Here is a 72,089-nt window from a genome sequence, read left to right as displayed (position 1 = left end):
GGGACATATGTTTATGTATAACTGATTCACTTTGTTATAAAAGCAGAAACTAACACACCATTGTAAAGCAATTATACTCCAATAAAGATGTTAAAAAAAAATAAGGGCTCTCAGTTTTTTTGTGTATAAAATTTCCCTGGGTATATGATAAAATACGGTCCACTCACAGAAAGTCTGGTCCAGTAGTTTTGGAATGGAACTCAGAAATATACATTTTAAAAATATTCCTTATAATTCTGAGGTAGTTGTTTCATTTTAACAATTCTGAGGTGGTTGCTGCATTGTTTTCAGCTTGAAGAAAACAGGAGGCTAAAAAAAAAAAAGGATCCTGCACAGTTCTATGTGGAATTTCTTATTTTCAAAATATGAAACACTAAAAGTCAATATGCCTGAAGCATGGAGAAAAGTGACAAAAAAATAAGGTTGGAGAAACATGCAAGGACCAAATTGTGTTGGGTCTTGTAGGCTATAAAAAGAATTTGGGACTTTATCTTTAGGATCAGGGGTAGGCATAAAAGGCTTCAAACAGAATTGATATGAGCAGATATATGTTTTAGAAAAAAATAACTGGTTGTAGAGATTGGTTTTCATGAAGAAGACTGAATGGAGGGTCCAGCTAATAGTTGCAATTGTCTTGGTAATTAGAACTAGGATAGTGATGGAGTAAATGGAAAGAATATAGGTTTGAGGAAAATGTGGAAAGAAAAATGGGCAGCATTTACTGATGTGTATGATATGAAAAGGGGTAAGAGTGAGGGAAATGTCAGGGAAATGTGAGGGTCAGCTCAACAAACCCAGTTTTGGCTTATCTACGTGTTTGGAAGATGGAGCCCCTCATGGTCACAGGAAATGCTGGAGGAGAAACTGGCTTTGGGGATGTCAGGTGGAGGAGGGAGGACCATGTGTGTTGTTTCTCATATGATGAGCTTGAATGAGACACCAAAAGAAGGACGTTAAATGGGCCCTACAGTAGAGATGCATAAATACGTGAATGTGCAGAGAGTAACTGAAGCTGTGGGTGTGTTTATGACCATCTGTGAAGAAGAAATGGCAAAATAGGAACCACTCTCTGAAAAAGAAAGGGATTCCTATGGTGTCACCATCAAGAAGAGCATTGCTTCCCTGATAAATACCTATTATAATAGACTTATTTGTTTCAGAAACAGGAAAGCATTAAAAGGACAGCCATAGAAATCCTCAATTATAACTAATGTATGACAGTGATGTGAATTAATACTAGGAATTTTATCAGAATCATTCAAATCCAGCTACCTTTTTCTCAAGTAACATTAATTGACAAGGGAAAAGTTACAGTTTAAAAACTTTATTATTTTTCATCTATTTTAATGTCTATTTATCTGAAGTGCAAAACTTTATAAATCAGGTTTATATTGACCTCCCCCCAAATTACCATAAAACATTCTAAGTATATATTACATTTTATTACAGTTTGTCAACCCCTTAATTGTGGCTTGTGTGTCAGTTTATCTCCACAACTTGAATATAAATCTATTGTACCAAGAGCTAGATTATTTGGTTCTTTGAATCTTTTTAAACACTTGTCTCAATGCCAATTATATAATTAATATTCAGTCATTTTTATTAGTTTCTAAATAAAAACTATTAGAATTTTTAGTGCACTAAATGGAAAATGATGTGAGCTTCTCTTTTGACTTAATTTTATAAATTTAAGGAACCGACAGCCAAATTATCCCCTACTGTTAAAGAGACATATCTCTACTGAAAAAGGGAGCAACATTTTATTGATATAAATACATTTAATTTTTATTAAATTTAATACATGACAGGCACCATGAATAATTACTAAGGACTTATACTCTTTAAGAAAAATGGAAAAGCCTTTCTTTACCTCTAGTTAGGAAAAAAAGAAAGTTAATCTCTCACAGCACACACACAAACACAACCATACACACTATTTTAGGTTATGTGTTTCCTATTTGGGGTTTAAAACTATTGAGCAAATCACTGTCTCTCTCAAGACACCAAGACAATAACCAAATTATGGTGTTCTTCAAGATCCTAGAACAGCTCACTCTTAATTCAATTTATTATTTGGAGCCTGTGAAGAATAAGGTAAAAATGCACAAATCAGAAATACAGAGTTTTCGACCTCATAGGAATTCCAAGAACAAATGGCCGTGGAAGAAAGGAAATAATATTTTTTTAAGAAAGAAAGTTGGAATAAAAAAGGGAAGGTAGATAGGAAAGAAGGATGGAATGAAGGAAGAACTGGAAGAGAAAGGGAAGGAGGGAGGGAAGGAAGAGAGGAGAAAGAGAAGAAGGAAAGAAGGAAGGAAGCTGGACCCCTGGACCCCTCCCTTAGTTCTCACCCTTCACATAGAAGCTCACATCTACCACTGGTGCTGGCGCTTTGTCAACTCCAGCTGAAGAACGCAGTTCACATGTTTCTTTTGGATCACTCCTTCCAGATAATTTACTATCCCTACTCCCTCAACCATCTCTCCCATTTCAATGCTGGGTATTCAGAAGAGACAAGGAAAACAGAACTTCCAGGAAGCTATGGCTATGTCCGAGTCCCTTACTGCCGATGAAAGGGACAGAACATAGTAACCAGGGGAGAGCTAACCTTTGTAAAGAAAACATGATAGAAAAATCCAGCCCCACGGTGTACATGAAATGGTCCTTTTTATGTTTCCTCCACATTAGTTCTCTCCTAGAGCTGTAAAGTACTATCTGGTGGCTCAGACTAGTTGAGAATTTCTATGCACACCAGCTGCTCCTTAAATTCTTCTAAGAAACCCCTGGGATAACATTAAGTTTAAAGCTCACAATTCCCTTGTGCGCAAGAGCCAACAGTGCAGGGTTTCATCGTCAGAGCCTGTCTGAATCTGTGGGAAAATCCATTAACATGTGGAAAGAGCAATATATATTGACTACAAATGGACAGCGCAGCGACCACACTTACAGCTTATAGAGATCAAGGGGGAAAAATCAGGGTTTTTTTCAGAAGGCTGGTGCCAGAAAAAAAAAAAACACTAAAGAACATGTGTCTCCACATTCTCTTTTTAAAGATAAGGAAAAGTATCAGGGAGATTAAGTGCCCGAGCTGAGTTGACAAATTGAGACCACAACAGTGAAGAGCCTCCTGTGATTCTCATATGCTTTCCACTGTATCACACTTCTCCAAACCTGATAATTTTTTACACATTATCATTGAGGAACTGCAGAAAAGACTATTGTCCTCTATCATCATCATCATTACTGTGTTAAATACGGGTTGAGAAAAATTATTACAGAAAATATTTGTTAATTGCCTACTAGTTACTAGATGGCTGGGTTAGGCTTTTAGAGGTGGGATGGGTAGGAAGAGCATTAAAATCATCAGATAACAGCTTATTTGGGAGATGAGAAACTGATAGCTAGAGGATAAATAATAATTCCAGAAGGTAAAGGGAAATCCCTAAGTGACCATTGTCTGTAGTTCCCTCAACTAAAGTCCAGAGAGGGCAGAAATCACTGCGGTTGGAATTGTCTTGAAGGACTTCATGGGCAAGCTGAGATCTCTGTACTCTGGAAGGCTGGGGAAGATGTGGATAAGCAGTGGTATTTACATAAACATGGCTTAATGAGTAAGGATGATACATGCAGAGACTTCTTCATTAAGCCTTCTAAAACCCTGACACTTGTGGATTTGGCCACGTGTGTCAAATGACAATGTAGAAGTGAAACTTTTTAAATGTTATAGTTCTTATCTATATAAAAAAATAAAAAACAACAAAAGAGAGCAGAGGACATTTTTAGACTGGATAATGTAAGAACTTGGTAGAATATTGCCTCAGAGAAAGAGAGAACCTTTTATGCAAAAGGCATTGAAAAGCTTCAACACAGTGTCGCTGGGTATTCATATCAACTTGAGAAAGGATGTGTAGAGAAGAGGCCCTTCTATTCCCTCGATCTGTTTAAGCAAACGACAGAGGAATTCTTTTGTACACTAGGAGAAAGGGCATTCTGGTGGCTTCAGAAATATGTGGGAAATAAGGTTTTTTTTCTCAAAATGACTGAAAACATTGCCTAAAGCAAAATAAAAATAAAAGTCAACTGGCTGCCCTGGTTTTACCTTTTGAAAGCAAATGAGCTCACAGTCTCTCTCTTGATCTCACTCCCTAGCTTCTCCTTTGTTCCTTCGCATTTCCCTTTCATTCTTTCTTCTTTTCTCATAAATTTATGTATCATGTAATAATGGAAATTACATATTTAGAATAGTGCTATCATCAAGATAAATGCATCCAAATGCCAAAAAGAAAAAGAAACAAGAGAGAAGGAGAGAATATAACACAATACACAGCAACAGCAGAGGCAGATAAGTTTTTATATGCATATTTATATGCAGATAAATCTAAATGCATATTCCCATTCACCTACATTCGATTTGTGTGACTTGAGGATAGTTAATTAATCTCGTTGAGTTTTCTACTCAACCCAGGATGGTTACAAGAGGCCTCATGCAGTTCTGGGCTAGTACAGTAACAAAAATTTTAATTCTTGCCTCCTCACTAGAAATCAATAAATATTTCACATTTTTTCCTTTATGATAAAAAAGTAGATCCTTGTGAAATTTTGCTACATATTAGGTGCCAGTGAAAAGTTGTATTTTTAAACTAATCCACTGACATCAAAAGAAGACATTTTCCCAGTGGATGAAACACGGTGAATTCTTTTCAATGTGTATAAGTTAGTTTTGAATCAATGACACTATTTTCTGGGATCCTTTTTTATTTTTATTTTTAGAGAAGAATGAAAACATGCAGCTATTTTAACATATGCACACAGGCACTTGAACTAAACTCACACAACTCATTGAATGTTAATGTGAATATAAATGTGAATATTACAGAAAGCCAAGTTTAATTTTCCAAACATGCTTTGCCCAAGATACTCCTAAATTCAAAACAATGTCTATAGGGCTTCCCTGGTGGCCCAGTGGTTGAGAGTCCGCCTGCCGATGCAGGGGACATGGGTTCGTGCCCCGGTCCGGGAGGATCCCGCATGCCACGGAGCAGCTGGTCCCGTGAGCCATGGCCGCTGAGCCTGCGCGTCCGGAGCCTGTGCTCGGCAACGGGAGAGGCCACAACAGTGAGAGGCCCGCATACCGCAAAAAAAAAAAAAAAAAAAAAACAATGTCTATGTCATATAACTTCACTCTGAGTAAAAATAAAACCCAGAGTAATAGTGTCAATATCACACAAAAATTTTTGAATAGTCTTGTGAACAATTTCAGCTTTGGAAGAGTAAGTCCTCAGTATTATCTTTCATATGACAAACGTTCCATTTTTGTGAGCTTTTAGAAAGTTTAGGTATCATGGAATTTCATCACCAATAAGGAATATAAAGTGTCAATATCTCAGAGCTTTGTAGCCACTGGTATATAATATACTTTATATTCAGGATGATGGTCAAACCAGAAAGACCTGGGAAAAATTAAGTAGAAAGGAAAATCTGAAAAAGAAATGAGTCAAATATCTATATCTATATATCTATATATATCTACATATATAGATATATCTCCATTTACTTTATCCAGGCAACCAAAAATAAATTAAAAGGTAATAGCTTCTAATTGAACTATATTTTAGAGGAACAAAGAAATTAACATTAAAATGGGAAACAACGATGCTGTAGATTTGCTATTCTTTATCTGGATTCTGAGCTCCGTGAATTGGACAAATGAAATTTTCTGATGAAACAAAATCAACCACATTTCTTGTTCGTCCTTAAACAAATTCTGCCACAAAATTTAAAAATCTCATTATGCTAATCCAAATCATACTTTGCTTTAAGCTCTAAGGTATTACATATCTTTCTAAAGTATTAACAACTGAATCTACAACTACATGAGAATAAAAACCAAATGACTCAATAAAATACAATATGTCAGAATAATACTGTTTTTACAAAGTCCTTATTTCATTGTACTTGTATACGCCCCAGCGGTAACATGCACAGAAGTGGCCTGTAATGTAAAAAGCAATGTAATGATATTAACCATCATTTAGCTTATGTGTTCTTTCTTTTTTGTACTCCTTATTTTTCTTCTTCTATTTCTTTTTTTCTCTCTCTCCCTTTTCTTATTCATTTGGCACATATTGAATACCTACCTCCAGGCAGAGAACAGGTGAGAAAGCTGTGTGTTTTAACTTTAGAGATTTATTTCATCACTGTACATATTTTCTACTACTGCAAGGCCTCTTTTGGACTTGTTTTCAAAGGTAGTTTATGAGCCTTACAAGGAAATGACACTGATAACTTGAGTTTGATCAAAATCTTATCCTCTAACATGATTCTATGTGTTTTTTGGATATTTCAAAAATTAAGATGCATCATTAAAGATCAGGCATTTTCCAACTTAGAAAATATGAAAGGTAATGTACAACAGATTCTGAATACAGTTCTATGTGAGTGATTCATGAAAACATAAGTATAAATGTGTTATTCAAATGACTGATGTTCTGCACTGAATAATTATACCTCAATGAATTATATCTTATGCCTTTGAGGATCTATGCCTTTCTCAAAATGGAAGAAAATATTAGCAGTAATTATGTTGGGATTTATTACCATGTTTCTTTTTTAATTAAGTATCTTCAAATTCACCCAAACTCTGCTCATTCAAGCCGGTGGCCACAGAAACTCACCATTTTTCTTTGCTCTTCTTGACCTCATCATCCTTCTTTTTACATATAGTGTTCCTTGTTCCTAGACTGTATCTTTCCTGCCTTTCACTCAGAAGCAGTCCAGACTACATGGGCCAGGGCAGGGGGAAGAGAAAAAGAGTAAAGCTTCAGAGCTGCTGCTTTTCTACTTTCTCACACCTGGTTCATTTCTCCAGGTATCTCAACATATCCATCGCATAGACCTTTTCTTGTTATTCCACTCAGAATCCTCACCTCAGCCTTACAAACCACAACCTAGGCTGTGAAGACTCTTTTGAGTTGTGGTCCCCTCACTATGCTACAACTTTGCTATCTGCCTCATTCCCCCTCCTCCTAAAGCATTTATTGCTCTACTTGCCAACACCTTAAACCACGGACTTGAAGGGTTTTGGGACTACATTTTTGTTGTTATTTATCATTGTTGTTATTTTATCTTTAAAAAAATTATTATTTTTCAGTTTTAACCTACAAACTGCTTTTAACAGTCACTCCTTCAAAAATGTCATTGAAATGACAAGGGTTTTTATAAAAATAAAATTAAGTCCAAACCAACATTGGAAGACCTGGAAAGCTGCAGTGCAGTTACAATACCACAAGGTTAGAAGCAGAGCTGAGAAAGAAGTGGGTCAAGGGGAGTCAAGTGGGCAAATAGACAGACTGTCATCAGCTACACTCCACATGCCCAAAGCCACACCCCCAGGGGATGACTGGCTCTGTCTTTCAGTTAGAATCGGGAGAAAAACTCTCTTGAGTGGGGTTTCTGCTGTAGAAGACTAGTAAGTTGGGCTTTGTGGAAAGATGGCCAAGTGACCAGAAAACCTATGATGACAATAAGAAATGGAAGATCCCTGCATGCCCTAAAGAAAGCCTTACCTCTTCTGCAACACCTCAGATCAGTAAGAAGATTTATGCTGTATAAAAGCAAAGAGGTAAAGGATATGAAAAAAGAACTCTACCAAAAAGTTGCCAATAAAAATAAGAGGGATACTTCAACAAGTAAACAAGAACATAATACTGCTATTACTATGACTACTCTTTAGTTTAAATTTACATATAGAATTTATTAGTGCCAGACATGGTACTAAGCATATTATAAGCATGAATTCATGTAATTATCACAACAATCATAGGTATTGTCCCCATTTTATAGATAAGGAAAATGAGTTCTAGAAAATTCTAATACCTTCACCAATGTCTTATAACAAATACATGAAAGAGCCACAGTTTGAGCCACAGTTTAGCTGGCCTCTAGCATATTTGTTTTTCATGAATAAGTCATTTCTACATTAATATCTGCAACTCAGCAGTTTCTAGACTCTAGAAGCTTATATAAGCAAACAACTCCCTTGCTAGATCTCGTTTTAAAAAAACATTTCTGGCACTCTCCACTGAGCCGAAGGGCCGGGAACAGCCACCTAGCACGGGGAACTCTGGTCTGAAGAGTGCAAGGTGCAAGGCCTCTGAACTCGGCACCCTATGAGTAAGTGAAACTACACTAAGCACAAAGGAAGAAAAAAAGTCTGAGCCGGGTGGAAAAAAGGCTCTTCGTGCTGCAGCCAGGAGCCAGTGCTGTGCCTCTGAAGTGGGAGAGCCAACTTCAGGACACGGGTCCACAAGAGACCTCCCAGCTCCACATAATATCAAGCAGCGAAAATCTCCCAGAGATCTCCATCCCAACACCAGCACCCAGCTTCAGTCAACGACCAGCAAGCTACAGTGCGGGTCACCCTATGCCAAGCAACTAGCAAGGCAGGAACACAACCCCACCCATTAGCAGAGAGGCTACCTAAAAACATAATAAGGCCATAGGCACCCCAAAACACACCACCAGACGTGGACCTGTCCACCAGAAAGACAAGATCGAGCCTCAACCACCAGAGCACAGGAATTAGTCCCCCCCACCAGGAAGCCTACACAACCTACTGAAACAACCTTAGCCACTGGGGTCAGACACCAAAAACAACGGGAACTACGAACCTGCAGCCGGCAAAAAGGAGACCCCAAACACAGTAACATAAGCAAAATGAGAAGACAGAAAAACACACAGCAGGTGAAGGAGCAAGATAAACACATACCAGACCTAACAAATGAAGAGGTAATAGGCAGTCTACCTGAAAAAGAATTCAGAATAATGATAGTAAAGCTGATCCAAGATTCTATTTCCAAGATCCATAATCTTGGAAATAGAATAGACAAAATGCAAGAAACAGTTAACAAGGACCTAGAAGACCTAAAGATGAATCAAGCATCGATTAAAAACACAATAAATGAAATGAAAAATACTCTAGATGGGATCAATAGCAGAATAACTGAGGCAGAAGAACAGATAAGTGAGGTGGAAGATAAAATAGTGGAAATAACTGATGCAGAGCAAAATAAAGAAAAAAGAATGAAAAGAACAGAGGACAGTCTCAGAGACCTCTGGGACAACATTAAACGCACCAACATTCGAATTATAGGGGTTCCAGAAGAAGAAGAGAAAAAGAAAGGGACTGAGAAAATATTTGAAGAGATTATAGTTGAAAACTTCCCCAATATGGGAAAGGAAATAGTTAATCAAGTCCAGGAGGCACAGAGAGTCCCATACAGAATAAATCCAAGGAGAAATACGCCAAGACACATATTAATCAAACTGTCAAAAATTAAACACAAAGAAATCATATTAAAAGCAGCAAGGGAAAAACAACAAATAACACACAAGGGAATCCCCATCAGGTTAACAGCTGATCTCTCAGCAGAAACTCTACAAGCCAGAAGGGAGTGGCAGGACATAATTAAAGTGATGAAGGAGAGAAACCTGCAACCAAGATTACTCTACCCAGCAAGGATCTCATTCAGATTTGATGGAGAAATTAAAACCTTTACAGACAAGCAAAAGCTGAGAGAGTTCAGCACCACCAAACCAGCTTTACAACAAATGCTAAAGGAACTTCTCTAGGCAAGAAACACAACAGAAGGAATATACCTACAATAACGAACCCAAAGCAATTAAGGAAATGGGAATAAGAACATACATATCAATAATTACCTTAAATGTAAATGGACTAAATGCTCCCACCAAAAGACACAGAGTGGCTGAATGGATACAAAAACAAGACCCATATATATGCTGTCTACAAGAGACCCACTTCAGACCTAGAGACACATACAGATTGAAAGTAAAGGGATGGAAAAAGATATTCCATGCAAATGGAAATCAAAAGAAAGCTGGAGTAGCAATTCTTATATCAGACAAAATAGACTTTAAAATAAAGACTATTAGAAGAGACAAAGAAGGACACTACATAACGATAAAGGGATCAATCCAAGAAGAAGATATAACAATTGTAAATATTTATGCACCCAACATAGGAGCACCTCAATACATAAGGCAAATACTAACAGCCATAAAAGGGGAAATCGACAGTAACACAATCATAGTAGGGGACTTTAACACCCCACTTTCACCAATGGACAAATCATCCAAAATGAAAATAAATAAGGAAACACAAGCTTTAAATGATACATTAAACGAGATGGACTTAGTTGATATTTATAGGGCATTCCATCCAAAAACAACAGAATACACATTTTTCTCAAGTGCTCATGGAACATTCTCCAGGATAGATCATATCTTGGGTCACAAATCAAGCCTTGGTAAATTTAAGAAAATTGAAATTGTATCAAGTATCTTCTCCGACCACAATGCTATGAGACTAGACATCAATTACAGGAAAAGATCTGTAAAAAATACAAACACATGGAGGCTAAACAATACACTACTCAATAACGAAGTGATCACTGAAGAAATCAAAGAGGAAATTTAAAAATACCTAGAAACAAATGACAATGGAGACACGACGGCCCAAAACCTATGGGACGCAGCAAAAGCAGTTCTAAGGGGGAAGTTTATAGCAATACAATCCCACCTTAAGAAACAGGAAGCATTTCGAGTAAACAACCTGACCCTGCACCTAAAGCAATTAGAGAAAGAAGAACAAAAAAACCCCAAAGCTAGCAGAAGGAAAGAAATCATAAAGATCAGATCAGAAATAAATGGAAAAGAAACGAAGGAAACGATAGCAAAGATCAACCAAACTAAAAGCTGGTTCTTTGAGAAGATAAACAAAATTGACAAACCATTAGCCAGACTCATCAAGAAAAAAAGGGAGAAGACTCAAATCAATAGAATTAGAAATGAAAAAGGAGAAGTAACAACTGACACTGCAGAAATACAAAAGATCATGAGAGATTACTATAAGCAACTCTATGCCAATAAAATGGACAACCTGGAAGAAATGGACAAATTCTTAGAAATGCACAACCTGCCAAGACTGACTCAGGAAGAAATAGAAAATATGAATAGACCAATCACAAGCACTGAAATTGAAACTGTGATTAAAAATCTTCCATCAAACAAAAGCCCAGGACCAGATGGCTTCACAGGTGAATTCTATCAAACATTTAGAGAAGAGCTAACACCTATCCTTCTCAAACTCTTCCAAAATATAGCAGAGGGAGGAACACTCCCAAACTCATTATACGAGGCCGACATCACCTTGATACCAAAACCAGGCAACGATGTCACAAAGAAAGAAAACTAGAGGCCAATATCACTGATGAACATAGATGCAAAAATCCTCAACAAAATACTAGCAAACAGAATCCAACAGCACATTAAAAGGATCATACACCATGATCAAGTGGGGTTTATCCCAGGAATGCAAGGATTCTTCAATATACGCAAATCAATCAATGTAATACACCATATTAACAAGTTGAAGGAGAAAAACCATATGATCATCTCAATAGATGCAGAGAAAGCTTTCGACAAAATTCAACACCCATTTATGATAAAAACCCTGCAGAAAGTAGGCATAGAGGGATCTTTCCTCAACATAATAAAGGCCATATATGACAAACCCACAGCCAACATTGTCCTCAATGGTGAAAAACTGAAACCATTTCCACTAAGATCAGGAACAAGACAAGGCTGCCCACTCTCACCACTCTTATTCAACATAGTTTTGGAAGTTTTAGCCACAGCAATCAGAGAAGAAAAGGAAATAAAAGGAATCCAAATTGGAAAAGAAGAAGTAAAGCTGTCACTGTATGCAGATGACATGATACTATACATAGAGAATCCTAACGATGCTACCGAAAAACTACTAGAGCTAATCAATGAATTTGGTAAAGTAGCAGGATACAAAATTAATGTACAGAAATCTCTGGCATTCCTGTACACTAATGATGAAAAATCTGAAAATGAAATCAAGAAAACACTCCCATTTACCATCGCAACAAAAAGAATAAAATATCTAGGAATAAACCTACCTAAGGAGACAAAAGACCTGTATGCAGAAAATTATAAGACACTGATGAAAGAAATTAAAGATGATACAAATAGATGGAGAGATATACCATGCTCCTGGATTGGAAGAATCAATATTGTGAAAATGACTCTACTACCCAAAGCAATCTACAGATTCAATGCAATCCCTATCAAACTACCAATGGCATTTTTCACAGAACTAGAACAAAAAATTTCAAAATTTGTTTGGAAAAACAAAAGGCCCCGAATAGCCAAAGCAATCTTGAGAACGAAAAACGGAGCTGGAGGAATCAGGCTCCCTGACTTCAGACTATACTACAAAGCTACAGTAATTAAGACAGTGTGGTACTGGCATAAAAACAGAAAGATAGATCAGTGGATCAGGATAGAAAGCCCAGAGATAAACCCACGCACATATGGCCAACTTATCTTTGATAAAGGAGGCAGGAATGTACAGTACAGAAAGGACAGCCTCTTCAATAAGTGGTGCTGGGAAAACTGGACAGGGACATGTAAAAGTTTGAGATTAGATCATTCCCTAGCACCATACACAAAAATAAGCTCAAAATGGATTAAAGACTTAAATGTAAGGCCAGAAACTATCAAACTCTTAGAGGAAAACATAGGTAGAACACTCTATGACATAAATCACAGCAAGATCCTTTTGGACCCACCTCCTAGAGAAATGGAAATAAAAACAAAGATAAACAAATGGGACCTAATGAAACTTCAAAGCTTTTGCACAGCAAAGGAAACCATAAAGAAGACCAAAAGACAACCCTCAGAATGGGAGAAAATATTTGCAAATGAAGCAACTGACAAAGGATTAATCTCCAAAATTTATAAACAGCTCATGCAGCTCAATAGCAAAAAAACAGACAACCCAATCCAAAAATGGGCAGAAGACTTAAATAGGCATTTCTCCAAAGAAGATATACAGACTGCCAACAAACACATGAAAGAATGCTCAACATCATTAATCATTAGAGAAATGCAAATCAAAACTACAATGAGATATCATCTCACACCAGTCAGAATGGCCATCATCAAGGAATCTAGAAACAATAAATGCTGGAGAGGGTGTGGAGAAAAGGGAACACTCTTGCACTGCTGGTGGGAATGTGAGTTGGTACAGCCACTATGGAGAACGGTATGGAGGTTCCTTAAAAAACTACAAATAGAACTACCATATGACCCAGCAATCCCACTACTGGGCATATACCCTGAGAAAACCATAATTCCAAAAGAGACATGTACCAAAATGTTCATTGCAGCTCTATTCACAATAGCCCGGAGCTGGAAACAACCTAAGTGTCCATCATCGGATGAATGGATAAAGAAGATGTGGCACATATATACAATGGAATATTACTCAGCCATAAAAAGAAACGAAACTGAGCTATTTGTAATGAGGTGGATAGACCTAGAGTCTGTCATACAGAGTGAAGTTAGTCAGAAAGAGAAAGACAAATACCGTATGCTAACACATATATACGGAATTTAAAAAAAAATGTCATGAAGAACCTAGGGGCAAAACGAGAATAAAGACACAGACCTACTTGAGAATGGACTTGAGGATATGGGGAGGGGGAAGGGTAAGCTGTGACAAAGCGAAAGAGAGGCATGGACATATATACACTACCAAACGTAAGGTAGATAGATAGTGGGAAGCAGCCGCAGAGCACAGGGAGATCAGCTCGGTGCTTTGTGACCGCCTGGAGGGGTGGGATGGGGAGGGTGGGAGGGAGGGAGATGCATGAGGGAAGGGATGTGGGAACAGATGTATATGTATGACTGATTCACTTTGTTATAAAGCAGAAACTAATTAAAAAAAAAAAAAGAGAAATCTAGAAACAATAAATGCTGGAGAGGGTGTGGAGAAAAGGGAACACTCTTGCACTGCTGGTGGGAATGTGAATTGGTACAGCCACTATGGAGAACGGTATGGAGGTTCCTTAAAAAACTACAAATAGAACTACCATATGACCCAGCAATCCCACTACTGGGCATATACCCTGAGAAAACCATAATTCAAAAAGAGACATGTACCAAAATGTTCATTGCAGCTCTATTCACAATAGCCCGGAGCTGGAAACAACCTAAGTGTCCATCATCGGATGAATGGATAAAGAAGATGTGGCACATATATACAATGGAATATTACTCAGCCATAAAAAGAAACGAAACTGAGCTATTTGTAATGAGGTGGATAGACCTAGAGTCTGTCATACAGAGTGAAGTTAGTCAGAAAGAGAAAGACAAATACCGTATGCTAACACATATATACGGATTTTAAAAAAAAAATGTCATGAAGAACCTAGGGGCAAAACGGGAATGAAGACGCAGACCTACTTGAGAATGGACTTGAGGATATGGGGAGGGGGAAGGGTGGGCTGTGACAAGGCGAAAGAGAGGCATGGACGTGTATACACTACCAAACGTCAGGTAGATAGATAGTGGGAAGCAGCCGCAGAGCACAGGGAGATCAGCTCGGTGCTTTGTGACCGCCTGGAGGGGTGGGATGGGGAGGGTGGGAGGGAGGGAGATGCATGAGGGAAGGGATGTGGGAACAGATGTATATGTATGACTGATTCACTTTGTTATAAAGCAGAAACTAATTAAAAAAATGAATAAATAAACTTAAAAAAAAATGGATAACCAGTGGACCTACTGTATAGCACAGGGGACTCTGCTCAATGTTATGTGGCAGCCTGGATGGGAGGGGAGTTTGGGGGAGAATGGGTACATGCATATGTATAGCCGAGTCCCTTTGCTGTGCATCTGAAACTATCACAACATTGTTAATCGGCTATACTCCAATATAAAATAAAAAGTAAAAAAAAAAAAAAAAAAAAAAAAAAAGAGACATGTACCAAAATGTTCATTGCAGCTCTATTCACAATAGCCCGGAGCTGGAAACAACCTAAGTGTCCATCATCGGATGAATGGATAAAGAAGATGTGGCACATATATACAATGGAATATTACTCAGCCATAAAAAGAAACGAAACTGAGCTATTTGTAATGAGGTGGATAGACCTAGAGTCTGTCATACAGAGTGAAGTTAGTCAGAAAGAGAAAGACAAATACCGTATGCTAACACATATATACGGAATTAAAAAAAAAAATGTCATGAAGAACCTAGGGGCAAAACGGGAATGAAGACGCAGACCTACTTGAGAATGGACTTGAGGATATGGGGAGGGGGAAGGGTGGGCTGTGACAAGGCGAAAGAGAGGCATGGACGTGTATACACTACCAAACGTAAGGTAGATAGATAGTGGGAAGCAGCCGCAGAGCACAGGGAGATCAGCTCGGTGCTTTGTGACCGCCTGGAGGGGTGGGATGGGGAGGGTGGGAGGGAGGGAGATGCATGAGGGAAGGGATGTGGGAACAGATGTATATGTATGACTGATTCACTTTGTTATAAAGCAGAAACTAATTAAAAAAATAAATAAATAAACTTAAAAAAAAAAAAAAAAAAAAAAGAGAGACATGTACCAAAATGTTCATTGCAGCTCTATTCACAATAGCCCGGAGCTGGAAACAACCTAAGTGTCCTTCATCGGATGAATGGATAAAGAAGATGTGGCACATATATACAATGGAATACTACTCAGCCATAAAAAGAAACGAAACTGAGCTATTTGTAATGAGGTGGATAGATCTAGAGTCTGTCATACAGAGTGAAGTTAGTCAGAAAGAGAAAGACAAATACCGTATGCTAACACATATATACGGAATTAAAAAAAAAAAAATGTCATGAAGAACCTAGCGGCAAAATGGGAATAAAGACACAGACCTACTTGAGAATGGACTTGAGGATATGGGGAGGGGGAAGGGTAAGCTGTGACAAAGCGAAAGAGAGGCATGGACATATATACACTACCAAACGTAAGGTAGATAGATAGTGGGAAGCAGCCACATAGCACAGGGAGATCAGCTCGGTGCTTTGTGACCACCTGGAGGGGTGGGATGGGGAGGGTGGGAGGGAGGGAGATGCATGAGGGAAGGGATGTGGGAACAGATGTATATGTATGACTGATTCACTTTGTTATAAAGCAGAAACTAATTAAAAAAATAAATAAATTTAAAAAAAAAACAAAAAAACATTTCTGCTAGCTATCCAGAATTCTCATATGTGATCTAAGTCAGTGCCTGAGCCTGAACTTTATAAACTTCCTCCAGTGACTCTCCTAATGGGGGCCCTGAAACCCAGCCTCAGAGATTGAACTCTCCCATCCTAAGGCAACCTACCATACTTGACAATATATGTGTATGCAACTTGATTTTTGAATAGAGTTTGATATTTTAATTTCCAGGCTGCCTTTGTCTGCTCAGGCTGTCATAACAAAATACCATAGACTGGGTAGCTTAAACAACAGAAATTTATTTTCTCGAAGTTCTGGAAGCTGGTAGGTTCAAGATCAACATGTTGACCAATGCAGTTCCTGGTGAGAGCTCCTTTGCTACCTTGAGGACAGCCATCTATCTCCCTAGTGTGCCCTCATATGGCAGTGGATTAGAGCACACCCTATGACCTCATTTAAATGTATCACCTCCTCACAAGCCCTATCTCCAAACACAGTCACATCGGGCTTTAGAGCTTCAACATATGAATTTGGGGGGAACACATTCTGTCTATAACACAGACCCTATACAAATTAGAACAGGCGAACAGAAATTCTCAAGAATAGCTATTAGTGTCAGCTCTAGCCTTGGTGACACTCCTGACTTTGGAGAAACACAACTGTAGGTTCAGTATCATGGCCGTGACTGTGCTGCAGATTTGCCCCTGCTTCCCTGTCTCCCAATTCAAAATGGGAGGAAAGATCAAAACTATTTCAAGATAGAGTATACTCAAAATGTTCTTTTTTTTGAGATTCAGTGGAGTTCCTTGATTTTCTTTTTTTTTACTTTCCCAAATAAACATAAATCCTTGGATCACAGGAAATCATTGTTTTTAGATATTTCTTAGAACTTTCTGACATTTTTCTTGCTCAATTAGTGATCCAATATGCATAATTATTTTTATACAAAAATGACGATAACTTGCCCAAAAGTTTGAATTTAAGCAGTCGATACATAATTTTTTATCCATTTGTTAACCTGTTTACAAAATAATGTGCTGTTTTGCTAAATTCAACTAGTTTTGTTTTATTTTTTAATTTGCTTGCTTGTTTAACCACTGTGTGTGTGCAGACATAAAGACAGAAAAATCAAAAAGGGTAGAATAAAATCCATTTTAAATGTCCTAGAATTTTTCCAGAGCCTCTAAAGGATTTGAGTATAAGAGAGAAAAATTGTATTTGTATTGCTTGGAAGTAGCTGCAATGGCAAATTTAAACAAAATAAGCCATTCTCTGTCTCTTCTCATTATGTGAAAGCGAAAGGAGTTGGGGGGAAAAAAAGATGTATCTCATGGAGAAGAGTCTTCTCTTTTCTCCTCATTATTTTAACAAGAATATCATTTTCTCATGGTGACTGTGAGAGCATGACCATGTGTTACCTACCACTTCTCATTATATATATATATATTTTTTTAATTTTATTTTTGGTCACGTTGGGTCTTCGTTGCTGCGTGTGGGCTTTCTCTAGTTGCGGTGAGAGGGGGCTTAGTTGCTCTGTGGCATGTGGGATTTTCCTGGACCAGGGCTTGAACCCATGGTTCAAAAAAATACTATACAATGAAGCAGTATTTTATTTTTACATAAAGCATTTTTTCTTGCTCTCTACCTGCTCTTTTGCCAAAAAACATTTTCCCTCACTGAAAACTCACTTACAGTATAGTGTTCATCCAGGAAAACAGCCTCAGCTATTCTTAGACTTTATGACTGTGAATTCTATTTCACGAGGTTTTTTTTTTTTTTTTTGGCTGGGTTGTGTCTTCGTTGCTATGCACGGGCTTTGCTCTAAGTTGCGGTGAGCAGGGGCTACTCTTTGTTGCGGTGCTCGGGCTTCTCATTATGGTGGCTTCTCTTGTGGAGCACTGGCTCTAGGCACGTGGGCTTCAGTAGTTGTGACGCACAGGCTCAGTAGTTGTGGTTTGCAGGCTCAGTAGTTGTGGCGCACAGGCTTAGTTGCTCCACGGCATGTGGGATCTTCCCAGACCAGGGCTCGAACCCGTGTCCCCTGCACTGGCAGGCGGATTCCTAACCACTGTGCCACCAGGGAAGCCCTCACCAGGTTTGTTTTAATCTATTCAGACAATATACATATTATTGTATAGGAATGGCAGGGAGGCCACCCAGAATAAAAACCATGTCACGTGGAAGCTTCAGCTTCCTCTTTAAACAACAAGCCATTTCACTGCCTTGGCTCTGGACTCATTGGTTTGTGGTCTGTATTCATGTTTGGTTTATTGCTTTGTTTCCCAGTTCATTCACTGCCCAGTCACTTGTTCTGTGCCTCAAAGTCTCAGTCCATTTATATGAGTGAATTGAAGGCCCACAAATCTCCTGTCCATTCCTTCTTGTGTATTTCCCATTTCAGTTATTCCATGTGTCAGCTCTGATTGGTTCTTTTTAATAGTTACTCTTTGCTGATGTTCTCACTGTGTTCCTCCATTGTTCTCCCAAGTTCAGTGAGCATCTTCATGACCATTGCTTTTAACTCTTTATCAGATAATTACTTATCTCCATTTTCTTAAGGTTTTTCCCTGGGGTTTCATTGTTCTTTCTTTGGCACAGATTCCTTTGTCTTCTCATTTTCTTTGACTTTCTGTGTCTGCTTCTATGAATTAGGCAATACAGCTGCCTCTCCCAGTCTTGAAGGCATGGCCTTGTGCAGGTGCACCCATATGTAGACTGCATATGCCCAGTGGTTTGGGCAACAGGGCTGGAGCTGGAGCCTGACATGGGCCAGGACTTTTCCTGGGGCCCGCCAGGGGCCGCCACCTTGGCAGAAGGGCTGGAGCTAGAGCCAGCTGTGGGCCAGGGGGCATGCTAGGGTGGTCCTGGCAGGCTGGTTAGAATGCCAGGTTCTTTTCCATCTGCTGCCTCTGAGCTGGGACTCAGAGCAAGTGAGTTTGTGCATGAGCCCATACAAGAAAAGTCTCAATTTCCTATAGCTCTCTGGCTCTCTCCCTAAGCCCCACTTGTTTTCAAGGCTCATTTCAAGGCTCATAATCCGCTGCTCCTGAGGCTGCTGGGAGAGATTTCCCTTTCTCTTCTTTGTTTGCACAGCTCCTGGGGTTTAGCTTTGGATTTGGCCCTGTCTCTGCTTGTAGTTCACCTGAGGGCATCTGTTCCCCGCCCAGACAGGACGTGGTTAAAGTAGCAGCTGATTCGGGGCTCCGGCTCACTCAGGCCAGGGGGAGGGAGGGGTATGGTAGTTATAATTGGAATGTGGGGAGAGCCTGCGGTGGCAGAGGCTGGCATGAAGTTGCACCAGCCTGAGGTGCGCCATGTGTGCGCCATGTGTTCTCCCGGGGAAGCTGTCCCTGGATCACAGGGCTCTGGCAGTGGCGGGCTGCACAGTCTCCCGGGAGCGGAGGTGTGGATGATGACCTGTGCTTGCACACAGGTTTCTTGGTGGCGGCAGCAGCAGCCTTAGCGTCTTATGCCCGTCTCTGGGGTCCGTGCTGTTAGCCGCGGCTGGCGCCCGTCTCTGGAGCTCGTTTAGGCGGTGCTCTGAATCCCCTCTCCTCGCTCACCCTGAAACAATGGTCTCTTGCCTCTTTGGCAGGTCCAGACTTTTCCCGGACTCCCTCCCGGCCAGCCTTGGCGCACTAACCCCTTCAGGCTGTGTTCACGCCGCCAACCCCAGTCCTCTCCCTAGGATCTGACTTCACCAGCTCTCGAGCTGGTGAGTGCCGGTCGGCACCGATCCTCTGTGCGGGAATCTCTCCGCTTTGCCCTCTGCTCCCCTGTGGCTGCGCTGTCCTCCGCGGCCCCGAAGCTTCCCCCCTCCGGCCACCCGCCGTCTCCGCCCGCGAAGGGGCTCCTAGTGTGTGGAAACTTTTCCTCCTTCACGGCTCCCTCCCACTGGTGCAGGTCCCGTCCCTATCCTTTTGTCTCTGTTTATTCTTTTTTCTTTTCCCTATCCAGGTACGTGGGGAGTTTCTTGCCCTTTGGGAGGTCTGAGGTCTTCTGCCAGCGTTCAGTAGGTGTTCTGTAGGAGTTGCTCCACGTGTAGCTGTATTTCAGATGTATTTGTGGGGAGGAAGGTGATCTCCACATCTTACTCTTCCGCCATCTTGAAGGCCTCCCTTATGGGAATATTCTTGATTTATTATTCTTACATCTTCTTTTACTCCTAGAAATACAAGTATCACAGTGAAATTTTTTGCTGACAGCTAAAATTCTTGCTTAGTATTCTATTTCCTGTAAAAAGGGATTAGATTATATAAATGTGACATGTGTCAAAAGGTAATTTCAAACATTAGAAGTATCATCTTAACTGGAGGCTACCACCTACCTGAGTTTAAAGAATAAAGTTTTTAATCATTTAATAATAATAAACATGTTTTCAATTTCAGTCATTTTAAATTTTGTATCAAAAGCCATCTTTTCAGTGTTTGATATAAGATACAAATGTGTGAATGCTGTTTTTCAGCATGTTACCAGACGCCAAGTCACATTTTGTCCTTTCTGGGTCTGGATGTTCATAGCACATAGTTTTTGTCAGAATTAGAACTCCAAGTCTGTGTCCCACATAGTACCAAACCTGCAGAACAAACCATTCCAGCACATGATATGCACTGATGACCTATCCCTGACAGCAATGATTTTGACACAGCAGAAATGAAGACAGCTAGGGCTGTATGCCCTTTAAAAGCAGTCAAAATTGTTCAACATCAAGAGAAAAAAAAAAAAAAAAAACCAGAAACTGTCACAATGCAAATGTTTATTTCAACTTAAACAGTCTACTGTAACCAAATACACAAATAACTGACTTCGTTGTGTGTCTACAGAAAGGTAGGCAGTCTTTAGAAAACACAAAGAATTGATAGTGTTAACTTACTGTAGAAAATCAGAATTGATGAGATAAAGGAAAATAAATAAATAATGTTAAACCAGTTTCCTTACCAACTAGCCAACTGACATTAAAAAGAAAAGGATTTTTTTTTTGTCTGCTCTGAACTATATTCTGCTCCATAAGTTACTTTTATAGACTCCACACAGAGTAGTATCTGATTTAGGGTTTTTTCATTACCTCAATGTCCAAAAGTCATGGGATTTTATCAGCATGTAAAAATCATTTAAATACAAATGTCTCTGCATCCATTATTTAGAGTAAGTCTATAAGAAACATAAACAAAACCAGAGAATTTCACTGGATGTTCAACATTATACTGAAATACATGATTTATCTTTGAATTCTTTATTGTGTGGAATTGCATTAATATAAGAAAAGTCATGGAGAGAATGTCTGGAATTGTATTTGTATGAGAAAGGTGGTGGGCAGATAATTTTGCAATACTGACAAAAATAAAATATCTTAGCGACAAAGCAGCGAGCCAGAATCTGTTTGGAAGTGCAGAGCGAGAAGTTTCTCCATGCTACATGGAGACTAACAGTGGACATCCAGAAGGACATTCAACCCCCAAAGCAACAGACAATGATACACATCTGTAGAAAATATGTCACAGAAAATAAAATAAAATCCAGGGATGCAATCAGATGCAGAGCATGTGGATACAGAATAATGTAAAGAGAAGGACTAAAAGATTGGTGGGTTTTGATGCTGGATGAAACATGGAATTCAGAGGAACATCATTTGTATTTTGATTTGCTGTCAATGTTTCTTTGCTGTATGGCTTTTTTATTAGCATCCTTAACTTTAGGAATACAACTACCAACATGATTTCATTTTAAGAGCCATATTATATTAAAGTATCAATTAATAGCTTATATAAGAAAATTACTTTTTGTTCAACTACATGATTTGTAATTTAATTTTATTATATATGTAATCTAACACACAATGAAGGTTAAAAGTGAATTGCCAAACCACACTTTTGATCGAAACCTACAATCATCTGGGGCCCTTGTTAAAAATAAAGGTTTCTGGGGCTTCCCTGGTGGCGCAGTGGTTGAGAGTCCGCCTGCCGATGTAGGGGACACGGGTTCGTGCCCCGGTCCGGGAAGATCCCACGTGCCACGGAGCGGCTGGGCCGTGAGCCATGGCCGCTGGGCCTGCACGTCCAGAGCCTGTGCTCCGCAACGGGAGAGGCCACAACAGTGAGAGGCCCGCGTATTGGAAAAAAAAAAAAAAAAAGGTTTCTAGGGCCTCTAAAGGTCTGATCAAGTAAGTTCCTTGGAAACCACTGACATCAACTGTTTGTAAGCCCTCTAGCATCATTCTGTGTAGAATATACCACTGCACTTACTGTCAGTGTGCATACATAATTTCAAGTTACATTTTTCATTTGTTACTTGGTGTAGCCCGTTGTATATCTGTATACAGTGCTTGACTTTTTTTTTTTTTAATCTTGGGAGACGAAAAAGGAAATATAGGACCTCTCTGGCAGTCCAGTGGTTAAGACTCTGTGCTTCCAGTGCTGGGGGCACGGGTTTGATCCCTGGTTGGGGAGCTAAGATCCCAAAAGCTGCGTGGAGTGGCCAAAAATAAATAAACAAAAAAAAATTTTTAAGCCAAAGAAACAATAAAGCAACATTATAAAAAAAAAAAAGAAAGAAGAAAAAGAAACTGTAATGGTGGCTTTCTGTGAGGCAAAATCAACTACGAGTGGATGAAGCTGACTGTTAAGGCCGGTGTAGTCTGCCAGGTGTAATCTTTGACTCAGGTAAAAAATTTCTGATTTCAGGATACAAAAATAATAGGGACTGGTTCACACTGAATTACTGGATAAATGTTTAAAATTTTGCCTTGATCCTAGGGATATGGAATTGATGGTCACACCTATACTCTATTTGTTTCAGGATTCCATCACTGTGGAAATGTCATGTTGGCCTCCTTAACATTCGTTTTGAAGATTAGATACATTCTAACTTAAAAAATTATCTATGCCGATTTTTGAAAACACCTGTGTTTTCAAACACTAAGCTCTATACAATTATTCCATACTATACAAAGTACTACCATGCTCCAAGAGCTCTAGCATAATGACATCACCATATATTGGGGATTATTATTTAAAACAGCCTTTGAAACCCTGTAAGATTACTGTCCCAACGGTTTTAGGAAACGCTTTTACACAATTACTTCTTTAGGTTGAATGGCAAGAGAAATTCCTGCAGAATCATACTTCATATTTCATCTTGTGAAATTGCTTGCATTTATTTTCTTATACTGTGATTTGTTTACTAGCCATAATTCCTTAGTCTCATCATTGCTAGTCACCTTAGAGCCAAACTTGTACCCCTCTCATAGTAAGTACAGAGGTTATAACGGTGGGGGGGCGGGGGGGCCTCATTCTTAAATACTCTGTTGTACTCACCCTTATTCTACTGTCTCCTTTTGTCTCACCTCAAATAATGAATTGAGGCATTAATTGGTAACACTAGTTATAGTAATACAGAGTAATAAACATGCTGCAAAATCTCACCAATCTTATGCTGACATGAACAGTCTAGGAAAGGTGTTTCTGGCAGTTTGAGTCTACCTCCACGTGGTCATTCCATAAGCCGGCTGACAGAGACTTTGCCGTCTTCAGCACGTGGCTTCCAATGTAACAGAGGTCATCTTTATCCCACTAAATAGAAGGAACAAAGAACATGGAGGAATATACACAGAAGCTTCTTATGGGCCAGCCCTGGAAGGGATACCCATCACTTCTGTTCTCATTCCCCGTCTGGAACTCAGTGGCATGGCCTTGCCGCCCTGCATGGAAGGGGTGGGATTATAGTCTAATTATGAGCCCCAAGCAAAATTCAATGGCAATTTTTTTAACAGCTAGCAAGGAGACATATACTGTCAAGTCCCAAACCCTTACTGGACAGGCAGAGAAGATTAAATAGAAGTACCCATATGGAAGAATAGTTTTAAAATATTTACGATGCAAGCATAATGTGTTAGGTAAAAATGTGAGTTAAATACTGTAGGATATAAAAGTAGTTAAAATTTCAACATTCCTAAATTTCAAACTTTTGTTACATTTGCAGAAAATTAAACATTTAAGAAAACGAGTAACAAGTGTTGTTTATATTAAGTAAATGGAAACTTTGTTTTTTATTTAGATTAAGCAAACTCGGGAAGAGAAAACATAACTAAAACTGAATTTAAGTTATTGTATAGTGCTTATATTTGTAGAACATTTTTTTTTTCAGATTTAAGGTTGATTTTGTTGATTCGTGTATACAGAAAATTTTACAAGAGATGAGCATATTTTGTTAGCAAAGCCATCTTGTTACACTGAATTATATAACATTTTAAAGAACAAGTCAAATGAAGAACAAAATCTTTTTTACATAGTATCAACAGGGAGATAGATATATTTTACATACCTGTATTATAATATATTTTATATACCTATACTATATGAGTTACTTAGAACAGTCAAAATCATAAAGACAGCAAGTGTAATGGTGATTGCCGGGACTGGAGGTGGAGGAGAACAAGGAGTTATTCTTTAATAGGTATAGAGTTTCACCTCCATTTCAAATCTACATGATGAAAAGAGTTATGGAGATGTCTTCACAACAATGTGAATGTACTTAATACCACTGAACTGTATACTTTTAAAAAATGGTTAAGATGGTTAAATTTTATGTTATGTGTATTTTAACCCAATTTAAAAAATTTTTAAAAAGAAAAGCACACAAAGGATATCCGAAAGGATAGCACACAAAGAAGAAAGAAATGATTAATTTGGCAATTAAAATAAGGGCAAAACTCCTAAATAAACATTAGCAAAGTGAGCCATCAACTCTCTGTATTGAAAGCCTAGTGTGCTGTAACCAAGAGTTTGTCCTAGATACACAAGACCGCAGTTTATTAAGACAACTATTAAAAAATGAATATCAACAGATTAAAGGAGAGAAATCTCTGATCATCTCAATATACACTGAAATAGCAATTGATAGAACTCAGCATACGTCCCTTTAACAAAATCCTTAATCAGATAGAGATAGAAGGAAACGTCTTTAAGTTGCTGAAAGCATATCTGACATAAGCTCACGGGGGTGGCAACCTTGTACTTCCTGGCATTATCACTGTCAACACATGTCTCACCTCCAGACCCGTCTAGTGCTTGGGCTCAATCCCTGTGAGCTACCCTTAATCCTCACCGTTGGTTGAGCTTAGCCACTGGGATCTGTTTCTTAAAAAGAGGAAGCATTGGTTGATGTTTCAATTATGTAGTTCCTAGAATTAAACACAAAGCCACGTTCAATCTCTGATGGGAATCATATAATTTCAAGGTCACTGCTTTGTCTGCTTGTGACATTCCTTAGGCATTTATTACAACTAATTTTGAACTATCTAATTGGGAAAACTCTGTGCCTTAATTTTACCCTTCCCTTCGTCTAATAACTCTTTATCTGCCGATTCCTTTGTTTAGAAGAGCATATGCATTTTTCTCTTCAGTGTACACTTCTACTCCCACACATTTGAAAATGCAAAATTCATGGACGGGGGTGTGCTGAGAAAATAGACCACGAGGTACACCACCACCTTCTGTAAAAGCAAAGAGAGGCTTCCAGCAGCTAGCTGGTGAGTTGTAAAAACCAGGGAAGACATAAAAACTTGAGAATTCTGCCAAAAGAGAAAAGCAAGAAGAGCAGGGGGGAAATGTGCCGATACAAAGACAAAGAAAAGCTCAGTTAATAACAACACAAACAGAACACCCCATCTGAAGGTAACTGGCAAAGACTTGAGGAGGTGTTTGCAGCTTCATGGCTGTGGGGAGGAAGGAGGGAGGGAAGGAAGCCTAAAAGAGTTTCAAAGGGCATTAAAGGGACACAGTCCCTCCTGGCTGCTTCAGGATTTGAGCAGGAAGTCTGCTGCACGCAAGCCTCTGGGAGTTCCCCACCCAAGGGTCTCCCCACCAGGCTCGTGGGCATCCCAACACCCTGAGCGCTAAACCCACACCTCCCCCCACTCTGCAGCCAGACCCTTGAACTTGCTCCCGAGTGCTGCAGGGAGAGCAGGTCCAGTGACTACACTGCGCGCAGAAATGCAGAGCAGCACAAACTGGAGCTTTAGCGCCACCTCCTGGAAAACAGAAACAAGTTTCCAGCAGCCAGCCTGGGGAGTTGTTAGAAAAGAGAAAACATACAGGCTTTAGAATTCGGCCACAAGAGGGAGCAATAAGCGTGAACAGGTTGGCCCATAAAAATCCTAGAGAAGCCCAGACGCAGCTGTACCAATGAGCAGTTCCCAACTCAAGACAAGCAGTGAATTTTTAAAGTCATCAAGGAAATACGCCATCACCAAAAAAGAAAATAGTAATTCTCCAACAACCTAGGTCAAATCCATGAAATGTGATCTAGATGATAAAAAAAATCAAAATCGCTGTTTTGAGAAAACACTAACACAAAAAGACATCTGCACCCCCATGTTCACAGTTTAACCAAGCAGGACGCTATGGGGTCTTCCTAGGACAGACTCTCCTATGTCCTATACCCGCCTTGTCTTTAGAACAGCTTTAGTCTCCCAGGCCTCCCCTGTGTCACAAAAGGCTGGCTCAAGAGTTAATGATTGAGAGAATGTGAACATGTAGTAAAAAAGACGGCAGTTGGGCCAGGAGAACTGGTAACAATTTAAATGATAGATCAGCCATACAGCAGTCACAGAATATTTAGTTCCTCCCTGAAGGACAAAGATAACAGTATCTAACACATATTCCTGAGTTGTTTTGCAGATACTAAAACCTCCACCAGATGGAAGACGCCATGTTGCTGCATAATGACCATGAGCATGTAGCCACCAGACCAACTTACCAAGAATACTTTAACTGGCAAAGTCATGCTTCAGTCGTGAAGGAGAAATAAAGACTTAACAGAGAGACAAAAGCTAAGGGAGTTGATCACCACTAGCACTGCCTTGCAAGAAATGGTAAAATGAGCTCCTCAAGCTGAAGTGAAAAGATGCTAATTAGTAACATGAAAACATACGAAAGTATACAACACAGGGCAAGCAACAGATCAACAGAAGTGCTGCTCATGGGTGAGGGACATCAAGAATGAAGAAAGACAATGAACATCAACCATGGCCTCAAGACCAACTGCAAGTAGCAAGGCCTGTAACTTTCCTAACCCTAGTGTTTCAATATTTTTGAGTTATAACTAGTCACAATCTTAAAAAATCAGGAACAAGACAAAATAGGTTTAACATGGGGCAAGAGAGAATCTGAGTGGTGCAAGGGGTGGACATTAGCACACACTGTTGCTGTCCTGTTCTTATCCCTTGGCTTTCTTCTCTACACAGAGGAGGGTGCTTACTGTGACTACCCAGAGCCTTTTTCCTTAGGGCTTTTGGAGAACCACAGCATACCAGAAGCAGTTAGTTTCCTTGGAAGCAGTTAATTAATGATGTATAAGGAGTTGTGTAGATAAATACCCCTGCTTCCTCTTCCTTCACTGGCACAACTCTGTAGGATCATCTACACTTCATTCCAGAGTTCACCATGGGAATGGTACACAGTAGCCCAAAATGGTAACTGTCTTCAAAGTCATCCTTTTTCAGTTTCTTCTCTTCCTTGTCTCATTTCCCCACTCTTCTACGGGTGTTTATTGGGATCACCTTCCTAAAAAACTACTGGCATTAAAATCCTTGTCTCAGAGCTTGCATCTAAGAAAAAAACTAAGACTACCATTAACCATGTTTATCCTTAATTTGTGAAAACTCTATTTTATTGTTATCACACAAGGTATCTTTTCTTAAGTAATCATGTGTGTGTGTGAAGTGTGCCCCATTACTACAAATATATTCTATGGAGGCAAGAATTCTTTTATTGGAAAAAAATTTTTTTATTGAACTATAGTTGATGTACAATATCATAAGTTACAGGTATAATACACCATTTATAGTTACCATAAAATATTGGCTATATTCCCCATGTTGAACAATATACCGTTGTAGCTTATTTTATACATAATAGGTTGTACCTCTTAATCACCTACCCCTATATTGCCCCTGCCCCCTTCCCCCTCCCAACTGGTAGCCACTAGTTTGTCCTCTACATCAGTGAGTTTGCTTTTTTATTATATTCATTAGTTTATTTTTTTTTATTCCACACGTGATATATCTGTTCTTCTCTGACTTATTTCACTTAGTGTAATACCCTTCAAGTCCATCCATGTTGCTGCAAATGGCAAAATTTATTTCTTTTTATGGCTGGATAATGTTCCATTGTATGCATGTACACCCATCTTCTTTATCCATTCATCTGTTGATGGACACTTAGGTTGTTTCCATACCTTGGCAATTGTAAATCATGCTACTATGAACACTGGGGTACGTGTATCTTTTCTAATTAGTGTTTTTCTGTTTGTCTGATATATACCCAGAAGTGGAATTGCTGGGTCATATGGTAGTTCTATTTTTAATTATTTGAGGAAACTCCATATTGTTTTCCACAGTGGCTGCGCCAATTCCCACCAACCGTGCACGAAGTTTCCCTTTTCTCCACATCCTCTGAAGGCAAGAATTTTCTCTGCCTTGCTCACTACCGTATTCCCAGGACTTATGACATGCCTGGCACATATTAAGTGCTCAAAACATGGAATAACTTAGTGTATTAAATAAATTGATTTTCTAATGTTGGCTCATCCTTTCCTTCCCAGATGAATACTACTTGGTCATGATGTGTTATTCTTTTACTTCGAGATTAAATTCAATTTGATAATAGTTTCTGTAGCATTTGTATCTATGTTCATAGGTTAGATTGGCTATTTTTATCTTTTGCTGTCTGTGGTAAGTAGCTTCTAAAATAATCCTCGGGCTTCCCTGGTGGTGCAGTGGTTGAGAGTCCGCCTGCCGATGCAGGGGACACGGGTTCGTGCCCCGGTCCGGGAAGATCCCACATGCCGCGGAGCGGCTGGGCCCGTGAGCCATGGCCGCTGAGCCTGCGCGTCCGGAGCCTGTGCTCCACAACGGGAGAGGCCACAGCAGTGAGAGGCCCGCGTACCGCAAAAAAAAAAAAAAAAAAAAGATAATCCTCAACTATTCCCGCCCCTAGGTGCACACCAATGTGCAAACCTGTCCCCCTGAGTGAGGCCTGGACTTACCAACTTAGATATGATGAATAGAGTATATGATGTGAGACGGGATGCCATTTTCAAAGTTAGATTATTACAAGGCTGACTTTCATTTTGGGTTTGCTCTCTCAGTCCTTCTCAGCTCACTTGCTCCTGGGCCAGCCAGCTGCCATGCCACGAGTTCTGTGGGGAGGCCCATGTGGTAAGGGACAGGTCTGCCAACAACCACGTGAGTGAATTTAGAAAGAGCCTTCCCCCAGCCTTCAAAGGAGCATGCAACCCCAATGACAGCTTTGTCTGCAACCTTAGGGAAGACCTTGAGCCAACAGCACCCAGCTAAGCCACACCCAGATTCCTGGCCCACAGAAACCGTGAGGTAGTAAATGTTTGTTGTTTTCAGCCACTACATCTTGGGGTGTTTAGTCATGCAATGATATACAACTAATATGTTGCCTTGTGACATACCTATGTTGTGGCTCTTCTGTTTCATGAAATGTGTTGTGCTTCCCTGGTGGCGCAGTGGTTGAGAATCTGCCTGCCAATGCAGGGGACACGGGTTCGAGCCCTGGTCCGGGAAGATCCCACATGCCGCGGAGCAACTGAGCCCGTGCGCCACAACTACTGAGCCTGTGCTATAGAGCTCACGAGCCACAACTACTGAATCCGCATGCCACAACTACTGAAACCCACGTGCCTAGAGCCCATGCTCCACAACAAGAGAAGCCACCGCAATAAGTCTGGGCACCGCAAGGAAGAGTAGCCCTCGCTCGCCGCAACTAGAGAAAGCCCGTGTGTAGCAACAAAGACCCAACACAGTGAAAAATAAATACATAAATAAATAAATTTATTTTAAAAAAGTGTGTTGAGTAGCCGTCCAGCTTATTCTCTCATCTGAATTATTATCACAAAATAGAAATGATCTGTTCCTTAAAGGTTGTGCATAAGATCTTGCTCGTTCTAGCACCCTTTGAAGATGAAAGGACAGAAGTTCAACTACTTGCAATTCTACTTTATTGGCCAACTTTATTGACATGCAATTCCCAAAAGTGTCCACTTCATTCAGATACTTGGTATACGGAGTTCATAGTATTCTATAATATTTCAACTCTTCTCTGTCTGTTATTTTGATGGAAAAGAAATAAACCAAAAGAGCAATGACCTTTTAAGTGGTAGAATAATGCATTATATTTATTATCATCTTAGTAATTTTATGGGTTTTCCAATTTTAAAATTAAAATGTATTATTTAGGAATGAGAATTCAAAAATAAAATACACATATAGTATATAGGTATCTATGTACATATTTTTGTGTGTATGTATTATATCTATATGTTTTTATACAGAGGGAAAGTTATTGGCGATTTAACAAAAGTACACTCAGTAGAAAGATGAAAGATGTCAGAAACCTGTAGGGTTAGGAAGTGAACGGAGAGACTTCCCTGGTGATCTAGTGGGTAAGACTCCACACTCCCACTGCAGGGGGCCCGGGTTCAGTCCCTCATTGGGGAACTGCATGCCACAACTAAGAGTCCACGTGCCGCAACTAAGACCCGGCGCGGCCAAAATAAATAAATAAATAAATATGGGGGGCGGGTATAGGAGTGAATGGTGAATGGAAAGAACTGGAAACAGAGAAGATACTACTGTTCTCCTGAGACAAGAGGGGGAAACTTAGGGTCTTATGTAAAAAGTAAACTAAAGAGAGGAATGTTATTTTATCTTCTGCTTTCAAAGCACAGGAACTTGAGAATGTTTACAGACTGAAGTAAGGAAACAATAAATTTAGAAAGATTGCAGCAATGAGAAGAAAAAGAAACAATTGATGCTGCAATGACTCCAAAGCTTTCAATACTACTGAGTACAGGGAAGGAAGGTAAACAATGAACACTCGATTATAAATTATCTGAGTTATCTATTGACTTTCTGGAGAGCTAAGTTCAATAGTAAAACCCAATAATTCCTAAGTCGAATTTATTATCTCATGGAAAATTAACTCCTTTCTCCTTCTGTTGTAACAATTTGTACTTTGATAGCTTGATAGCTATCTGATTTTCTCCTCTGTGTTCTTTTAAGGAAAAGCCTTTGTCAAAGTGCTTTATCTTTCTCTACTGAGGCCCTGAGCAATCTGGTGATAAGCTACCTTTCAACGCTCACCTGGTGCCCACCAACCCACCCCAAGTGCAATGAACCTTCCTCTGACCTTTCCTTTGATGTCCCTGACTACCAGCCCATGAGTCACCCAGTGTTCTTGGGCTCCCTGGGCAGCCTTCCAAGCCCATCTCCTGGCTCCAGATCTGCCTGGACGAGAAACAATTTTACAGAAAATGTCAAAGCATCGATGAAAATTCAGCCCTTACTGTTCCATAAGGGACCTCAACGATGTGTGCTCATAAATGTGATTCCTTTGCAACGTAACCTAGGCTTCCAAAGCTTTTCACGATCAGAGGTGCGAAAGATCCCCAGCCAGTCAGATTTAAGTAAACGGAGTAGTCATAGGGAACCAGCACATTCCCCAATGACCCGAAGACCCCTCTGTGAGTTTTTAGGGTACTGGGAGAGGCTTGTTCCCAGATGCCACTGCCCCAGAAACCGCAGAGGAGAACAAAACCTGATCCCAGGCTTAGGGAAAGTCATCCCCAGAGCTTTCACCCCCTCACTGGCCCTCCTTAGGCTAAGGCGGTGAAGTTTGCCTCTTCCAGGACCTCAATCCCCCATCCCTCCACCGACCCTCCATCCCTGATTTAGCTCAAGATGTCATTTGCAAAGCCTCAATAGCTGGGGAGGACCTGCTCAAATAATGTCACATTCCATTAGGAGTGGAAGGGGTACCCAGAGGAAGCCATGGCAGAAAGGAGCTTCCTTCTTGGTACTGACAAAAGTTACTCAACCCAGAGTAAGAGCGTCTAAGAAATTATGAAGACCAAACAAGATCATGAATGTGAATGCGCTTTGCAGTCTCTAAACTTGGCATTCTTAGTCATGTCTTTTTTATTAAAACAAGCAAAAACTATTCACTGAGCAAGAAATCAACAAGTGCATATAAATATATTAACACAGCGCAAGAGGAATGTGTAAGTCATCACCAAATGAAGCAAAGTGTTTTAGACTCAGAAGTTACTCGGTAAGTATTTGTTGAATTTAATTACATGGGTATCTTCCTGAATTGCTTTGATCCTGGTTTGGAAAGTGAGACCTATTTCTTTACAAACAGGATAGGGGAGCAGCTCTTGGGGTGGTGAGTAGGAGTCCAGAAGAGCTGACTGTTTTCAGTGAGTCTGACTGAAAAATACTTAATGAATCTTAGGTCAAATGTGACACTAGTCAAAAGAAGGAAATCTTCTCTGAATTCTAGGATAGCTTCAAGGCTCAAAGACTTCTGAAATACAGAAAATGCTACTTTTACCAAAGAAGTCACCATGCTTATAGCAAAACCAGGGGCTATATGCACACCAGCCAAAAAGTGCTTGCTTCATGCTGTAGGGACCCACTGTGCTTATTGAAATGGACATTCCAAGCTCCATTTCACACATCCTGCATCATGTTGCAGCAATGAAAATTTGGGAATTGACTGTTCCACCACCCAGTATTGTGACTTGATTAGTCTGTTCATTCCTCTTGCCTGCATCTGGCTCGGATGTATACTGATTTAAACCATTTTCAACCCAGAAAATGTACAGAGAATTTTGCCAATGGAGCCAGCTCATGTCTTCTCTAATCATTCCCTCCACTTGTATTATATACTAGAGTTCATCCCCACTCTTTAGGGACTTCACTTCTGAAATTAAACATTCTTTCCTGAATCATGAATCCCCACCCCTACATGGGTCATTAATTTTAGGCAGAAATATGCTGTGATGGTTTTTACCAAAAACGCAGTCCTTGTCAACCACTGCCTCACCTACGGCGCTACACAAGAAACCCTTAGTTTTCCTTATTTTTCTTTATTCAGTACCTCCACTTTTCTCTCCTGCATTCTTTTTGGTCATTTTTTCTGGGAAGGTTCTCTATCATTGTTGTTTTATTATGAAACACTTCAGATATTAACATATACAAACAAGTAATATAATGCTTTTTCTTTTCAAAGCCAGAAGCTTCTTTTTTCCTGAAGGATGTCCTTGAGGATACTCTAATTGCAGAATGAAGTGCAATACTAATGAATATGCAGTTAGATACTGTGCTCGCTGGAGCATCTGCTGCAGAGGGAAGAAAAATGTGTTTAAGGAAAAAAAGAAGTGGTGAAAAGTCTAACTCCATCTTCTTCAGGCTCCCGGAAAGGAAACTTAAAATGTTTAAAACTCCCTTGTCTACATAAGAACTAATATGATGGCTAAAGGAAACTCATGATAATTATATGTGTAGGTGGTCAGGTTAAAGTACATATTTTATAGAAGCTTACACTCTGTTTTCATGTGTCTACTTTTACATTAATTTCCCCAACTTATATCCCCACATTGTTATTTCATCTGTAGTACTATATCCCAGCCCCACCATTTACTAACTGTTCGCCCTTGGGCAAGTTCTTTAGTCTCTCTCTACCCTCAAGTTTCTTTAGCTATATAATGGGACGCCCATGTACCTGCATCATGGTGGGTGTTGTGAGGATGGTATGAGTTTGTCATATGTAAAGCTCTTAAGCAGCACCTGACCCCAACGTGAGCTCTAAACATATGTACCAGAGAATGTGATCTTCTCTATAGCTTTTGTGAATGTACTGAATCATTCTTTGCAGTCTCAGGATAAAATGGATATTTGTTAAAATGTCATGTGGTTTTGAAACTAAGGTACACTTTCTGTTTATGAGAGGTATAATCTTATATAAAAACAGTGTATTTATGCAACATTATCATATTCCAGTCATCTAGGACTGGAACACTGATGTGAGGACTAAGAAGAAGAAGAGACTCAGGATGGATTTCAGAAGGAGGACTGACAGAAGGTAGTGGCCCTATGATACAGTGAGAAAAAGGAATGAAAGACGATACTGGTGTTTCAAAGCTGGAAAACAGATGGTTAGCAATGCGGGTCACTAAAATAGGCCAAGAAGAGAAAGCAGGTTGGGAGTTCAGGGAGTCGGCCAAGAAATGTTTGGTGTAAAGGAGTCTGAGTCATGGACAGGATATGATTATTAGTCCACTAGGCACATCTGCAGAAGTGTAACTTTATTTTTTATAAATGAACTTAATTCCTATTGCAAACCTCATTCTACCTGGTCACAGAAATGTAAACTCAGTCGATTCAGAGTTGCTTCTTTCTTCTCCAAGTTACTTGCAAGTTTCAGAGGAGTTAGGAGTGGTGAGGCAGCTGGGAGAGCCCTGATTATGTTGACATTACTAGGACATTCTCTTTCTTACTTTGTCTCTAGTCACTAGTCAAGGTACAGCTTCTGAGTTTCCTCTTATTCTTTTTTTTTGGGGGGGGGATGCGCAGGCTCAGCAGCCATGGCCCACAGGCCCAGCCGCTCCGCGGCATGTGGGATCTTCCCGGACCAGGGCATGAACCCGTGTCCCCTGCATCAACAGGCGGACGCTCACCACACAGGGAAGCCCTCCTCTTATTGTTAATAAAATTCTTAAAACTCTTTGGGGGAGGCTTGTTCTTTAGTGTATGGGATAATTCTGCTACTCATTTATCATTCCAGGTTGCCAGAAAGTCAGGTGGGAATACCTATGTCTTCCCTACTTCCATGCTGTTCTCAGCCGTACAGGGATCCTACTACTGCTCCCCTCCCACCCCGGGGCAACCTGTGCAAGGGAAGCGGACAGAACAGATTCTCCCCCACTATCTTAGAAGGAAACAGCCCTGCCAAAACCTTGATCTCAGATCTCCAGCCTCCAGGACTCTGAGACAATACACTTCTCTTGTTTAAGCCATCCTGTTTGTGATACTTTACTACGGCAACTTTAAGAAACTAATACACCATGCTTCTCGAAATTAAGAAATATATACCTAAATAATTCTTCAGTCAAAGAAGAAAAACTTGAAAACTGGACACATTTTGCATTGACTAAAAAACAAAAATATTGCATTTCAAAAACTGTGGGGTACAGCTAACATACTATTTAAATAACAATTATAGCCTTAAATTAGAAGCCTGAAATCAGAAAATAGGTTTGCTCCCTTCACCTCTCAATAGAAATCTGAAAGAAATGATGAAAAACATATTAATAAAATGGAAATTAAAAAATTTTAGATTAAAATGACAAATCTATAGAAAAAACTTAACCAAACTAGCACAAGAGAAAACAGAAAAACTAAATAGCCCTAAAACTCTTTTTAAAATTGAATCCTTTAATTAAAAACATTCCCACAAGGAAATTCCAAGCCGAGATTAACTTCTAGGTGAGATATATATAGAAAAATACTAATTGTATACATTTCTGCAAGATATAGAGAAAAGAGGGAAAATGTACCTCTTGTTCCTAAAGCTAGAATAAACTTGAGGCCAAGCCTGAAGGACACTATGAGAAAGGAAATTCCAGGCCATTACGCTCATAAATACACAAGCACAAATTTCAAACAAAACAGCAAATTAATCCAGTAATACATTAAAGTATCCAGATGGACTTATTCCAGGATTATAAGATTCGGTTTTTGGTGACCAAAAAGGTAACGTGGAGGACCCAGCCTCTGTCCCCCAACAATGATGAATAATTAGATAGCTATCCAGGAACAAAAACAGCTCTGGGAGAGTACTGGAGTCCGTGTAAGAAATCTTAGCAACACGGTGAAACAAAAAAACCTGAGAATAACCACACAAGAAAAGATATGTTGAAGCTTATCCCCAATGTGATAGTACCTGGAGGTGAGGGCTTGGGCAAGTGATTAGGACATGAAGGTGTGGCTTTAATGAACGGGATTAGTATCTTTACAAAAGAGACCCCAGAGCGCTCCCTTATCCCCCTCCGCCACGTGAGGACACAAGGGAGAAGCTGTAAATGAACCAGGGAGCAGGCTCCCACCAGACACTGAATCTGCTCATCCCTTGATCCTGGACTTCCCAGTCATCAGGACAGTAAGAGATAAATAATGTCTTGTTTATAAGCCGCCCGTCCTATGGTATTTTTGTTATAGCAGCCCGAACAGAATAAAGCAGAAATTGGCACCGAGAAGTCAGAGTGCTGCTCTAACAAACCCTTAAGAATGTAGAAGCAGCACTGAATTTAAGTAATGGATAGAGGGTGGAGGAGCTTTGTAGTACATGCGAGAAACACCCTACGTTGCTAAGAACCAAACTTTAAAGGAGATTGTACTGACAGCTCAGAAAGGAAAGAGGAGAGTGACAGAAAAAGCCTCAATCTTCACAGAGAACACCTAAGTAATGAATAGAATGTCGGTATAAATATGGATGGAAAAGGCCATTCAGATGATATCTCAGCCAGAAATAAGGGATATGTTATTGGAAGCTGGAGGAAAGGTGGTCTTTGTGATAAGTAGCATAGAATGGGGCGGAACTGTGCTCATGTCCTGCTGTATTGTGCAAGGCAGAACTTGAAAGTGATGACACTGGAATTTCAGCTGAAGAAAAACTGAAGCAAAACGCTGAAGATAAGCTTGGTTCCTCCTGACGGCTTATAGTAAAATGCTAGAAGAGAGAAATGACATAACGACAGAATTGATAACAGAAAGGAAAGAACTTAAAACATTTTGAAAATTATCAGCCTATCCATATTATAAAAAATGAGAAAGTAGTCAGAAGAGAACACTAAGGGTGTGGCCTACTTAGCCAGAAAACTATAAAGAAAAACAAGGAAATAATTATCATGGTACTGCTTTCCTGATGGCAAGGGAAAATGAAATTGTGACTGGGAAAGTGTTACTACAATACTTTTTTTAAATAATAAAAAAATAGGTGGAAATCTGTATTTCATACAATAGAGGGGGTAAGATGGTGTTTCTATGTAATTTTAAATGGTGCTGTAGAAAAAAACTTAAGGACAAGGAAATATGCTTAAAATATACCACTAAGTGAATGTAACAGAATGTGGGGCTTCCCTGGTGGCACAGTGGTTAAGAATCTGCCTGCCAATGCAGGGGACACGGGTTCAAGCCCTGGTCCAGGAAGATCCCACATGCCGCGGAGCAACGAAGCCCGCGAGCCACAGCTACTGAGCCTGTGCTCTAGAGCCCGCGAGCCACAACTACTGAGCCAAGCCACAGCTACTGAAGCCCACGCACCTAGAGCCTGCGCTCCACAACAGGAGAAGCCACCAAAACGAGAAGCCCGTGAACTGCAACGAAGAGCAGCCCTTGCTTGAACCAACTAGAGAAAGCCAGCGCACGGCAACGGAGACCCAATGCAGCCAAAAATAAAATAAATTTTTAAAAAACTGTGTCTTTTGGGATAATTCCGGTCTTTAAAACATAGCTCTTTCAATTTTCCGTAACCTTATCAATGGTTCGACCTAATTAGATACGCTTTGAAACATTAAAAAAGGAGTTAGGACAATTTTGTCACCAAAAATAGAAGGGTGAAAATGGCATATTAATGATTCATATCAACTTCAGGATGACAGTAATCTCCAATGAAGGAAGAAAAAGGCATGAAAAAGTGAAGCTTTAGCTATATGTGCAATGATTTGTTTCTGTTTTTTAAAAAAATGCCATGTCTTAACTTTTTATTTTTCTATGTATTTTTAAAATTTTATAGAACAAACTTAGAAGTATACAAACATAAAAGAAAAGGAGAATATTATATAATTCAGATTTCAAATTGAAGTGGGACATCTTAAATTAGAAAGAAAATCCAGATGTCTTAAAGGGTATTGCTGACAGACATGACTACATTAAAAGTTAAAACTCTATTTGATGAGTCACAAAAAATTAATAAAGGCATTCCAGTAGAAAAATGCGTGAAAGATATGAAGAACGAATTCAGCAATAAAAGACATACAAATAGCCAATAAACATTACCAAAAAAACATCTGTAATGTCTCTAGGCAATCACAGAAACACCAATTCTATCACAGATGACTTTTTAAAGTTCTGAATTTGGCAAGATTTTTCTTAAAGGATATTACCCAGTGCAGGTGGACCTACGGAGAAATAGGTACTCTCAAACCTCATTAGTGAGACTATAAATTGCTAAAATCTCTTTAGAAATAATCCAACCATGACTAATAAAATCTAAAATGCACCTGTCTTATTGTAGAGCAACTCCACTTAAGAATCTGTCTCAATGGGCTTCCCTGGTGGCGCAGTGGTTGAGAGTCTGCCTGCTGATGCAGGGGACACGGGTTCATGCCCCAGTCTGGGAGGATCCCACATGCCGCAGAGCGGCTGGGCCCGTGAGCCATGGCCGCTGAGCCTGCGTGTCCGGAGCCTGTGCTCCGCAACAGGAGAGGCCACAACAGTGAGAGGCCCGCGTACCGCAAAAAAAAATTAAAAATAGAAGTACCATGATCTAGCAATTCCACTTCTGAGCACTTACCAGAAGAAAACAAAAACACTCATGCAAAAATATATATGAGCCTCCAGGTTTCCTGAAGCATTATTTACAAAGGCCAAGCTATGCAAACAACCTAAGTATCCACTGATGGATGAATGGATAAAGAAAATGTATTATGTATATACGGTGAAATATTAGTCAGGCATAGAAAAGAACAAAACATTGTCATTTGTGACAAAATGGATGGACCTCAAGGGCATTATGCTAAGTGAAATAACTCACAGACAAATTATCGTATAATCTCTCTCATATGTGCAATCTTAAAAAAAAAAACAAGCTCATGGATACAGAGAACAGACTGGTGGTTGCAACAGGTTGGGGGTAGGGTGGGTGGGAAACATGAGTGAGCTGGGGATTTTTTAGTAAAAATAAATTTAATTTTTTTTAATATCAGCAGGGCTCTCTATGAGACCTGAAACTGTGAGCAGCGTTGATTTGATACTCAGGTGATACAAAAAACACAACAGGAATATTTACCCTATCTTAACATGGATCACAGCACGAGGCGGGGTCAGTGAAGCCTACAGGCAATGTGGCAGCCCTTTCTTTCGATGTCTCCCAAAATACTGAGAGACCTCAGTATGACTAGGACAGCAACAATCCCAGTGGCAGCTACAAAGGGAAGATGCCACCTTCCGGTCAAACTTCCAGTAGCAGACACCCCAACAAGAATAGCAGGAAAGAATTTTTGGGGAGGTCACAGAAGACACATCCAAGGTTTCTCAGCAGCAAGGAGTGACGTGAGGTGGACAAGATGAGGAAGGACAACGCAGCACAATCTTAGCTCCATCACTGTGCAGAGGCCTGAGGAAACTCATGTATCACAGATGCTATTCAGTCAGAAAAATGAAGGCTAGCCTATTCCACAAACACACATGGATGACATGAGCAAACAACGGTAAACACTGAAAGAAGAAAGAGAAGGGCAAGGGAGAGGGGAGGAAGAGAGAGAGAAGAAGAAAGGGCCCTGCTTACTGGTTGTAGCAGGTAAGGAAGGAACCACCCGTACTACCTATTCTCCCCATCTGAGCAGGACACTCTCAAGAGGAATGCAGCTGACAGTAGGAATGGTGTTCATGACACTGAAAGATGACTTGGCTGTGCATATAATCACCTTTGTCCTTTTCTCAGAAGAGCCAAAAGAGTCTAGTCCTAGCTCAGTCTTACAATGCAATCTGCTCAGGATGGGTACTTCACCCATCACGGCAGGGTTTGTTTAGAGCTCCAAACTTTGACAGTGTTCCCTCCCAGGAGCCTGTCAATCAGAAGCAAAAGTCAGTCAGAAAGAGAAAGACAAATACCATATGCTAACACATGTATATGGAATTTAAGCAAAAAAAAAAAAAAAAAAGTCATGAAGATCCTAGGGGTAAAACAGGAATAAAGGCACAGACCTACATGAGAATGGACTTGAGGATATGGGAGGGGGAAGGGTAAGCTGTGACAAAGCGAGAGAGTGGCATGGACATATATACACAACCAAACGTAAGGTAGATAGCTAGTGGGAAGCAGCCGCATAGCACAGGGAGATCAGCTCAGTGCTTTGTGACCGCCTGGAGGGGTGGGATAGGGAGGGTGGGAGGGAGGGAGATGCAAGAGGGAGGGGATATGGGAACATGTATATATGTATAACTGATTCACTTTGTTATAAAGCAGAAACTAGTAAAAAAAAAAGAAGTTAGTAAAAGCAAAAAAAAAAGAAGCAAATCTATTCTTCCTCTCCCCGTCATGCTGGAAGCACTGCCTCTCTCATTGACTTAATTCCTCCGAAAACCTACTCAAAAAAGAAGGGGGTTGAAGTGTCATTAACTCAAGTGATTTATCTTGCTTAGGTTAATGAAATTTAAAAATACTTAAGAACTAAAACATTTTGATGGTCTGGTCATACTAAACAGTACAACATTTCTGTAACTGTGCCTTGTAAACTATAACATACTCCATATTTAAACATCAGTATTTTCAATACGAATTTCACTTTATTATTGCCAATGTCAAATAATGAGCGTTCCTTAGGAGGTTCCCAAGTAGAAAAAGTTAGACAATCCAGTAGAAAAATAAATGAAAGTCTTGAACAGTGTATCACCAAAAAAGGATTATCTAAATGGCCAATAAACAAGTGAAAAGGGGGTCAGCTTCATTAGCCATCAGTGAAATGCATATGCCGTTACGATATACCTCCTAGATGGAAAAAAGGGGAAGATAATAATAGTTGTGGAAAAGGATGTAAAGCAACAAGAACTCTCAGACACTGTGGGTGCGAGTTGTAAATTGGTACAACCAATTTGGAAAACAATTTGGCCATATCTACTAAAACTGAATACATGTACAGCCTATGACTGGAAATTCCATTCCTGGGTATATACCCACAGAAATGCTTGCATCTAAGGCTTAAAAAACATCCATAAGAATGCTCATCACAGTGCTATTTAAAAGAGCCAAAACCTGAAAACTACACAAATGACCATCTATATTACAATTTTCAAATACACTGTGGCCTATTCTCCAATGTAGTATTATACAACATGGAGAATGAATAAACTACAGTTACATCAAAAAATAAGAATAAATGTCCTTGAAATAATGTAGACCAGAAGGAGCCAGATACAAAGGAGCACCTACTGTATGGTTCCATTTATATAAAGTTCAAAAACAGGTGGCAGAAGTCATGGTATTAGAAGTCAGGCTACGGACTGTCTTTTGTGGAGTAGTGACTCGTAGTGACTGGAATATCATTACATTCTTTTTTTCATCTGGGTTCAGGCTACATGGACATGCTAAATTTGTGAAATTCATTATGAGGCTCACTTATGATTTTTACACTACTCTGATTATATGATTATTTCCATGGGAGAGACAATGAACGCCTCTAAATAGAGAAACATAGCCAACACAAAAACATCAGCTAAAGCCATCATTTTAATGGGATGGTACATCTGAGGAAGTCAGCAGGGGCCTCATATACAACTATTTCCCAACCGTTACAGGCAAATACTTTTTGTCAATGCAGCACAGAATTGCCACTTCACAGAAAATATGAAATACTTCATCGCTTCCACATGATCTCTTGCAAACACCTTTTGTTCGCCAGCATGTATGAAACAATCTTCTTATGTATGTATTCCGTCCACTTCTAACTGCCAACAAAAACAAAAATAAATGTACAGTGCTTGCAGGGTCATAAAGCTATGGATAAATTAGATTGAAGGCTATACTTTAAAACTTTTTAACCGTAAACTGGACAGGATACGAAGACCCCAGTCATGTTATGGCTGAGTGCCCCTTTTTCAGTTGCTCTGCAGTTATTTTCCACAGACCCTATTATGAATCCTTAGTTCCCATGGTCCCGACTCACACGAATCACTAAACAACTATGTACAGGTAAACAGGGCCAGATTCGCTTGGGAGTATTTGTTATGGAAGAAACATTTACACCTCAAAGTAGACCAAGGAGCCTGTCGAGGCCCCATACCAGGAAACATCCAGGGTCTAGGATAGCAGCAAGGCAGTCTGAGATTACCAGGCGTCGGCTTGAAGGAGGACAGATCACGAACACAGCATCACAGAAGCCCGTGGTTCTAGGCCTGCCTCCCCAGTAACATTCTATTGGACTTTTTGCTCCGTGCCTGACTACCTGCCTAGGCTTACTCACAGGGTAGCTGAAAGCATCCTGTGGGGTAACGAGCGTGAAATGGTTTGAAATACCTGAAACATGCATCTAAATCAATTGCTAGTATTTTTCCTAACTTTAAGACTGGGGTGCCTCTGGAAGCTGAGGGGTCGGGGAGGAGTGGTAAGGCAGGCAGTTTAAGAGGGTGAAGGTGGCTCTGAGTCACCCTACTGAATGACCCACTCTTCTGTGCTAAGCCTTATCAGTCTCTCCACCCAGCTGGCCCATGGGTGCGAGAGTAATCAATGTGGTATGACCAAAGGCCACTGGCAAGCAAATTTGCCTTTCACATGCCCATTAGCCCTGGGGCACCTCTTGGAGGACAAAGGAGTCCAGTGGAGACACCATGTGTCCAGAGGTCCTGCCATCCAGGACAGTGGCAGAGATCTCAACACAATCCTCACCTGCCCTCTGAATACTTCACCTTTGGCCCTCAAGTGATACCTTTAGAATATGAAGCTTCGGGGCAAAGGGTAAAAGCTTTCTGCAGGCTTTAGCAAACCACAAGGAAAGTCTGAGAACCTCCACTTCAGTGACTTAAGTGGACCCTCTTCAGTAGTGTCAAGTTGCTGGTTTCTGTCCAGAGGGCATAAATTCTGAGCCCCTCAAACTCATGTTCCATAGGATCCCATCCTGCTTTAAGCTAACACACTGGAACAACCTGCTCTCTCTGTTGATGCTGCTCAGCATCAAGCTTGCCTTGGTTTCTAAACATGTGTGAAAAAATAACCCAGGTAACTGACTTGGGAGTGCAAGTTCTAAGAGTCCTAAAGGAACAGCCCCCTTCCCACTCCCAAAGCCTACCTGTCCTCTAAAGGCCTCACACTTTTGCGCTGCCAATACCACCAGTCCAACTTTCCCTGCAAACTTCGCAGATTCCCCAGACCAAAATCCAGAACCAATTTCTTCTTTGAAATACTATGTATCCTTAGCATTTATCTCCGTCCCCTAGAACGGCCTGGAGCATCCATGTCTGCTCACATCCCTCCCTGTTTCAACTTCCTTCATCCGAGTCCAGCTTCCTCCTCACTCTTATAGGACCTCACACCCACTTTCCCTTAACTGTTCATAATTCCACAGGGAGGGGATTCCGTTTTACCTGGGGGAACACAGGAGAGCAAGACTAGGACCACAGGGACCAAGAGTGAGCTCCTCATAGCTGAACCAATCAGCAAAAAGACAGCTGATGGCAGGGGAGAGTCACTCTATATGTAGCTCTCGAGACACAGGGAGCTGCGTGACTAGTGAACCTTTTAGGAACAAGAACATCTGCTTGCTCCACTGAGCAGTTCAATAAACTAAAAGTCTGACTTTGAACATGATGTCTCACCATTAAAATACACTTCCTGAGCGCCACTTGCAAACTGCATTCTCACCGTGGGAACAGCCCTAATGGCCTGGAAGGATGCTGTGTAGGCTTCCTTGTATCTTCACGGTACATCCATTTAACAAATGCCTATAGTGTGCAGAGAACTGTAAGGCTACTTTATTTAGCTGACAAAGTGTTTTCAACAGTTGTTTTCAATCTCTCACCCTGAAAAAAAAAGAAACCCCAGGTAGATATTACTCTCCCATTTTAAAAGCAAAGAACATGAAGCTCAGGTGGAAAAAATGACTTGCTCAAGTTTATACAGATCATAAATGACAGCAACGCAACTTAACGTGACACCTGCATACGGAAGAATTAAAGCATGCTCCAGCCCAGTTCTAGTGTGGCTACAATCCATTTAGGGAAGTCAGAGCTTCCCAAAGAGCAGGGCAAAGCCCTATAATACCATCAACATGAGTCTTCCATGCTGGGCACTGGGGGATCTACAGAGAATTCGTGTTAGAACTCTTGCTTTGAGGGACTGAAGGTCAGAGTACTTGACAGTTTACTTGACAGTTTTCAACGTGTTTTAAGCTTCACGAAACCTCTGTCTGACCTTTATCAAGAATATGGGGCTTCCCTGGTGGCACAGTGGTTGAGAGTCTGCCTGCCGATGCAGGGGACACGGGTTCGTGCCCCGGTCCGGGAAGATCCCACATGCTGCGGAGCGGCTGGGCCCGTGAGCCATGGCCACTGAGCCTGCGTGTCCGGAGCCTGTGCTCTGCAACGAGAGAGGCCACAACAGTGAGAGACCTGCGTACCGCAAAAAAAAAAAAAAAAAAAAAAAAAAAGAATATGGAACCCAGCATCAGGCAATCCGAGTTCAGATCTGGACTCGGCTTGATGAGCTTTCAACACGGCACTGCTCCGCCTCTCCAGACGTCACTTCTCTCGCCCGGAGGACAGGCCGTAGAGACGCAGCTCCTCCAACTAGAGCAGCGGAGCCGGGGCAGCAACCCACCCCCCATCGCTCCGCCCCACGCGCTTGGCGCCTCATGGAAACTCACCTGCACGTGTACCGCTTTGGTGGCCTCGTGCCTTCCAGCTTCAGGAAGCCTGTGATGTGACTGCCGTTACAGAGCTGTGCAAGACCCTAAAAGAACTGCAGAGCAAAACAATCATTCAGTACAGAAAAGGTGAAAGACGTGAGTTTGGGGAAATGATCAAGAGAGCATGGGTGCACTTAGCGACACGAGAACCACTTTCCAGACCGAAGCAACAAGTACAGCCAGAAAGGCATTCGTTCACCTCATCTGGCTCTGATCTCCCCTTCTCCAGCCCTCCTCCTTGGCCTCCAACTCCACTCTTACCACGGGGCCCTCCAGAACCCCAATTCCTTCTACTTTATACCTTCTCCCCAGCACACCCTTCCACCTCTACGTTCCAGTGAAACGCAGGGTTCTCCTCTGGAGGATGCTGCTTCCCAGCAGCCTTTGGTGACCGGAGGCTATTCATCTGTTGAGGCTCCACACACCATGGAACAGGCAAGAGCATTTGCTAACAGCCCCATGCAGTTTCCAGAACAATCCCAGACATGATCTGACACCTCCTCTCCCTCACCCCACCCGCACCGCATTGCTCAACAAACCTCACCAGTCAGCTCACTCCCACCCACCCCTCCCCATCTGCACGACCACCACCGCAGCTCGAGGCATCACCATCTGTCGTTCGACTGAGTAAGTGGCCCCTTAACCGGCCTCCTGTGTCATTTTTACGTATTTATCATTCGTCCTTCACGTAGTCATCAAAGTGACCTTTATAAAATTGAAACTGGATCACGCATTTGCCACGCGTAAAACCTTTCACCGTCTTCCTAATGGGCTGAAGTTCCAGCTGCTTACATGGACGCCAAGCTCCCCGACTGGCCCCCGACTGCCTCCCCAGCCCTACTCCTCTAATTTGCCCACCCCTCCCCCTGGTCCAACCCCTGGACTTCACTGTTCTCAAACACACCCCCAACAGCTTCTACCCAGGCTATTCGCACATCCTGGAAACCTGCATCGCCGTCCCCCAACCTTCACCTAACATTTACTCATTTAAAGAGATGTTCTCGGTCTTTTCCACAGAATAAATTTTCCTGAACGCTCCACAGCTAAATCACATTCTCCCTCGTTAGTTTTTATCACAGGGTCCTTTTCCATTGTTAGCACACTTATGTTTTTCTGGATTTAATATTTGCTTCCTCCACTTGACTACAAGCTCAACGAGAGCGTGCACCACGCACATCACATGTATATGACATCACATCAACCAAACACAAATTTTTCTCTAGGGCACTGCATTAATTCCCTAGGGCCGCCATAATAAAGCACTACAACCTGGGGGGCTTAAACAGCAGAAATGTATTGTCTCACAGTTCTGGACGCTAGGAGTCTGAAATCAAGCTGCCTTCAGGGTTGTTTCCTTCTGAGGCTTGTGAAGGCAGGATCCGTTCCAAGTCTCTCTCCTAGCTTCCAGTAGCCCCTGGCATTCCATGGCTTGGAGACGGTGTTACCCCTGTGTCTTCACATTGTCTTCCCTCCGCATGTGTCTGTGCCTGTGTCCAATTCTGCCCACTTATGAGGACACAGTCGTGTTGGATCAGGACCCACCTGAACTCGATCATCGGCAGGGACCTTATTTCCAAATGAGGTCACATTCACAGGCACCAGAGGTCAGGACTCCAGCACCTTTGCACAGTTTAACCCATGACAAACATCTTCCTGGGTAATATCTATGACCCAAATGACATCACATCAAACAATTTTTTTCTAGGACACTAATTGTCATTTTTTTTTTGTCCTATCACACTACACAGAAGAAAAGTCAGCCACAGAGCTGCTTCTACTCCTGGGCTTCTGAAAGCCACTGGAGAGTATCACACAATCCTGCAAGCAAGCTGAGGGTAGAAATTAGGTCATTCCTTTCACTTCAGATGCTATTTGACCTCACCGCCCACCAGAGCCTGTCCTACTCTCAGCAAGTGATCTGGTTTCTGCTCCAGAAAAAAATAAACGTCAGAGGGTCTTAAGTCATTTACCTTTGCACCCTATTCCCACCCACCTCACTCAATAAGCAACCATATACCTATAAATATATATGTATTCTTCCTCTTTTCCTTCTTCTTCAGAGGAATAAGTGTCAATTCTCCTGCCAAGTCTTATCCTTCCAGCCACGCTCCTAGCACATTCCCACCCATCTCTTAAGTTATGCTTCTTTGTCATTAATCCCCTCTTTTAAAAAAGTAAAACTTTTTTTTTTTACTTTTATTTGCATTTATTTTTTGCAGCATTCCTTCTTTTCCTTCTGTGCAACCTGCCCTTCTGCTTTAGGAACAATCTGTTCTTTTTCAGTAAGGATCATCTCAGTGGGGCTGGGAGAGCTCATGTGTGGGATGAACCAACCATGAGCTCTGTAAGTCCTGCGCCAAATCCTGGCGGCTTTGTTCACCTGGATGTTCTCAATGACCACAGAATCTCCATCTAAGCCCTTAACTTCAGCATTACTCTCTTCATTTTTGAGCATGTGCAGTAAAAATTCAACACTTTTTTGGGGCCACCAACCCTGCGTCCAGCCCCACTGTTTGGCCTGGACACACCTACCAACTCCACCATTGTAATGACGGAATGGCACACAGTGCTTCTTTAAAGTGACATCCTTCAGATACTTGGTGGCTTTTCGGATATGCATACCCTTAATGGCCTGGGCAGTTTCACAGTGTTCTTAAAGTGAACACAAAGATTTGAACCTCTTGACTTGCACGATTTTGTGGGGTTTTCTGGGTCAAGTGAATAGCGAACCACTTTTAGAGGTCACCTGAGGCCGCTTACTGGAAAAGGAATCAAAAAAATAAAACTTTTGGTTGTAAAATACATAAATAACACATATACAAAAAACCCAAAAGACAAATGTAGGGCTTCACAAATTATTATAAGCTTAACCCTATAGTAACACCACCCAGATGATGAAACACAACTTTGTAGCCACCCAAGAAATACCTCTCTATACCCCCGTCTCAATCGTAACCCTCGCAAGTTATCCCAACCCTTGACTTTTATTGTAATCACGTCCCTGAATTTCTTTCTATTTATGCCAATCAATTGAGCAAGCTACAATTTACAAATCTTACAAAACTAAAATTTCATTTTGCTCATTTTTTTTTACTATATCTTTTGGTCTCTGTTTATCTGTGTGTTCTCCCTCCTGCTCTCTTACAATTTACCTGTTCAATAGCCTAGGACACCTGACCTGCAGATGTACCCACAACCTGGATTTTCTTGACTATGTACTCACTCATGGTGAGGTTGAACTTGTACCTCTGTCCTCATATTTCCTGGAGATTGGCAGCTGGATCCAGAGGCTTGGTCAGGCTCAGGTTCAATCCCTTTACCAGAACTACAAGTTTTCTTGTGTCTCTTCATCAAAATCTCATAATAGGGCTTTCCCTGGTGGCGCAGTGGTTAAGAATCCGCCTGCCAATGCAGGCGACACAAGTTCGAGCCCTGATCCGGGAAGATCCCACATGCCACTGAGCAACTAAGCCCGTGAGCCACAACTACTGAGCCCACGCTCTAGAGGCTGTGAGCCACACTACTGAGCCCACGTGCCACAACTACTGAAGCCCACGCTCCTAGAGCCTGTGCTCCGCAACGAGAGAAGCCACCGCAATGAGAAGCCCACGCACCACAACGAAGAGTAGCCCCCGCTCGCCACAACTAGAGGAAAGCCCTCGCTCAGCAATGAAGACCCAACACAGCCAAAAATAAATAAATAAATAATAAAAATTTTTTTTAAATCTCATAATATCTGGATGTGCCTCTTTTTGTGCTTTCAGTAATCATTGATACTTAACTCCCAGATCCATTAATTCATCAAGGGTTGAAAAGGGGTGATATTCTAATTGCCAATGGCAGTTTTTACAGAATAAAAGTAACAATTCTAAAATTCATATGGAACCACAAAAGATCCCAAATAGCCAAAATAATGTTAAAAAAGAACAAGAAAGCTGGAGGCATCATGCTTCCTAATTATAAACTGTATTATAAACCTATAGTAATCAAAGCAGTATGGCACTGGCATAAAAACAGGCATACACACCAGTGGAACAGAAATAAGAGCCCAGAAATAAAAGCTCATGCATATATGATCAACTAATACTTTACAAGAGAGCCAAGAACACTTAATGGAGAAAAGATAGGGAGATGCAAGTAAAAAACACAGTAAGATATCACTTCACACCTGTCAGGATGGCTATCATCAAAAAGACAAGAGATAACAAATGCACATGAGGATGTGGAGAAACGGGAAGCCTGATACACAACTGATGGAATGTAAATTGGTGCAGCCACTATGAAAAACAGTATGGAGGTTCCTCAAATATTAAAAATGGAACTAACGACCCCAATATTCACAGCAGCATTATTTACAATACCCAACATATGGAAGCAAACTAAGTGTCCATCAACAGATGAATGGATAAAGAAGATGGGATGGATACACACACACACACACACACACATAAACATATACATATATAATCAATGGAATACTACTCAGTAATTAAAAAGAAATGAGATTTTGCCATTTGCAACAACATGGATGGACCTGGACGGTATTATGTTAAGTGAAATAAGTCAGAGAGAAAAACAAGCATCATTATGATATCACTTATATGTGGAATCTAAAAAATAAAACAAATGACTATAACAAAAAAGAAACAAGACTCACAGCTATGGAGAACAAACTAGTAGTTACCAGTGTGAGAAGGAAGCGGGGAGGGGCAAGTCAGGGGGAGGGGATTAAGAGGTGCAAACTACTATGTGGAAAATAAGCTACAAGGATATATTGTACAACACAGGAATTATAGCCAATATTTTATAATAACTATAAATGGAGTATAACCTTTAAAAAATTGTGAATCACTATGTTGTACACCTGAAACTCATATAATATGGTACATCAACTATATTGTAACTAATAAAAATCATCACTAAAACTATTACTAAAAGATGCACTTCATAAAGCAGTAAATTAAGCCCAGAGAGAAGAAATAAGATGAAAAACCATTAATAAGGAAATTATTTGCATCAGAGAATACTTATAAGCAACAACTATTAAAATAATAAAATATATAAATAAGTAATTTAGAGGTATAAAAACAAAGTTAAATTAAAATATTAAACACAACATGAAAGGTGAGCAGAAAACTACTGCAGTAAAACATTCCCAAGTCTTTGAATTATTGGAAAAAGATGAAGATAATGATTAACTTTAGACATTTTTTAATAAAGTTTACTGGTTAAAAATAAATAATCTCTGGCTTCCCTGGTGGCACAGTGGTTGAGAGTCCGCCTGCCAATGCAGGGGACACGGGTTTGTGCCCCGGTCCGGGAAGATCCCACATGTCACGGAGCGGCTGGGCCCGCGAGCCATGGCCGCTGGGCCTGCGCGTCCGGAGCCTGTTCTCTGCAACGGGAGAGGCCACAACAGTGAGAGGCCCGCATACCACCAAAAAAAAAAAAGATGATAGATATAAGGTATGGACATGTACTCCATCTACCACATAAGCCTCAAAGTTAATATTATTTCAACTTTAGGAAGCATGTATTAGGACACAAACCAAGGAAAACCAATGTAAGATGTGTGGACTTCAAACCCGTATCAATAAAACGCATTATTCTCTGGCCATCCCTCATCAGTGTAATCGTGATCATAAAATACTCCAACCGTGTCCATCCTCCAGCAGTGCATGAGGGGCTCAAAGTACTCTTGATGCAACCCACTTGACATAGAATATTTCAACCCCGTGATGACTGTTTCTCATCATAGATCAATATATTATGATACATGTTTTGTAAATAAATCTGATGAGCCTGGTTTATGTGAATCTAGACCCTGGGGGATGGATGTGCTTTGGGAGAGTGAAAAACCAAGACACAGACCCTGGATTATGGCAAATACACAAGTGTAATGAGTACCCCAGAGTCAGACCACTCTTCTTCACATACTGACATTACCTCTCCCCTCAACATCTGCATAGGCTTCGCTTGTACAATATCACTTTCTTATTAATAGTTCTATAGTGGACACTACCAGCTTGAGCAATGTTTCAGTGTAAGGGATAAGCCAACAGAGGCGTTGCCTAATGAGATGACTGAACACTTGAAACAACCTTCTAATTTCCTTAACTCTAATCCTGCCCCAACATCCATCCCACACAGAACTGCTCAATGGGTCCATCCAAAAGACAAGTCAGACCTTCCCACTTCCTCACACTCCCTTCAGGAGTGCCTCTATAATACATTCAGTCTACAGTTGTTAACATTTCACTCACGTGGGGAGGGATAAACTGGGAATTTGGGATTAACATATACACACTACTATACATAAAATAGATAAACAACAAGGACCTACTGTATAGCACAGGGAACTATATTCAATATCTTCTAATACCATGAGAAGAACCTGAAAAGAATAGATACATATATATAAATCCTCCAGAAAGTAGGCAAGGAAGGATCTTACCTCAACATAATAAAGGCCATATATGACAAACCCACAGCCAACATCGTCCTCAATGGTGAAAAACTGAAACCATTTCCACTAGGATCAGGAACAAGATAAGGCTGCCCACTCTCACCACTCTTATTCAACATAGTTTTGGAAGTGGGAAGCAGTCACATAGCACAGGGAGATCAGCTCGGTGCTTTGTGACCACCTAGAAGGGTGGGATAGGGAGGGTGGAGGGAGACGCAAGAGGGAGGGGATATGGGGGTATATGTATACGTACAGCTGATTCATTTTGTTATACAGCAGAAACATACCATTGTAAAGCAATTATACTGCAATAAAGATGTTTAAAAAAAGAATAGACATATAGATACATTTATGTATTACTTAAATACTTGCCTGTATACCTCAAACATTGTAAATCGACTATACTTCAGTAAGTTTAAAAAAAAAAAAGAATGTGAAAAAGAATACATATTTGTATAACTGAACCCCTCTGTTGTAAACGTGGAACACTGTAAATCAACTGTACTTCAATAAAAAATAAAATAAAATAAATAAATTTTCACTCATGGTCCTTTGTAACCTGGCTCCACCTCCTTCTCCAGCCTTATCTGTAACCACCATGTTCCAGTGATACATAAATGTGTGTTCATACCGGCACACACCAAACTTTCCTATACCTCTCTCCCCCAATCCTATGGATCTACTGATTGTTCCTAGAGCCCTCTTTCTTGTACTTCCTGGATAATCCCTACTTACCCTTAAAGATTCTACTCCAGAGTATCATCTCCTCCAGGAGTCCTTCCCTGCTTCCCTCAAAGCTCAGTTTCACGCCCCAAGTTTCCGTAGCACCCTGTACATAAATCGTGTAGAACAGCTTTTACCTCATCATATTAAAATTATAACCTATGGCCCATGCAACTGTGAGCGCAGAGTCTTCTCTCTTCTTTACGTCCCTGGAATCCAGCGCAGTGCCCGGCATAAAGTGCCACTAACTAGTGGGCACACTGAATGGAACTGAACTGAATCTCCCCCTTTTCCTGCTCTCTAGAGCACTCTACTTCCGCGCCCCATGCTACAGTTCTCCTCCACACCCATAGTGATCCTGGCCCTTCCGTATTTTCCCACGTTGGGTCTGTGCCTCACTTCTTACAGATATGAGTCTGAGTAAGGGAAGGGTGGGCTGGTGATCTGCCCATACTTATGAGTAAGGCTGAATATGTGTCACATGCCAGGCACATGACCAGTGTTGCAGAACTGCCTTTCTCCACAGCCCCTCATAGAAATCCTTGGAGATAAGGACAGCCTGGTTAGCTACAAGTGTGCTAAGAAATTTGAGGACGGGGAAAAGACTTCAATGCCCAAAGGAAAAAATCATGTTCTCTAGGCAATCTGGCAGAAGCGAAGGAAGAAGGCAAACTAGCCCTGGGGACTTCTGGGCATCAGTCCCAGTGGCACAAGGCCATCTGATCTTGAAAGAAGGTACTGAGAACATTCTTCCCTGCGTGTGGCCGGGGACCAGTTCCCAGCCAGTATCTCCTCCCAGAATGTCCTAAGACTCCAAACATAATCAAATCTTGCTAAAGGCAATAAATTGATTCACCTGATCACACAGCCCCTTCCAGGCAGATGTGTCTCTTTGATCACTTGGGACAACCAGACCCCCCTTTCCTCTCTGAACTCCTCCAGGTCCAGAGAGTGATTTCTTCATTATCCTCATGTCGAAGGAGCTGTTACATGTAACCAGCTGGATTTTCCTACTTGGGTTTGGACTTGGGTTTTGGTCTGAAGTTGTCTCTCAGAGTTTGCAGGGTGTTAGAGACACTGAAACTATGATCTTAATCCTCACTCTAAGTCCTGCCCCAACAGTTAGAATAACATAGTAAAAGAGTGTAAGGTTGGGCTTCCCTGGTGGCGCAGTGGTTGAGAGTTCGCCTGCCAATGCAGGGGACACGGGTTCGTGCCCTGGTCCGGGAGGATCCCACATGCCGCGGAGCGGCTGGGCCCATGAGCCATGGCCGCTGAGCCTGTGCTCCGCAATGGGAGAGGCCACAACAGTGAGGGGCCCGTGTACCGCAAAAAAAAAAAAGGGGGAAGGCTCTGGGCCATGCCCTAGGAGAGCCAAGATTTAGGTCAAGTTTTGCCAGTAATCAGAGGAGCTGCTGTGCTCAGGCCCTTTATTCCTGTTCCTCTGCCCCCAGTCGCTGCAGCCTCTGCTGCTTTTGGGCCTACCAGCCTGAAGAAAAAGTCTGAAGTCCCCCAGTTGCTAAGGAGAGGGCAGCAATGCACTCCTACCCTCTGACTTCAATGGAGTCTCCTATCAGCTCTATATGGCAGAATGGGTCACACTGAAGCCCCAACCGTCCAGCCCAGCTTGAAACAAGGGTCTCCCCATCTTCCACTGCGAAGTTCTAGGGTCTGAACCATGTCCCTTCATCAGATATGGGAGGCCACCTCCTTGCATTGACCCAGGTCTTCCTCTTGACACGTGTGCTTCCAGATAAGGGGATGGGTGTAAGTTAAGCTGGGCCACGGGAATAGGTCTCAGGCCTTCCCCGGGACTGACATCTCCACAGATTCTCTAGGGATGAGCTGGATGTGGGGCAAAGATCCTGCAAGAGGAGGCTGGTCTAGGGAAATGCATCTTTAAACCTTGCGATCCAGTGCTCTGTTGTGAAACCTTGGGCTCCTGGTCAAAACCTCAGGCACCAACCCTCCCAACTCCTGCGTTCCTAAACCCCAGAGATTAACCACAGAAGTTAAAAGGAAAGGAGCTGTGTGTGCCCACTGGTATCTTCCGGGATTAGTGAGATGGGAGGACTTTTCTTTAATCCCAGAGATTTTCACTATAGGAAATAGAATCTCTTCCAACTTGATTCTGGGTAAAGTATTCATTATAATATGAATACACTGAGCATTATGCAGTCCACGAAGGTAGGTGTGCAGCAGATCGTACATCACAAAAGAGAACCATCAAACAACAAGGCTGCAGCAACATAAGGGTTGTTGTCGAAATAGGGACGGAATCCCTTAGGGAGCCCTGGCAAAGCAGTACCCTCAGAAGCACACCTGGGAAAGATATTGTCTGAGGGTCATCCAACCCTGACCCTCACCCAAACTTTTTCCAATGAAAAAGCTGTGTGCTTGGGCTTCCCTGGTGGCGCAGTGGTTGAGAGTCCGCCTGCCGATGCAGGGGACACGGGTTCGTGCCCCGCTCTGGGAAGATCCCACATGCCGCGGAGCGGCTGGGCCCGTGAGCCATGGCCGCTGAGCCTGCGCGTCCGGAGCCTGTGCTCCGCAACGGGAGAGGCCACAACAATGAGGGGCCCGCGTACCGCAAAAAAAAAAAAAAAAAAAAAAGCTGTGTGCTTGCTAGAACAACCAGATTTTCAGCTATTCCATCAGGGTCAGGCAAGTGGAGGCCAAAGAGGCGTTGCAGTAGGGAAGGGCCAGCCTGCCAAAGTCACTCCTGTTCTTTTCTCATCCCTCTTCTCTCGCAATTCTTTTGACTTATAATATTATACATATAAGGCCAAGTCACTTTCCACTCATTTTTTCCCTTTTCCTGATATAAAATGGAAAAAAAGATCAACAAGAACCCACAGTCCCTGTATTTTATATTTGTCATCTCCATTTACCTCTACAATAACCTTATGAAGAGGTACATTTATTTTCATTTTACAGATGAAGAACCCGAAATTCAGACATATTAGGTAACTTTGCCAATATCACATAACTCATAAGTAGCAGAGCCCAGAGGCCAACCCATTCTAGCAGAAGCCAAGGGCTGTGTTCTTTCCACTATACATGGCCTGCCTTTACACCGGTACGAAACTTTGGGTAGGAATCGTAAAAAAATCCATTCTCTCTCATTTATTCCCATTTGGAGCGCCCAATTTAAGTACGGGACCCCACATACACAGTGAGTTTTCTCTGAGCTTCCCCATCCAACGAGACTCGATTTCCACGTCTTTCATGGGCCTCAACCTCTGCCGTGCCACAAACCTCATGCAACTTTTATGGCTTCTTTACTTTATGGGCCTTTTTTTTTTTTTAACCGCTTACCTGTCTTGAAAAACCTTCTCTTGTTCCTGCGTAGGGTGACTACCCTATGATATTTATAACAGAAGATCACCCTCCGTAGCAGACAATAATAGCAAATAACTTATAAGAAAGTATACTTTGCTCTCTCCGCCCCGGGTCGCGGCAGCCTCCGCTGCTTTCACGCCTAGCACCCTGAAGAAAAAAAAAAAAGAAGAAAAGGTTTTTTAAAATCCCTAAAACTCTTTAAAATATAAAAACAGACGCGGTTGGGAGAGCGAATCCTCCCCGAAGGACCCGCGGGGAAGTCACTTTCGCACGCTTCCAGCACCTGGACGACCGTTGGTCCCCGACCGGAAGGCTAGCGGTGAGCCGCCCACGTGCCCGCGCCCCCGCGCCTCCGCCCGCCGCCCTCGCCCGCGCACACAGCGTGTCCGCGCACCAGGCGTCCGCCCACCACGTTTGCGAGCACTACGTGTCCGCCCACCACGCGTCCGCACACCACGTGTCCGCCCACCGCGTTTCCGCGCAATACGTGTCCGCTCACCTCGCGTCTGCGCACCAGACGTCCGCCCACCGCGTTTCCGCGCACTACGTGTCCGCTCACCTCGCGTCTGCGCACCAGATGTCCGCCCACCATGTGTCCGCGCACCACGCGTCCGCCCACCACGTTTCCGCGCACTACGTGTCCGCCCACCACGAGTCTGCGCACCAGACGTCCGCCCACCGCGTTTCCGCGCACTACGTGTCCGCTCACCACGCGGCTGCGCACCAGATGTCTGCCCACTACGTGACCGCGCACCACGTGTCCGCCCACCACGCGTCCGCGCACCACGTTTCCGCGCACTACGTGTCCGCTCACCATGCGTCTGCGCACCAAATGTCTGCCCACTACGTGTCCGCGCACCAGACGTCCGCCCACTACGTGTCCACGCACCACGCGTCTGCGCACCAGATGTCGGCCCACCACGTGCCCGCACACCAGGCGTCCGCACACCACTTTTCCGCGCACTACGTGTCCCCCCCACCACCACGCGTCTGCACCCCAGGCGTCTGCCCACCACGTGCCCGCGCACCACGCGTCTGCGCCCCAGGCGCCCGCCCACCACGTGTTCGCCCACCACCTGTCCGCGCACCACGCATCAGCGATGCCTTGTTTCTACTTGTTGTGGGAGGTGGATGCGCCCAGGGCTTGCCCTTGCCGAGTTGGTGCCTACGTATATTTGGTTTCCCTCTTACCCGGGCTGCTGTAATTTTAAACACCGGAGCCCAAGGCCTGTATTTATACAGAAATGCATTTCTCGAGGCCACCGTGCCGTACCTTTGGGTCGCCTCTTGAAGTATTTGTGTCGTTTGCAGGGGAGTCCCCGTTTTAATTGTGTGTGTGTGTGTGAGATTCAACGCATAGTGACATTTATTAAAAATTTTAAATACACACAGGAAAGCAATGCTACATCTTTTTAAAAGCCACCCTCATACTTAAAGACATACCAGCCACATTAGAATGGAAGGGAGGGAACGAGAATGGAGACAAGGGACGAGAGGAGAGAGTCCTCGTTCTGATCAGTGATTACAAGGTGCTGTGAAGTCATTGGGAAAGAGTAACTCCATTCTGGGACCTTGAGAAGAACAATATAAATGGACAGTCAAATGGGTTAATAATATAAGTTGATCAGGAAGGAGCTCCCTGAAGAAATGGCATTTCACTTGAGACTTGAAGGATAATGGTTCCTGATCTCAGGTGCTACATTTTCTTAAATTTTTTTTTGGAGTAAAATTGCTTTACAATGTTGTGTTAGTTTCTGCTGTACAATGAAGTGAATCAGCTATATGTATATCCCCTCCCTCTTGGACCTCCCTCCCACACACCCCCAGCCCACTGTTCTAGGTGGTCACAGAGTACTGAGCTGTGCTCCCTGTGCTCTACAGCAGGTTCCCACTAGCTATCTGTTTTACACATAGTAGTGTATGTCAAACCTAATCTCCCAATTCGTCCAACCCTCCCCTTCTCCCCCATGTCCACATGTCCGTTCTCTACATCTACATCTCTATTCCTGGCCTACAAATAGGTTCATCTGTACCATTTTTCTAGATTCCACATATATGCGTTAATATACGATACTTGTTTTTCTCTTTTTGACTTAGTTCACTCTGTATGACAGACTCTGGGTCCATCCACATCTCTACAGATGACCCAATTTCATTCCTTTTTATGGCTGAGTAATATTCCATTGTATATATGTGCCACATCTTCTTTATCCATTCATCTGTCATTGGACATTTAGGTTGTTTCCATGTCCCGGCTATTATAAATAGTGCTGCAATGAACACTGGGGTACATGTGTCCTTTTAAATTATGGTTTTCTCAGGGTACATGCCCAATAGTGGGATTGCTGGGTCTTACGGTAGTTCTGTTTTTAGTTTTTTAAGGAACCTCCATACTGTTCTCCATAGTGGCTGCACCAATTTACATTCCCACCAACAGTGCAAGAGGGTTCCCTTTTCTCCACACCCTCTCCAGCATTTATTGTTTGTAGACTTTTTGATGATGCCCATTCTGACCAGTGTGAGGTGATACCTCATTGTAGTTTTGATTTGCATTTCTCTAATGATTAGTGATGCTGAGCATTTTTCATGTGCCTCTTGGCCGTCTGTATGTCTTCTCTGGTGAAATGTCTATTTAGGTCTTCCACCCATTTTTTAATTGGGTTGTTTGTTTTTTTGATATTGAGCTCCATGAGCTGTTTGTATATTTTGGAGATTAATCCTTTGTCCGTTGCTTCAGACCAGGACAGCTGAAAATTAACAGACTCCCAGGGAGGGCCATGAGCCTTGCGAGCCTGCGGTTTGGCAGTCTTTTAGGAACCAGCCCCGAACTCCTCTCTCTGGTCCTCGGAGCCCCCTCCAGCTTCTCTGAGCTTCAAGCCACGGCTCCAAGCAGAGCCCCTGTTGTCCTGTGTGGTCCCGCTAAGAAGTCCTGGCAGGTCTGGGAGCGGTCGGGGCTGGGGAGATGAGCGCTGCTGCCAGCAGCTACCCCACGGCCCCCCGTGTGTGGGTAACCTGCACTCGCACATCACTGAGGCCTCGCTGTGAGCAAAGTTCAGCCCTGCGGGGCCTGTGCTGTCCGTCTGTGTGGGCCACTCCCTGGGTTCTGCCTGCATCCACTTCCAGCAGCCGGCTGAGCGGGCCTTGGAGACCACGAACTTTGATGTGAGTAAGGGAAAGCTGACCCGTATCACGTGGCCTCAGGGGATCCCTCTTAGAGAAAACCTGGCGTGGGAAACGTCTTCATCAAGAACCTGGGCAAATCTATACGTATCAAGGCACTTCGTGATTCTTTTTCTGCTTTTGGAAACATTCTGTCCTGCAAGGTAGGGTGTGATGAGACCGGCCCTAAGGGTCATTCCTTTGACCCAAGAGGCTGCCGACAAAGCCATCGAGAAGACGAAGGGCATGACTCTCAGTGACCACAAAGCGTCTGTGGGCAGATTCAAGTCTCGAAAAGAGCGGGAAGCCAAGCTTGGAGCCAAAGCCAAGGAATTCACCAATGTTTACATCAACAACTTTGGGGAAGAGGTGGATGATGAGAGACTGAAAGAGCTATTCAGCCAGTTTGGTAAAGACCCTAAGCGTCAAGGTAAGTGAGAGATCCCAGCGGGAAATCCAAAGGCTTTGGCTTTGTGAGTCACAAAAAACACCAGGATGCCAATAAGGCCTTGAAAGAGACAAATGGAAAAGCAATCAGTGGGAAAGTGAAAGTCATTTTCCTGGACGTGCGGCCGTGCACAGAAGAAAGTGAATCGGCAGGCCCCACTAAAGTGGAAATTTGGGGGCTTCCCTGGTGGTGCAGTGGTTGAGAGTCCGCCTGCTGATGCAGGGGACACGGGTTCGTGCCCTGGTCCGGGAAGATCCCACATGCCGCGGAGCGGCTGGGCCCGTGAGCCATGGACCCTGGGCCTGTGCGTCCGGAGCCTGTGCTCCGCAATGGGAGAGGCCACAACAGTGAGAGGCCCGCGTACCGCAAAAAAAAAAAAAAGTGGAAATTTGAACCGCCGAAACAGGAGAAAATTAGTCGCTCTCAGGGGGTGAATCTCTACATTAAGAACTTGGATGACACCAGTGATGATGAGAAGTTCAGGAAGAGTTTCCTCCTTTTGGATCAGTCACCAGTGCTAAGGGGGACGCAGGAGGATGGGAGAAGCAAGGGTTTGGCTTTGTCTGCTCCACATGCCCCCAAGAGGCAAGCAGAGCCGTCACTGAGCGGATGCCTCATGGGCTCCAAGCCACTGTGTGTCACCCAGCCCAGAGAAAGGCTCACCTGACCAACCAGTGTAAGCAGCGCGTGCCAGGGATGAGAGTGCCCCCCACCAATGCCATCTGAAATCAGTCCCAGCCTGCCTCTGGGGGCTACTTTGTGCCAGCGGCTCCACAGGCTCACGAAAGTCCTCCGTGTTACACACCAAACCATCTAGCACAGATGAGGCCTAATCCACGCTGGCAGCAAGGCTTCCAAGGAATGTCAAGTGCTATATGCCAGTCTGGGCCTCATCCATCTGGCTCCATCTGGGTCTGAGTGCCCTGACTGCTTGGCTATGGACTTTGGTGGCTAGCGCTGCCTAGCGAGGTCTGACCGACAGCTGCCCGTCTGGAGGCGTTCCCCCGGCTTTGCAGAACTTACCACCTCGTGCTGCGGGTGCTGCTGCTACTTCTCGGGCTGCTGCACCTTACAAGTCCACCGCAAGGGTATCCCTCACCCTGCCGTACAGCCTCTGCAGACACGCCAGCCTGCAGTCCACATGCAGGGCCAGGAGCCGCTGAGCGCACCCACGCTGACCGCCGTGGCACCTGCGCCCCTCCACTCCGCCAGGAGCAGAAGCAGGTGCTGCGCGGGTGGAGGTTTGCTCCGGCTTATCCGGACGTGCACTCAGAAACCCCCTTATGAGGGAGGGAGTGGGCACTCAGTGGTGCACTAGGACCCTCGGTGGCGCTGGAGAACATCTGTTTCCTTGATCCGAGTGGTGGTTACGCAGTGTTTGCTGTATGTTCAGTCACTAAGCTGCGTCTGTGATTTGTTTATTTTTCTTTATGTGTATTAAATTGCATCTTTTATCGATAATTTATGTTAAAAGTTTAAAAATAAGAACCACGGCAGAGCACATAGGATTTTTAGGATAGGGTAACGATTCTGTATGATACTACAATGATGGATAGATGTTATACATTTGTCAAAACTCACAGAATATGCAACACCACAGGTGAAACTTAATGTAAACTATAGATTTTGAGGGATACTGTGTGTCAATGTAGGTTCGTCGTTTGTAACAAACATACCACTCTGGTGCAGGGTGTCGATAATGGAGGTGGTTGTACACGTGTGGGAACAGGACGGAGCTGTCTGCACTTTCTACTCAATTTTCCTGTGAACCTAAAACTGCTCTAAAAAATGGACTTTATAGATTCACAGGCATAGAGAACAGACTTGTGATTGCCAAGGGTGGAGTAGGGGAGAGATGGATTGGGAGTTTGGGATTAGCAGAGGCAAACTATTACATATAGAATGGATAAACAAGGTCCTACTGTATAGCACAGGGAACTATATTCAATATCCTGTGATATACCATAATGGGAAAGAAAAACATAATTTTAAAATGGAGTTTAAGTCATTGCACTCAGGAAGGGTCTGACTAGTGAATGAGGCCACTGACAAGGAAGCATGCTCCTTAAACAGGGTAATTCATTTAGGGTTACATAGGATGTGCAGTAGATGTTTTTTTCTCAAAGGTGAAGATGAAAATAAGGAGGGCATGAGAATTCCAGCAAATTAAGATAAAGGAAGAAAGCACCAACAAAGAAGCACTAAATCCACTTGTGTTTCCCTGGCAGCTTAGCCCAACAAGAGCTTGGGCAGGAGGTTGGAACACTTGGCTCACTTAGGAGAAACTCCTGCCCGAAGGTGGGGACGGTAATTTAATCAGGACAACTGTGGGTGGAAAGGGAAGAGTCTGTCCTGGACACATACTGATCCCCAGACACATATTAGATCTGCTTTTCCAGAACTGTGTGTAGGAGGGACTCAGAAGTATTTAGAAAATGTTAGGGTCATAGTTTCCATATTTCCTAATGCACAGTTGAACAATCTAAAATATATGGAGGACAGAGTTCCGAACCGAGGATTAAGACAGCTGAACATCTGATGCCAGCACAGCCCACAGCTTGCTTCTTTCCTTTGTGCAAAGCCCGTTCACCAATCTGAGCCTTGTTTCCTCCATCTCTAAAAGAATAAGATGTCACTACTAGCCTATGCTATGTCTATGGCAGCAGATGGTAAGGATATGGGCTGGGCTCCATGGGTGTGAATCATATGCCCAGTGCAGGGTCTCCTGGGAGCCTTTCCTGGGGACTGCAAGGGAATGTTCAGCCCTGATCTAGCACCGACCTCCATATTTCTAGTCCACTAGCCCACCATTTCTCTCCCACTCCCATTCCAGCCTACAGCCATGCTCTCAACCAGAGGCATTGTTGAACCCAGAATAAAACTTTCCCAGTAACATTTTGCATTCACTAAGAAGTCTGTTGGAGAGGGTCTGCAGAAGAGAAAGAAACACAGCTATAGTGGTGGTGGGATTTAATACAGAATAAGCACGAAGAGTAGCAGAAAGAGGAGGAGGAGAGGAGAAGAAGGAAATCTATACCAGAATGGGTGTGATGCGTTTTTCAAGCTGTATCTCATTTCATCATCAAAAAAACCTCTTACCATGCACTTCTAGAGAAAAGGAAGCTTGTCTGGAAAAAAAAAAAAAAACACTAATTTGAAAAGATACATGCACCCCAGAGTTCATATTCATAGTAGCACTATTTACAGTAGCCAAGAAGCGACCCAAGTGTCCATCAACAGATGAATGGATAAAGATGTGGTGTATATATACATACAATGGAATATACTCAGCCATAAAAAAGAAAGAAATTTTTCCATTTGCAGCAACATGGACACGGAGGGTATTATGCTAAGTGAAATAAGTCAGACAAAGAAGGCAAATACAGTATGATATCATTTATATGTGGAATCTAAAAAAAATACAACAAACTAGTGAACATAACAAAAAAAGAAGCAAATTCACAGATTTTCAGAACAAACTAGTGGTTACCAGTGGGAAGAAGGAAGAGGGGATGGGCAGTATAGGGGTAGGGAATTAAGAGATACAAACTATCAGGTATAAAATAAGCTACAAGTATATTGTACAACACAGGGAATCTAGCCAATATTTTATAATAACTATAAATGGAGTATAAGCTTTAAAATTTGTGAATCACTATATTGTACACCTGTAACTTCCATAATATTGTACAGCAACCATACTTAAATTTTAAAAAATAGTAAAAAAAAGAAAGAAAGAGGAAGCTGAAGCTCAGAGATGCTAAATAATTTATCCAAGGGCCTGTTACTGCAAAACAGAGTGTAATCAATAAAACTATGCTCTGTTGCCACTTTACAGACTCAGAATCCTACAGTCGTGGGTCACTCGGGTACAAGCCTGCCTCGGGGGCAAGAATAAACCCTAAGTTCGTGTCTTCTCGACTCTCGGTCCCCCACCATCCCTCCAAGAAGGCAGACCTAACGACCCTTCCCCAGATCCATGTCCCTGCAGCTCCAGGGAAGCGTTGTTCTACTCCACTCCTGACAGAGGGCAGCCAACCCTGAACGTAGCACTGAACTGGCTCTTCCTGTCAGGGGCCAGGAGAGGGTTCTAACCCACCCACTCCAAAAAGAGAATCTTTCTCAGAACCCTCAAGGTTGCCAAATTCCAGCCAACATTTTATATCAGCCATTTGGAAAACGAAGACCCTCAGCGAACTTTTCTGCGGGAAAGATTCCCTGCAGCTTGGGCCTCCAACAGGAGAATAAATCTGCATCTGAAGAGAAGGCTTTCCCTTCTCCACTATGTCTGAACACCTACCTAGCTCTTGGTCAGGCCAAGACACCTTGAGATCCTTTGCTTCTTGGAACACTGTAAATTCTTGCCAACTTCCTTTCTGACCTGAAATTAAGCCTGTATCACATCACCTCTCTGGGCTCCTGTGTTCTCAGTTGGACCAGAAAAACAAGCAGACATTTTCCTGCCATTTTTCCATCCGTGTACATTTGAAGTTACAGGGAAAGTGCCCAGGCCTGAGCATGAGGATGCCTGGTCTCTGCTCCTGTTCTGCCTTGACTGAGTCCCTTCTTGTCCCATGATTTGTAGAAGAGGAAGTAGCACAGAATGGCCTAGGGACTCTTTTTCCTCTAACCCTGAAGAAGCCTGTCTCCCCTGGGTGTCCTTCCAGATAGAATGAAGCCAGCGTCCAGCCCCACCCAGCCTTGCCCAGCGCTATAAAGGAGCCTCCCAGACAGCCACCCCCAGGAAGTTGCAGCTCTGTGCCCTCCTCCACGATGAGCCTCTGTCTCTCTGGGTTACTCTTCCTCTTGGTGATCTCATTGCCTTCAGGTAAGATGATGGGTGCAGGTCTGATCATAGAAATGAGGATCTTCCAAGGACTGAGGCACTTGAAAAGCCCTATGGGTGTAAGCCCAGCAGGGGGACACCAATATCAGATAGATCAGCAGACTGGGGGCAAGAGGTGGGTTAGTGGTGTTCGGCCCCTGTCCTCCTCATCTGTCGCTACATCCTGAAAATCTGCCAAAGCTTAACAGAGGGGAGCCCATTTCACCACATGCAGAGATCACTTTCCAGCTCTCCAAATTCCTGTTTCCCTCAACTTCCTCTGATTAGCGTTGGACTCAGCAGCCCTCGCCGAAATGTAACAGCAGGTGAGAGGGTGGAGTCAGGGTAGAGTCCTTCACCAGGAAAGGGAGGACAGCCCTAAGATCTCCCCCAGCCTCTTGAGGACTGATTTTCCTTTCTTGTGTGTGTGTGTGATTTTCCCTTCAGGGGACGGCTTCTTTGGAAATGATGGAGTGGAAGTCCGTACTTGCACTGCGCTTGGGGGCCGATGTTTCTTCGGCTGTAGAGTAGGATGGAAATGGGTTGCCTACTGTCACAACGTATTGTCTTGCTGCCTAAAACTGAAGAGACATCTTCCCCCTCAGGCCTATGAAACGTGAGCCTCACCTCATGGGTCCACATTAAAAGGATACGCAAATGGCTAAAAGGACAAGACCTCCAATCTGTGCGTTAGGATGGTGAACGAGCTATGGGTTGCACATGGGCGCCAGATTCTAACCAATTTACTGGCAAAATTCCAGATGTGTTTTCCTAAGGGGGCATTGTGGCAAAAGGCATTCCTATTCTATTTTCTGCCCTCCAATCTCCAATCAATCATTCCTATATCCCATTCAGAATCAATTGATCAATACGTGACCACAGGCCCAAGGATATGACATCCACTGAGCCTAATAACAATAGCTTACCGCATGCCGGTCCCACTTTTAAGGGGTTTACACAAATTCAATCACTTAATCCTCACCCAAAACTCTATTATTTCTCCCATTTTGCAGATGAAGAAACTTTTCCAAGGTCACACAACTAGTAAGAGTTAGTTAGCACTGGATTTGAACCCAGACAGTCTTGATCCAGTGTCTACACTATTAAGGTGTACCACCTTTCAATTACTAAGTCGAGGAATCTAACTGGATGTATTTTTTTTACTGAAGTATAGTTGATTTAGAATGTTGTGTTAGTTTCAGGTGTACGGCAATGTGATTCAGTTACGTGTGTGTGTATATACATACATATATATATATATATGTATACACACACACACATATATACAAATTTTTCAGATTCTTTTCCATTATAGATTACAAAATATTGAATACAGTTCCCTGTGCTATACAGTAGGTCCTTGCTGTTTATCTATTTTATATATAGTAGTGTGTATCTGTTAATTCCAGACTCCTAATTTATCCACCCGAGGCTTCCCATCTTCTCTTTCACTACCCAGTTCCCAATTTTGTGTCTCAGGAGCTCCAAAAACCACACTGGGAGAAATGGTCCTTGGTGGGGTGGGCAAGTGGGGTGCGAGACTGGAAAGGTGGGGGGCAGTTTTGCATCAGGGGCGCCTCTGTGGCTTCCTTCTCGTGTCCTCTCTCTGGCCAGCAGTCGGGTCCAGGAGTCAGAACTCCGCACAACAGAACCGGGTCTTAGCGGCCCCGCGAGGTGTTTATTACATCCACCCACGCTGGGATTGTGCCAGGCTCTGAAAAAGGAAGCATTCTATGAGCAAGACGATGTGCTCCCTACCCTTGGGTGCTCAGAGTTCCAGCCAAAGAGCAGAAGCCCCAGACCAACCTTTGTCAGGAATCACATGTCTTCTGTCTGCACAAGAACGGCCAGTCATGCTGGGCACACGCCCAGAGACCCTAGCAGAGAGGACTGCGTGCGGTATGACGGGGTGTCACGGGGCCGGGCCATTCCGGGGCTGTGTTCCCCACCCTCTTCCCCCTCCGGAGTGACGGCAGAGCAGCAGTGAGCTCCACCTGCCAGGTCCAGGTGGGCTATCCTGCCCACAAGGTCCAGAGACAGCCTCTGCTTCTTATCTCTTCTCCACAAGCCACCAGCAGAGAGGCTCTGACTCCATAAGACATGAAGTACCTTGGGATCAACCTGTTGGGACAATAGTTTCTCCTGCACATGCTGGTGGTTTGGTTTGGATATGAAACTGTGCAACTCAGATTGGGACTTGAGGCCACGTGCCAGAACTCAAACCCAGACAAAATCCAAATTGGGACATGAATCCACGGTCTTTTAATTGAGGTCACACACCTGGTCTCAGGACTTAATGAAGCTCAGGTTCTTGATGTCTCGTTGCAGAAAGAATTCAGTGAGAGACAAAGTGATAGGTAAGAAGTGGATTTATTTAGAGAGAAACACACTCCACACACAGAGTGTGGGCCATCTCAGAAGGTGAGAGGCCCCAAAGTATGGCATAGTTAGTTTTTATGGGCTGAGTAATTTCATAGGCTAATGAGTGGGATGATTATTCCAACTATTTCGAGGGAAAAGGCAGGGATTTCCAGGAATTGGGTCATCGTCCACTTTTGGGCCTTTTATGGCTAGTCTCGGAACTGTCATGACACCAGTAGCTGTGGCATTTAGCATGTGCTGATGTATTACAGTGAGCATAGAATGAGGCTCTAGGTCCCCTGGGAGTCGAATCTTCCGCCATCTTGGATCTAGTTAGTTCTAACCAGTTTTTGTCATGTCCTATGTCTATGTCATTCTTTTTTTTTTTTTTTTTTTTTTGCCGTACGCGGGCCTCTCACTGTTGTGGCCTCTCCCGTTGTGGAGCACAGGCTCCAGACGTGCAGGCTCAGTGGCCATGGCTCACGGGCCCAGCCGCTCCGCGGCATGTGGGATCTTCCCAGGCCGGGACATGAACCCGTGTCCCCTGCATCGGCAGGCGGACTCTCAACCACTGCGCCACCAGGGAAGCCCGCTATGTCATTCTTTTAAAGGTTGTGCCCTGCCCTCTTCCCTCCTGGTTCAGGCATGTGAGCAGTTCTGTTCTCAAACTGCAGCTCAACTTACAGTGCTGAGGCGTGGTTCCGAGGACAACAGCAATGCACCATCCCGGAGCTGGCAGGGGTGGCAGTTCCTTAAGCTCCCCCCGCAGCCCCCAGATACTCAAAAGCTGCATTACAGCATATTTCACAAGCAGCACCAGGCCCGGCGTGTGAATTTGCAAAAGGCCGGTTGAAGTGACAATGACAACTATTTCAGACCTCAGGTCGCCTCTGGGTCTGAAACTTCTGAACTCAGAGTGGACTCGGTACCAGCGGGAAACACAGAAAGTGATTGCTTACGAGCTGCGGATGTTCACACAAGTCCCAGGCCCTGATTTCTAAGGTTGTGTGCAAAGAAGTCTCGAAGTTCAGTTCTCGAACCTGGAGCAGGTTACTCAACGAATAGCAGGTCAAGCGAGTGACCGGAGGAGGGAGAGGGGGAGGAGGAGGGGAGGAGGAGGCGGAGGGGGAAATTACTATTGCCTCGTACTAATAAAATATATTTTGGTGAAATTATCTACTCACCAAAAAAATCACAAAAATGGTAATTGCTTTGAAGGAAGGGTGTAGAGACACATTAATATATACATATGTGTACATACATACATACATGTGTGTATGTACATATATACATAAGTGTGCATACGTAGTACACAACCTATATAACCACACCCAGATCAAGATATAGGATATTTCCACCACCTCCAGAAGATTCTCTCTTGCCCCTTCTCAGTCAATAACCCCTTCTTCTACCATCAATTATTTTTACCTACCGTTGAACTTCATGTAAATGGACTCATACTGTGTTCAGTCTTACGTGCCTGACTTTCATTCAACACAATGTTTATAAAATCCATCCACTATGCTCCATGTAACAGTAGTCCATGCTTTTTTATTACTGTGCAGGTACCACAGTGTATTTATATACCAATTTCCTCGTGAATACTGACCGTTTCCAAATTGGCTGTGGCAGTTTAACTCCCATCAGCAATGCGTGAGAGTTCAGGCTGCGCTGCATCTTCACAAACACAGCATTGTCAGTCTTTACGTTCTCTCCATTCTGGCGGATGTGTCTACTGTCTCTTTGTTATTTTCATTTGCATGTCTTTAATAAGCATAATGCTGAGCATCTTTCACATGCTTATTGGCCACCTGGAGAGCCTCAGTCTTGAAGCGCCTGTTCATACCTTTGGCCAATCTTTTATCGGGCTGTTTGTCATTTTTTTATTGATTTGTAGAACTTCTAAAACATTTGAGTTGACAAACATGTCGACAGTAATGAAATGATCTTTATCTGCTTTAAAATCGAGCTCGACAGCCCTGGCACCATAGCTAAGCCATGAGGGCATCACTAAGTTAATGACGGAGCCCAGACAAGAGCTTGGGTCTCCTAACTTCCACTGTGTCGCCTATTCCTCGGAGTATTGTAATGTTCACACACGCAAACTTGTTACGGGAAGATGAGAGGGGATGTGGGGGGGAAATGAGCGCCACAAAATGCTACTAAATTGTTCCTTTTTTTTTTTTAATAAATTTATTTATTTATGGTTGTGTTGGGTATTCGCTGCTGCGTGCAGGCTTTCTCTAGTTGCGGTGAGGGGGCTTCTCATTGCAGTGGCTTCTCTTGTTGCGGAACACGGGCTCTAGGCACATGGGCTTCAGTAGTTGTGGCATGTGGGCTCCGCAGACTCAGTAATTGTGGCACACGGGCTCAGCCGCTCCGCGGCATGTGGGATCCCCCCGGACCAGGGCCCGAACCCGTGTCCCCTGCACTGGCAGGCAGATTCTTAACCACTGCACCACCAAGGGAAGACCCAAATTGTTCCTTTTTAAAACAATGAACAGCTGAGTTGTCACCCTGGACCAGGTCCCAGAGGATGTACCTTACTTGCTTATCACCTCTCGTTATGATTAAATAAATAATCGTGACCTGTCCTACAGACCAAGTCTAAATATCCATAGATCACGGGGCTGAAGGAAATCAATCCGTACCAAGGCAAAAACAGCTTCATTTATGGAACATTTCCTCCTGCTCTCTGTACCAGACGCGTGGCCGGTCAGCTCTTCGCTTTCTGTCCCGCTGTTCGGTGGAGGGGGAGCTGCACAGAGCACCCCTTATGGGGCAGTACTCCTTCCTGCCACCAGGTGGCAGGCTCTGTCTGTTTTGCTCCCTCTGCAGCCTTCCGACTCCAGAGTCCACCCGCTCACCACCGCCGGACGTCTTCTCCAACGTCCAGCTTAACAACCAGATCCTTCGTGTCCTTTGAGGTCCTCATGGTCAGTGCGATACTGGGCACAGAGTCAGCATTCGATCAAAAGCACAATCGATGAATAGAAGCAGAGCCCCCTCTGTGCTGTGATTTCTCCGCGATGCTGTCCACTTGCCAGAGGGCTCTGTTTACAGAACATGACAGTTTACAGAAACGAGGGCACAGACAGGTTAAAGCTGCGGTCCCAGCCACACAGCAAGTGAGAGTCAGACCCCACATGAAAATTTAAGCCAAGGACCACAGCCGTCAGTGTCCTAACCGTCGGTTGGGGGAGGGAGCAGAACGGGCTGAGGCTCTTGCCCTGCTGGGTCTGACCCAAGCACAGGCCAGTGAGGAAGCCCCCTCTTGTCTGAAAACACTCACGCACCGATGATGCCTGGGTCTGGAAAGGCCCTTAGAAATCATCACCACAGATGAGACAACGGAGGCCCAGAGAGGGGAAGGGAAGCCACTAGTGAGGCCAGAACCCAGGAAAGAACCCAGGTCTCTGAGAGGCAGCCCCGTGCTCCCTGCTCCACACCACGTGCATTTAGGGAAGGAGCTGGTCAAAATGATGGTCCACCATTTACATTTTTTCAATCTTTTTAACCGTGCCTGTTTGGGAAAATTGATACGTGCCAACTTGTGTAGGACTAGAAAGAAATTGGACCGCAATTAAATGCAATCCGATGATGGTCCAAAAGGGACTCGAGTCGCTGAAAAGCCCCTAAGAGCTTTTGCTCTGCGCAGGTGAGAGTGATCGTGGGCGGGAAGACCCCGCCCACTCCACCCCCTCCCCGCCCACTCCACCCCCTCCCTCCTCTCTGCGGGCGAGCAGGTAGAGCCTGTTCTCACCACCAGGGGGCGCGGCCTACCTGCTTTTCCCGCTCGGGCGGGCGGCGGAGGTGTCCGCGCTTCTCCCATTCCCGTTGCGGGGCGGTCTTTGCAGAGCCCAGAAGATCCCTCTCGCCACTTTTCCACCTGTAGGAGGCAACTTTCAACAACTTTTGAAAGAGTGGGACGGAAAACTGGAAGAGTGTGAACTTGGATATAACCTCACATCACACAGTAGGAACCAGAGAAATGAAATTGTACGTTGTTTGGTTTTGGGGTTTGGGGGGATTTTGGGGGGGGGAGGGGAAGGGGGATTGGAAGGGGAGAGTATTTGTTCCAGTTTTGTAACGAAAGTCAATTTCTGACTGTTTAAGACATGGAAATCATTAGCAAATATAAATTGATAAGATGTATCAATTGGACGTGAAGTTTTTTTAATTGTACGTTCAAGTGTATATGAAAGGAAAGAAACTAACTTGGGGGAAAAAGGGGAAGGCAGAGCAAATGTAATGGAAAATCAGTGACGAGAACAGCACTGAAGTGTTATAGACTCAGATGCAGCCTCCCTGCGTTCAGGCCCAAGTGTCACCTACTAGCTGAGTGACATTAGGAAAAGAATTGAACCTCAGTTACTCATATGTAAATGGAAAATAATAATCACTCAAGAGGCCACACATAAGTTCATGTGGTTGGCACCATGTCATGGTATGAGTCAATAGATGTGGTATCTATTTGTTGATAATAAGAATCAATGACACAGGTCAGGTCTGTACCCAGATTCTGTTTCACAAGAGGTGAGAAGAGGCATGTTCCAAGGTACTTAAGTGTTTTCCTATATCATAGTTCTAATTTTAATATGACCTTTGAAGTTCTCTGAATATGTATTTTTCATATCCATTTTTATACTTCAGTATACTTCTTCCTTTTATTTCACACTATAATGTTCAACTAGTTTATAACAATGAGAATGGATTTTTGAGTCCATAAGAAACATTCCAAAAGAATGATGCTCTGACTTTTGAAGGTGTGTTTCAAAATAATGATGGAGCTCTAATTTGAGAATAGTCACTGTCAGCTGGCTGGGTATCACTTAAAGAGCACGTCAGCTGCAACTAGTCAAGAGCAGCTGAAAAAGGTAAAGACAGCTTCAGGGCCACACCTTAGAGCACTGCCCCGAGCCTCCAGCCACACCTCAGCAGGATGCCTGGCACTTGGGCACTGGTAGCACCACCTCCTCCAGCGGCCCCAGGGGCACCTGGTCTGTAACTGTCAGGTGGGCTCTGCAGCGGGCTCAGGTGGGTATCAGGGATGGGCTCCCTCTCCTGCTGTGCTCTACACACTAACACAGAGCAGCCAGCTCTGGATCTGGGCGGTCCACAGGGAGCACAGAACCAGCTCCTGGGGCCCCACCCTGCCCGGTGTCCTGATGAGGCTGTGCTGTCCCAGGCCCAGCCCAGGGCTAAGGGCATCAGCTTGACATCTTAGCCTATGCCGGCTGCTCTAACAAGATACCGCAGACTGGGTGGCTTACAAACAGCAGAAATTCACTGCTCACAGTTCTAGAGGCTGGACGTTCAAGATCGTGGTGCCAGCAGATTGGGTGTCTGGTGAGAGCCTGCTTCCTAACTCACAGCCGTGTTGCTGTGTCCTCACATGGTAGAGGGGCTAAGGAGTTCTCTGCGGTCCCTTGTAAGGGCACTAACCCCCCTCCTGGGGGCTCCACCCTCATGACTAAGCACCTCCCAAAGGCCACTCCTTCTAACACCATCACCTTTGGGGGTTGGGATTTCAACGTGTGAATCTGGAGGGGGACACAGAATTCAGACCACATCAGAGGGCGTGAGGCCCTGGGTTCCGGGCTTTCAGCTTCCCTCTGTTTCTGACCCCTTCCCTGAGTACGTGCGCATCATATCCCACGCCTGAGGAAGAGCACAACGTTTTGCTCTGTCTGGAGAAGCATCCCAAGATGGGCCTCCAGTCCAGTCCAAGAGACCCAGCCAGCACTGGACTCAGTTTGCCTCATGCTCCACTAGTCAAGAATAAAAGCTGACATGGTGAGTGTTCCTCTGAGGCTCTTTGCTTCCGCTTCCAAGGCTGCGCCTGCTCTTGTCCACCTCCCGTCCAGGGCTTGTCTCCAGCCTCTCTGTCCCCAAAGAGACACATCCTTCACTGTGCCTGGGCCCTGGACCCTGGGGCACTGATGGTCCTTCTCCTGGTCTTGATTTCTTGATGCTTGGTTGGTTGGGTCTTACGCCCATGGGTGCCCTTGCCCTGCGTGGGCGCACACTTCTCTCACCCTTGTTACTTTGCCCTGCAACGTTCTCTGTTGCTTCATTTGGGCGCAAGGAGGTAACTTCCAGCACCGTCTCTCCAGGACGCCCCTC

General features: G+C 43.0%; 1 protein-coding gene, 1 long non-coding RNA gene and 1 pseudogene across 5 annotated transcripts; 2 read left to right on the top strand and 1 right to left on the bottom strand.

Moving 5' to 3' along the window:
* Positions 1-41,602: 41,602 nt before the first annotated feature.
* Positions 41,603-55,800, bottom strand: LOC308618697. Of its 3 annotated transcripts, none has more exons than XR_014016068.1 (5): positions 55,730-55,800; positions 55,147-55,317; positions 44,598-44,683; positions 43,552-43,755; positions 41,606-41,688 (listed from the first exon to the last, which is right to left on the bottom strand). It is a non-coding gene; the product is annotated as an uncharacterized lncRNA (long non-coding RNA). The 3 variants fall into 3 exon arrangements; XR_014016069.1 differs by lacking the exon at positions 55,730-55,800 and adding an exon at positions 55,454-55,546; XR_014016067.1 differs by lacking the exon at positions 43,552-43,755 and having other exon boundaries at positions 41,603-41,688.
* Positions 55,801-58,132: 2,332 nt separating this feature from the next.
* Positions 58,133-60,095, top strand: LOC308619332 (polyadenylate-binding protein 4-like; annotated as a pseudogene). The gene is made up of 3 exons: positions 58,133-58,895; positions 59,160-59,689; positions 59,743-60,095. The product of its transcript is annotated as a polyadenylate-binding protein 4-like (transcript).
* Positions 60,096-63,550: 3,455 nt separating this feature from the next.
* DEFB136 (defensin beta 136) lies at positions 63,551-68,889 on the top strand (the record flags this gene model as incomplete). Its single annotated transcript, XM_081237946.1, has 3 exons — positions 63,551-63,605; positions 64,050-64,218; positions 68,802-68,889. The coding sequence occupies 3 exons, from the start codon at positions 63,551-63,553 to the stop codon at positions 68,887-68,889; spliced, it is 312 nt and encodes a 103-aa protein (XP_081094072.1).
* Positions 68,890-72,089: the final 3,200 nt, after the last annotated feature.

The sequence above is a fragment of the Mesoplodon bidens genome (assembly GCF_964165515.1).
Source record: "Mesoplodon bidens genome assembly, chromosome: 6".
NCBI lineage: Eukaryota > Metazoa > Chordata > Mammalia > Artiodactyla > Ziphiidae > Mesoplodon > Mesoplodon bidens.
This window is presented reverse-complemented; position numbering and strand designations above follow the sequence as displayed.